Consider the following 72,089-nt stretch of genomic DNA (forward strand, 5'->3'; position numbering starts at 1 on the left):
CTTATGTTCTTTTAACCAAAGACCATTTCCATAGATGGAAGTCTTTATCATCTATAGATCATCAATCAGTTTTTTAATTAAACAAGGTGTAAGAAATAAAACAGTTATGGATTGACCCTCCCAGTCCACTGATTGGAGAAGGGGAGGGTCGGGAAAATAAGCCCAGTAAGCATTTGAATATTCTTCAGAGTGTGCAGTGTTAATCTGATTTAAGATAATTAATAAGGTTATCAGGAAGCTTAAAGGTGATATTGGATCGCCCTGTACAGCAACATGATTTTGTAACTCTCGCATCAATGTCTGAAGTTGTTGCCAAGATGGTAATTCATCATGTTCTTGAATCGTCAATCTCTTCATCTGGTTTCTTAGAGATCGTCTCCGCCATGCGTACCAACCTTTTTGGCAGCCAGCGTGGCGCTTCGGCATCTTGTGGGAAAACACAAACATGTCCTCGTCCTCAGATTAGTGCAGGATCTGGTCTATACCATTTTCTCACAAGTGGGTCTTTCCAAAAGACTTTAGGTCTTATTGTTTGTGCATCAAAGTTCTAAAATCGCTGTGTTGCTGAACGGCCACTTATATCTAATTGTAAAAAATTTAGAACAGATAAAGTATGGTTTAGAGAGTTGGAGGGGGTATTGGGATACAATTTCCCCTTTTTTTAGTTTTGTAATTGATGTTTGAGAGTTTGATGTGTCTGTTCAATAATTTTTTGACCTTGAGGATTATAAGGGATACCTGTTTTATGTGAGATAGACAATTATGTACAAAATAGTTGAAAATTTTTTACAGTGTATCGTGGACCATTGTCTGTTTTTATGGTCTTAGGGGTTCCCATAACAGCAAAACATTTAATGCAATGAGCTATACAATGTTTGTTAGCTTCTCCGGATTGTAGAGAGGCATGTAAAAAGCCGGAGAAGGTGTCAATAGTAACATGAACAAAATTTGTTTACCAAATTCAGGAATATGGGTAACATCCATTTGTCATATATCATTTGGCTACAATCTTTGGGGATTAATTCCGTAATGGGGAACACTAAAAAATTGAGGACATGTTTGACATTGCTTAACAATCTGTCTGGCAGCTTCTCGAATAATGTCAAATTGAAGTCTTAAGTTATTACTGTTTTGATGGTGTAAGCTGTGAGAAGTTTTTGCCATTTGTTCCAATGAAGGAAATATCATATGTGTAGCTTCATCAGCCAAAGCATTGTCTCATGCTAAAGGTCTAGGAAGCCCAGAGTGAGCACGAATATGACCAAAATAGCATTTATTAACTCTGGAGCAAATTAAATGTTGTATATCACGAAAAAGAGTTTGAATAGTAGAATTCAGGGTACCAATAAATAGAACAGTCTCAATAGTGTTTAAGGCTCTTATGATATACTGTCAGAATATAAACTAAATGGAGCAGAAATTTGTAATAGAGCCTGAAAAACGGCAAATAGTCCTACTTTTTGAGCAGACTTATAATTAGTACACCAGGCGGCAGTATTGTCCTGTATAATCAAACTAGCTATTCCATTAGAAGAGCCATCAGTAAATACAGTTAAGGCGTCGGCAAGGGGCTGAGAAACAACATTTTTGGAAAAAGAAATTGGTGATAGTGAGCAAATTGTAAAATTTTATCTGAGGGATAATGATTATCAAGCCGTCTACTAAAACCAGCTAAGGCAATAACCCAATTGTCGCTAAACTGAAACATAAGCAAGCTGTTTAGCCAACACCATCCCCGCCTGCTCATTCCCTATCATTTTACCAATTGTCTCAAGCAGGCGGGCAACAAAATCTTGATATGGTTCATCTGGCCCCTGGCGAATTTTAGATAAATCTTCAGTCTTTTTATCAGAATTTGGAAGCTTTTTCCATGCTCGTAGAGCCGCAGCACTAATCTGAGGGTAGGCTCTAGGCAAATAATTAAGTTGATTATTAATGTCTCAATAATCTCCTTTTCCCACTATTATTTTATAAGTGGTGTTTAGTCCCTGTCGTCGATTGATATTGGCTGTGATCCCACACTGTTCAGCAAACTCAGATTTTCATAGTAAATAATCTTCTCCAGATAAACAAGCCTGAGCAACCTGTTTCCAATCATTAGGTGGCAGATTTTGATTTCCTAAAGCCTCTATAATAGCCTGAGTAAAGGGCACAGTCAGGCTGTATTGTGCACAAGCCATTTTTAACTCTTTCAGTTGTTTAAAGGGCAGCGGTTTATAATACCTCTGTTGTTGAGCATTTTCAAACACTGGATAGATTTCTGAAAACCCGGGAATATGTTCTCTTTCTTCATTAGCTCGCTTAATTGCTTGTTGAAGGGGAGATAATAATATCTCACTTTTAATTTTTACGTTTTCACCGGGCAAAGAAGCAGGGATAGATATAAGCTCTCGTGGTTCTACCAAAGGTGGAGGTGGATCGAGTCCAGCAAGAACCAAGGGAGGATATGCTGGATGCACAGGCTGGCTGGAGTGGGAGTCTCCCTGTGCATCCTTTTTTACTGCTATAACAATCTTCTGAATTAAATTCTCCAGCTGTTCTTCAGAAAGCCCTGAATGCTTTAATTCCCCTTTTCCTGAGGGGGATTGCATGTTAACCATCATTTCCCAAGGCATATCTTCTCTATGGTACTGAGCCGCTTGTTCATTTAACTCTTTCTGTTCATCAGAGCTTAACACATCATCACTCTCTCTAGCCTTACAAGCTGTTCCCTCAGGCACAGCATAAAGAGGCTCAGGCGGAGGGGTGGAAGGCTCTGCAACTTTGGGTTCTGTGGAATCCCTGAGAGCCGTTTGAATTTTATGTCCCTCATGTTCAGGATCCAGACAGTCTCTTATGAGAGTCTACAAAGAAAAAACATCCACAGGAACACGATTGGGATCATGCAAGGAATAATATGTCTGCAATTGTTTTCTTACTTTTTTCCAAGTTTCCAGACTAACGGTTTCTTCTTCTGGAAACCAGGGACAAACCTCTTCTATAAAAAGTAAAAACTTTTCTAGCTGTAACTTATTTACATGAATTCTCCTACCTTTTAACATAGTTTTCAACATATGTACAAATAACTGGCGGCTATTGCCTTGTCCCATGATTTATTACTCTTGACAGTAACACTCCCTGCCCTTTACTTTAATTAATTAGGAATTCCTTGTTACTTACCTCAATCTTGATGGGCAGCGGCTGTCGTCGCGCTCCAATTCCCAAGTCCCTGTTCAGGCGCCACCTGCCGGTGCCAGCCGGCAAAGTCGATCAGGTCCCAAGAACGTGCACGGCGGGGCTAAGAAAGAAACTAAAGCAAGAGACTACAACAAAGATGGGGTCGAGAGGTTCAGACACGTCTCCACGAAGGGACGCAGTCTGACACCAACTTTATTTAGCATCTTATATTTATACAGAAGAGCGTGAGAAAGACAAGACAGTTGACATTTTTTCTTGGTTGACCTATACATCTTACAAACAGTCACAAGAAACCTTGAGAACATGGAAATGGCACCCTGTTATCATTTCTTACACCAGATAACATTTCTCTGTGAGTGAGAAGTTTGCACAGAACTCCAGGTGTCTGCAGTAAATAAGCGCCTAATCTCTGGGGTAGCGGGACAGAGAGCTATGTTTGCAAGCAAACCCTCAAGGACTGAGGCAGCTCCCAGAGTTGTGTCCTTCGGACAAAGGACCCTGTTCTCACGGGCAGCTCCCCGCAGCCTCTGAGGATGTTATTTTCCTTAGAGGCAGAAATGGCAGCCCCAGAGAGTGGATATTCAGGCCTCTATCTCACAGCAAGTGCTTGGCTTCTCAGATGCCAGACCTCTGGGCCTGCTCCAAGGGCCTCAATTCCCGAGTCAGGGTCTTGTGTCTCCCTGCATTTTCCGAGCCTTGCCAAGACATTCCTAGGTCAGTGTGGTCCTTCCCATGGGGAAGGAGGCTGCAGGGGTGTGTCTGAGAGGTCTGGGAGCCATACTGGCGTCATCTGGTCGAGGGCGCCTGGCACCCCCATGGGCCTCAGTCGAGAAGTGGTGGGCCACCCGCTGGGTGCTGAAATGCTAAAGCAGGGAGTAAAACTAGCTCTGTCAGAAGGAAGAAAACAGCAATGGGAGACTTTTGAGAGCAGTTGCTATGCAGCCCCGCATTAGGGCTCTGTGGGAGAAAAATGCGAATTTTGACCCCTAGGCCCAGGCTTCAGCTGGGTGCCCAGGGTGTTTTGCCCGCAGCATCCGAGCATAGTGCAGAGAGGCCTAGGTCTACGAGCTCTCTCCTGCAGAGCAATCGTGACAGAACATCCTTGTGGAGGTTGCCTTTTCTTCCTCTGGCAGAAGGAAGAAAACAGTAACAGGATGCTTTTGCAAGCAGTTGCTGGCTGCCCCACATTAGGCCTTCCCAGTAGAAAAATGTGAATTTAGGCCCCAAGGCCCAAGATGGAAGTGGGCATTCAGGGTGTTCTGCCCGCAGGAGCCGAGCACGGTGCAGAGAGACCTAGGCTCACTAGCTCTTTCTGCAGAGGAAACGCAACAGAATAGCCTTGTGGAGGTTGCCTTGACGTTCCCTGGGAGTGTGGGAGCCCTCCCTGGGTGCAGGGCCTCAGGGGCCACTGCCACTGAAAAATGACCTCCCAGCCAGCATTTCCCAGCTGTGTGTGACAATCAGCCCACCGGAAGCTGGGGATGCTATCTTCCTTGGAGGCAGGAAAGGCAGCCACAGAGAGTGTGTTTTCAGGTCTCTATCTCACAGCAGGTATTGGCTCCTCAATTGTCAGACCTCCAGGCCTGCTCTGAGTGCCTCAGTTGCCAGGTCAGGGCCATGTGTCTCCCTGCACTTTCTGAGCGTTGCAAACACATCCCTAGGTCAGCATGGTCCTGCCCACGGGGAAGGAGGCTTTGGGAGTGTATCTGAGGAGGTAGGGTGCCATGCTGAGGTCACCTGGTCGAGGGCTCCTGGCACCTCCCATTGGCCCCAGGTGAGGAGTGGCAGGCTGGCCCCTAGCTTCTGAAATTCCAAAGTAGGGAGCAAAGGTAGGTCTGTCAGAAGGAAGAAAGCAGCAATGGGATGCATTTGCAAGCGGTTGCTGGGCCGCCCCGTGTTTGGGGTCTCAGGGAGAAAAATGAGAATTTTGGCCCCTAGTCCCAGGATCCAATTGGGCAACCAGGAGGTTCTCCTTGCAGGATTCAAACATGGTGCAGACAGACCTAGGCTCACGAGCTTTCTCCTACAGAGGAAACCTGATGGAACAGCCATGTGGAGGTTGCCCTGACTTTCCCTGGGAGTGTGGTAGCCCTCCCTGGGCGCAGGGCCTCAGAGGCCATTGCCACTGAAAAATGACCTCCCAGCCCACACTTCCCCGTTGTTTGTGACTCTCAGCCTGAAGCTGGCTGGGAAAGCTATCTTCCTTTGAGGAAAGAAAGGCATCCTCAAAGAGTGTGCTTTCAGGCCTCTATCTTACAGCAACCGTTTTGCTTCTCAGACGTCAGACCACCAGGCCTGCTCTGAGACCCTAAATTCCAGAGTCAGGGCCATTTGTATCCCTGCACTATCTGAGACTTGCAAAAATACTCCTAGTTTATAGAGTTACTGCCCTTTGGGAAGTAGGCTGTGGGAGTGTTTCTGAGGGTGCTGGGTGCCATATTGTGGTCTCCAGGTCAATGTCACCTTGCACCTCAAATGCACCCCAGGCAAGGAATTGCAGGCCACCTCCCTGCTCCCGAATTCCCAAAGTGGGGAGCTAAGCTAGGTCTTTCAGAAGGAAGAAAACAGACATTGGATGGATTTTCAAAGAGTTTCTAGGCCGTACCCAGTTAGGGCTCCTGGAGAGATAAATGAGAATTTTGCACCAAAAGCTCTTATCCAGGTTGACACACAGTGTGTGTACTCACAGGATGCAAGAATTTTCCAAACAGACCTAGGCCCACTAGATCTTGTCTGCAGGGGAACCGTGATGCAGCAGATGTTTGTTTTTTACTCTGACTTTTTCTATGTGTGCAGGATCCTTTCCTAGGCACAAGACCTCAGGAGCCACCCAAAAATGACCTTGAAGCAACTGCTTTCAACAATTTGTGTATCTCAGCACGCAGGAGTCTGGGAAAGCTATCTTACTTTGAGGAATGAGAAGCATCCATAGAGAGTGTGTTTTCAGGCCTCTATATTGCAGCAACTGTTTTGCTTCTCACATGTCAGACCTCCAGGCCTGCTCTGAGGGCCTAAATTCTAGTCAGGGCCATGTGTCTCCCTGCCCTTTCTGAGTCTTGCAAACACATTCCTTGGTCATAGCGCTACTGAAAATTTCTTGCTGAACCACGAAAGGTGCCGAGATTCTTGGTTTCTGGAGGAGAAGAATTCAATCCGGGGCCAGAGTCGAGGCTTCATCCCTCTGAGCTGTTGTGTAATAGAGTTTTATTAAAGTATAAAAGGGGTAGAAAAAGCTTCTGACATAGACATCAGAAGGGGGCAGAAAGAGTACCCCCTTGCTAGTGTTAGCAATGAAGTTATATACCTTTTAATTACTTATTACAATGATTCAATCACATTTCTCAAGTTCGTGAAAATTTTACAAGACCCACTCCCAAAATTTACCTTTTAGGATAACAAGATTAAATTTAAATATATAATGATCCTACCAGACCCACTCCCATAATATACATTCTAAGATATCAGGATACAGTTCAGTTCAGTTTGGTTGCTCAGTCATGTCAGTCTCATTGTGACCCCATGAGCCACAGCCTGCCAGGCCTCCCTGTGCACCACCAACTCCTGGAGTTTACCCAAACTCATGTTCATTGAGTCAGTGATGCCATCTAATCATCTCATCCTCTGTCTTCCCCTTCTCCTGCCCTCAGTCTTTCCCAGCATCAGGGTCTTTTCAAATGAGTCAGCTCTTCTCATCAGGTGGATTAGTCAGAAGGTTTTCAGGAAGGAGAAACTGTCCTCAAGCAGGTTACATTGTTGTTGTATAATCCCTAGTACAGAGTCTAAACCGAATTGTGTAATTGACTAAGACTAAGGAATGTAAACAAATAAAGTTTGTCCTTTCCTCCTTCTTGAGATTTCCAGACCCCTATCTCCACTTCAAGAGCCCCAGAGCCCTTTCTCCTCCTTGGGGACCCTGCACTTCTTATCAATCTGCCTAGGAATTGACTCCCTCATTCCCCCCTTTTCTTTTAGGAGAATTATGTTGCCTAGGGAAAGGGGCGTCATTCTCATTCCATAACTGCTTCAGAGCTGATAAAGGGCATTGTCCTTAAATTGTTGAGGCAACATATTCTCTTAACCCTCATATTGAGGTTTGTGATCCAGGGGCCCCAAGTAATAGTTGGAGGAGGCTGTGGCACTCATAGGAGCTTGGACAACTATTTGTAACTTAAAAGCTTTCATGCAACTAGAAGAAAATCTAGCTACACAGTTACAGATGCAGGGAGCAAAGAACAAAAACAAAACAATCAGAATTATTGTAATTAAGATAGTTTTCCACCATGGGGAGCTAGTTAACATCTCCCAAAGTGAGGTAATTGAGGCTTTAGGAGTATCCATAGCCTCAATCATCTTGTTCATGTATTTAGTAAAATTAGAAACATTAGTGCTCATCAGATATATATGTATAGCATTAGGTATGAATAATGGCACAAGTTCCTCCTTGTGCAGCTGTCAGAATATCTAAGGCCAATCTGTTTTGTAAGACCCCCTTTCTAATTCGTCCTTATTTAGCATTAAGAGCTGAAATAGCTTTTTGAGACTCTTGTAATGCCTGTTGAATAAAATTAGTCAAAGCATCCACTCATAGCATAACATCTGTAGTTCCCAGAGAGGGAACAAACACTGCAGCCAAATAACCATGCCAGTGAAATACAGACTTTGTCCACCGAGTTTTAAGGTGTGGTAAATTAGCATGCTTTTTTGGAAGCTCTGAAAATATAAAGCCATGAGTAAAAGCTAGACCTAGGGTTCATCTCCCTATCCAACCAGGGGGAATCCATGCCCAAAGGTAAGTGCCACATATCCAATAGGTCCCGTTTGGAGGAAGCCAGTGTGATTGAGATATCCAGTCCTAATCAGTGCCTGGCAAGCCAAAGGGAGGACCTGAACTGGGGTTGGAAAACATGGGAATGATTACATTGCATATTTCCTGAAGCAAAAATCCCAGTTGTTTCCAATCATTACAATTAAGTTGTTGGCTAACTTATGGGGATGGCTCTATTTGTTCCCAGCATATAAGGGCAGTAGATATTAGACGTTCTTTTTCAGGAGTTAGCCATTTAACCTCATCTCATATTTGATAAACGTTCAGGTAAAAAAAACATTAGATCTAGACACGTTTGCCTTATGTGTAGTGAAATAGTCATTAAACCGAGACAATGTATAATCAAAATTAAAAGTCACGTTATGTCCATAGTTAAAGTACAAAGTGTTGCACCAGTACATCTTAGGGTTGTTAGATGTCATCAGTTTTAGAAGAGGCATCACATATGATTGTTGTTGAAGGTATTCACAGACTTGGAGAAAGTCTTTTCCCTGAAGTAGAGATGTTTACCACCACGGGAAACCTTCCACTGATGAAGAGGGGAGTGCTCCACTGAACCAGCAGTTAGACCGATTGTGGAATGCAGCGTATGAGTGAGCCCAGGACAGAAAGGCATTGTCTTGAGGATCAAATCGCAGACTCAGGATTTTTGTAGTCAGCAGAAGTAGACTCACATAGATTATCAGGCCCATCTGAAAAGTACAAAGTCAGAACATAGAAAGTACAGACATAAAATGATGTCACTTAGTTCTGGTCAGGGTGCCACCTCTTAACTTGAGTGTGGTGCACCCACGAATCAATTCCTGGCACTTTGACAGCTGTGGGAGAATAAGTAATCTGGTAAGGGCCTGCCCAGAGGGGCTCGAAGGACTGGCCCCCAGATCCCAATGTTTTTATCAGAACCTCAATTCCTGGCTCAAATAGAGGCTTAATTGACTCAGAGCCTGGGTCAGGTGTCACCTCCCGGAGTTCTGTTGAAAAGCTGAGAGCTGAGTTACATAATTAGTTAATTCTAAGGCTTCAGGGTCTATAACAATGCCTGTGTATAAGAAAGGCCTTCCATAAATACATTCAAATGGGGACAGTCCCTTCTTTTGAGGGGCAGTCCAAGCCCTTATTAAGGCTGTGGGTAGAACTTTAATCCAACTGTCCTGCATCTCTTGAGTTAATTTGTGCAGATGTCTTTTGATAATATCATTAGCCTTTTCAACCTTTCCTGAGGATTGGGGTCTCCAGGAACAGTGTAAGTGATATTTTATTCCTAGAGCTTTAAACATGTCCTGAGTTATGGCAGCTTTAAAGGCAGAGCCATTGTCACTCTGAAGGCTCTGTGGCAGCCCAAACGTGGGGATAATATCATGGATTAAAATTGTTATCTTTGATCTTGACAACTACAGGAATAGCATTTTGTGCTTGACCCACAGATTTTTCATCATTTCACTCTAGGATTTACATTTTGTTTAATTAAAGGGAGAGAAAGGGAGGGCTCCATATTCATGAAAGCAGTGGCATGGACCTTGCTCAGTATATCCTTCCCCAAAAGGGGTGAGGGAGACACTGGCACTATCTGAAACTTGTGTGAAAATAGCACAGCGTTCCAGTTATAGCTTAAAGAACAACTGAAGTAATACCTTTTGGGTCATCCAGACAGTCCCACTATGGAAGTAGATTGGGAAGAAAGTGGGCCAGGGGCTTCAGAAAGCACAGAGAAAGTTGCCCCAGTATCTAAAAGGAAATAAACGGATTGGCCCCCCACAGTTATTAATACCTGGGGTTCCTCAGGTGTAATTAGGATAGGAGCTTGTGTGGGTACCACCAGGCACCTTCAGTCTTGATTGTCTTGAGAGTCTGACCCCTGAAACCTACGCCTATGGGGGCAGTCTCTCCTCCAGTGTGGTCCCTTGCAGACCGGACATGGAGCCAGGTGCGGCTTAGATGCCTGAGGGCAATCCTGCTTGAGGTGCCCCTCCCTTCCACAGTAATAGCAAACCCATCCCTTTTCACCTGGGTCCCTCTGGGGATTTTCTCAAGCTGTTTAAGAATGGTTCTTAAAGCCATTACGAGGGCTTCCACCTGTTCCTTTGTCTTTTTCTGCATTTCTTTCTTTCCCTCATGTTCCCTACCATAGTAGACTGTTTGAGCCAGTTGCAACAGATTATTTAAAGACTGATTTGGTCCACATGCCTGTTTTAATAGCTTACAGTGGATATCTGGAGCCGATTGAGTGAGAAATCTATCTTTTAAGATCACTCTCCCCTCTTCACTTTCGGGATCAGTCTCAGTAAATCTGCAAAGGGCTTCTCTCAGTCTATCTAGGAATTTAGCAGGAGCTTCCTTCTCCTTCTGTTCTATGTTTGCCAATTTAGCATAGTTTAAAGTCTCAGCATGTGCTTGCCTGAGTCCTTCAAGAGTACATCTGACAAAAAGACTCTGATCCCATCTTCCTTTAGCCATGGTATAGTCCCAGTATAGTTCAATAGTTGGAACCACCTGATTCCCAGTGGGGACGGCAGCTATCTCGTCCTCCCTCTTCCCTACTGATTCATTACCAAGTCATTCATCTGCATAAGCAACCACTTTTCCCAAAACTCTATTTTTTGAGTGGGGAGTCAGCGTTTGTCCCAAGATATGCATCACATCCTTCAAGTAAGGTCATAAAGCAGAGTAACACTTTTATGTTTGTGAAAAGCTCTAATATACTTTTCTGGGTCCTGTAAATAGTCTCAACCACAATTGATACTATTTGAATTTCTACTGAGACTGAGGCAACCCCTACTGGGAGGGTGCCCTGATTCTCAGCCTGTTCAGTTGGGGACCCCTGATACAGGGGTAAAGTAGGAGGACAGGAGGGAACTGAAGGTTTCACACCCAAATCTATACCCTTAGGACATAAGTCTGGCATACCTCAAAGAGAGAAAAAGGGCAACACATATGCTACGTCTACCCATTTCCCTTTCTTTCTACAGAACCAGTCTAATTGTAAAACAGTATTATAATTAAGAGACTCTCCAACCAGCTACCATTCGCCACCCTACAGTGGATACTGTGGCCATGCAGTATCACAGTATCACATAGGGAGACCAGGTGTGCTTTATTTAAGCTCTGGGGATCAAATCTATCCCAGTTTTTCTGTATACAGTTAAAAGGAACAAGCCTGGAATTGTTAGCTCCCATCTGTAAGAGAGAAAGAAGCGACCAATACCATTGTTCTACCAGAGGTGTCCCTCCCTACTCTAGATGGGGGTGGAGACAGACTTTACATGAAAGCTTTCCTTCCTTGGTCAGACTTAGTCTGTCCCTTACTGACGCAGGCACCATACTCATCCCTCCCAGTTCTACCACAGAGGTGGGGTGGAGATGTGCCAGGGGTAGACCTGATGGCATCACAGACTGATGTCCAGTTCCTCACCATTAAAACCTTGCTTGCCTCTGATGCCACCTGGGGTGGAATCAGAGTAACCTTTCAGACTGCCTCCCAGGCTAAGACCACTGGGGAAAACATTTGTCACCTGAGTGCCTGTGCACGACCCTGAGTATATTCCTGACCACAATAAGACCGGTATGAATATAAACTGAGATGTCCTTTCCAAGCATTGCCTCACCAGTATAAGCAATAGAAAAAGAGATAATGAAGGGCTAGCCAGTGAAAAATTGATAGAGCCAGTCGTTTCAGTTCATTCCCACAGATTCCACAGAAAGAGTATCTAAGGAGTTGGAACAAAAACCACTGGAAAGTCTCCTCTGGTCCACCAAGAGCTAGCATTATCAAAGGAAGAAACTCATTATACTTTCAATCTGGGTAACCTTTAACCTCATAGATGCTCTTGAAGCTAGAGCTCCATTTAACTTCTGAACTTTTGATTCCTAGCGAGGCTAGGTGTTTCCTGACTACCAGTTCAAGTTTGGGACCTAAGTAATAGTACACAGTAACAGCATAGATCACAAGTCCCTTGAAAGTCTATGATTCAACATATTAGGTTAGTACCTCTAATTCCCAAGAAGTCATGAAATTGTCAAAGAGACCAGAAAGTTTGACTGAGAAAGCAGAGTTCGGTCCACACATTTCGCCCATTTCTGGTCGATCCCTGAAGATGTTGGGTACCTCTTGGCATTGGCAGGTCAGTATAAACCCCTGACAGGTTTCTGCCATAAGCTGTATGAGATCACTGTGGAATCGCAGAGCAGGGATCCTCACTTGCTTCTCGCAGGGCATTTCATTCATTTATGCAAGCACAGCATAGAGTTAATAAAGTACAGCAGAAAACGTGTTTACAAGGAGAACAAATAACTAAAACTCAGAGCATTCTTATCTTCTCCTAAAGAATCCTGGACAAACCCCCAAGATGAAAGGTCATTGCTGAACCATGAAAGACGCTGTGATTCCTGGCCTCCAGAAGAGAAGAATTCAATCCAGGGCTAGAGACAAGGATTGATGGCTCAGAGCTTTTGTGTTATACAGTTTTATTAAAGTATAAAAGGGATAGGAAAAGCTTTTGACATAGACATCAGAAGAGGGCAGAAAGAGTACCCCCTGGCTAGTGTTAGCAATGGAGTTATATACTTTTTAATTAGTTATTACAATGAATCAAAAGAATGTCTCAAGTTCGTGAAAATTCTACCAGACCCACTCCACAATTTACCTTTTAGGATAACAAGATTAGAATTTAACAATAGAAAGATCCTACAAGACCCACTCCAATAATATACATTCTACAATATCAGGATTAGTCAGAAGGTTTTCAGAAAAGAGAAACTGTCTTTAAACAGGATACATTGTTGTATAATCTAAACTCTAGTACAGAGTTTAAACTGAGTTGTATAATTGACTAAGACTAGGAAAGGTAGACAAAAAAAAATTTTCCTTTTCCTCCACCTTGAGAATTCCAGAAGAGAGCCTCCAAGAGGGCCTCTCTCTCCAAGCTTCCTCCTTCAAGATCCCCAGACCCTTTTCTTCTCCTTGGGGATCCTGGACTTCTTATCAATCTGCCTAGGAATTGACACTCTCAGTACTGTCCATGAGGAAGCAGGTTGCCGGAGTGTATCTGAGAGGGTCGGGTGCCATACTGTGGTCACCTCATTGAGGTGACCTTGCACCTCAAATGGGCCCCAAGCGAGGAGTTGCAGGCTACCCCCCTTGCTTCAGAAATCCCAAAGTTGGGAACAAAGCTAGCTCTGTCAGAAGGAAAAAACAAAAAACAAAAAAACAGCAATCTAATGGATGTTCAAGCAGTTGCCAGGCTGCACTGAATTAGGACTCCCCAAGAGAAAAATGTGAATTTTGCCCTCTAGGCATGGTTTCCAGATTGAAACACAGGGGGTGTCACTGCAATATCCAAGAATGTTCTAGACAAACTTAGGATCACGAGCTCTCTCCTGCAGAGGAAACATGACATAATAGCTGTTTGGAGGTTGCTCTGACTTTCCCTTGGAGTGAGGCCCTTGGGTGCAGGGCCTCAGGGGCCACTGCCACTGAAAAATGACCTCCAAGCAAGCGCTTTCAAGCAGTGTGTGACTCTCTGCACGCAGGAAGCTGGGAAAACTCTTTCTTCAAGGAAGGAAAAACATCCAGAGAGTGTTTTTCAGGCCTCTATCTTGCAGCAACTCTTTTCTCAGAAGTCAGATATTCAGGCCTACCCCGAAGGCCTCAATTTCCAAGTCAGGGCTGTATGTCTCCGTGCACTTTCTGAGCCTTCAAATACATTTCTAGGTCATAAAAGTACTGCCTGTGAGGAAGCAGGTTATCGGAGTGTGTTTGAGAGGGCTGGGTGCCATACTCATGTCACCTCTTCAAAGTCGCCAAGCACTGTGAGAACTCCGAGTTCCTCACCAAGACTCTACTGGAATCCTGCATCCCCTGCTGCAAATCTAGAGGAACACTGATTTCCTGCTGCACTTCTAGAGGATCCCAGAGTCCCTTGCAGCAATACTTTAGGAAACCCCGAGTTTCCAGCAACAACTATAGAGGAACCCTGAGTTTTTGCGGCAACTTGAAAGGAAGGCCTGATTGCCCTGCAGCAACTTGAGAGCAATCCGTAGTTCACCCAGGCAACTGGAAAGGAAGCTTGACTCTCTTTTTGCAACTTGAGAGGTTCCCCCAGATACCTGTCACAACTCGAGAGGAACCACAAGCTTCCCACCACAACTTGAGATGAGGCTTGAATTCCCTGAAGAACCTTGAGAGGAATCCCAAGTTCCCCCTCACAATAGGAAAGGAGGCCTGACACCCCTAGGGCAACTAGAGTGGTTCCCTGAGATCCCTGTCGCAACTCAAGAGGAGCCCCCAAATTCCAGTGGCAACTTGAGAGGAACATTGAGCTTCCCACCACAATTCGAGAAATACCACAAGATCCACCCTCAACCCAAAATGAGGTGGAATTTTACTGCAGCAACACAACAGAAATCCCGTGTTCCCCTTCACAGCTGGGAAGAAGACTTGACTTATTGTTGGCAGAACAGAGGCTCTCCATATCCCCTTTGCAACTAGAGAGGAACCCAAAGCTTCCTGCTGCAACTCGAAAAATACCACAAGATTCCTTCTGAAATGGAGATGAGGCCTGGTTCCCCTGTAGCAACTTGAGAGCAATCCCAAGTTCCCCCAGGCAACTGGAAAGGAGGCTTGACTCCCTTTTTGAAACTCGAGAGTTTCCCCCTGATCCCTGTTCAACTCGTGAGGAATCCCGAGCTTCCTGCTGCAACTCGAGAAAAACGACAAGATCACCCCTCAACCCGAAATTAGGTGGGATTTCACTGCGACTTGAAAGCAATCCCGAGTTCCCCCTTGCAACACGAAAGGAAGCTCGACTCCCATTTTGCAACCCGACAGGTTCCCCAGATCCCTGTCGCAATTCAAGAGGAAGCCCGAGTTTCCTGATGCAACAGGAGATAAGCCACGAGATCCCATCTCAACTCAAGATGAGGTCTGATTCCCCTGCAGCGACTCGAGAGCAATCCCAAGTTCCCCCTCGCAACTCAAAAGGAGGCTTGACTCCCTTTTGCAACTCGAGAAGTTCCCCCAGATCCCCATCACACCTCCAGAGAAACCCCAAGTTTCCTGCAGAAACTTGAGAACACCGAGTTCCTAACCACCTTTGCTCCTACTAGATAGTGGTCTCGAGTTACCCCTCGGAATCGGAAAGGAGGCCTGACCCCCTATAGCAACTAGAGATGTTCACTGAGATACCCGTCACAACTTGAGACCCCAAATTTCCTGCCTCAACTCAAGACGAGGCCGGATTCCCCTGCAGCACCTAGAGAGGAATCCCAAGGTCCTCCTCACAACTAAAAAGGAGGCTTGACTTCCCTGAGGCAACTCAAGAGGATCAGTGAGATCCCCGTCCCAACTTGACAGGATCCCTGAGATTCCAGCCACACGTCAAGGAAAACCACGAGATTCCCCCAAACCTGCAATGAGGCACAATTCCCCTGCAGCAACTTGAGAGCAATCCCAGGTTCACTCTCGCAACTCAATAGAAGGCTTGATTCCCTTTTTGCAACTCGAGAGGTACCCCCATATCCCCATCGCAACTCGAGAGCAACCCTGAGCTTCCCGCCTCAACTCAAGAAAAACTATGAGATCCCCCCCTCAACCCCAGATGAGGTCCAATTCCTCTGCAGCAGCACGGAACCAAGCCCAAGTTCCCCCAGGCAACTGGAAAGGAGGCTTGACTCCCTTTGTGAAACTTGAGAGGCTCCCCCAGATCCCCATTGCAACTCAGGAGGAACCCCGAGGTTCCCGTCACAACACAAGAAAAACTATAAGATCCCTGTGCAACATGAGATGAGCCCCAATTACACTACAGTGACTTGAGAGCAATCCAGAGTTTCCCCTTGCAATTTGAAAGGCTTGACTGGCTTTTTTCAACTTGAGAGGTTCCCACACATCACCATTGCAACTCGAGAGGAGCCCTGAGCTTTCCGCCACAACTCGAGATAAACCATGAGATCCCATCTCAACCCAAGATGAGGCACGTTCCCACTGCTTCTACACATGAGCAATCCCGAGTCCCACAGGCAATTGGAAAGGAGGCATGGCTCCCTTTATGCAATTCGAAAGGTTCGCCCAGATCCCCATTGAAACTTGAGAGTAATCATGAGCTTCCAGCCACAACTCGCAAAGAACACCGTGTTTCCAACCACATCTTGAGATGATGCCTGAAACCCCTGCTTTGACTCGAGAGGAATCCCGAGCTCCCCCATGCAACACTAAAGGAGGCCTGACTCCCCAGAGGCAAATAGAGAAGTTCCCTGAGATCCCGGTCACAACTTGAGAGGAACCCTGAGATCCCTGTCAAAACTTGAGAGGAACCCCGAGTTTCCTGCCTCAATGGGACATGAGGCTGGATTCCTATGCAGCAACTCAAGAGGAATCCCGAGTTCCCCCTTACAACTGGAAAGGAGGCCTGACTCCTCTGAGGCAACTTGAGAGGATTACTGAGATCCCCACCACATCTCGACAGGATTCCTGAGCTTTGAACCGCACCTCGAGAAAAACCACGAGATCCCCCTTCAACCCGAGGTGAGGCCAGATTCCCCTTCAGCGATTCAAGAGCAATCCCTAGTTCCCCCTCGCAACCTTAAAGGAAACCTCCTCATTTCCTTTTAGTAACAGAAGAGGGTGCCCCAGATCCCTGTCGAAACTTGAGAGTAACCCCGAGCTTCCAGTCACAACTCGAGAAAAATCACAAGAACCCCCTCAACCCGAGATGAGGCCAATACCACTGCAGTGACTGGAGAGCAATCCCAAGTTCCCCCTTGTAACTTGATAGGAGGGTTCACTCCCCTTTTGCAACTCGAGAGGTTCCACCAGTTCACTGTTGCAAGTCAAGAGGAACCCCAAACTTCCCACCACAACTCGAGAAAAACCATGAGATCCCTGCTCAACCCGAGATGAGGCCTGAGTCCGCTGCAGTGACTCAAGGTCATTCTCGAGTTACCCAGGCCACTGGAAAAGAGGCTTGACTCCCATTTTGCAACTTGAGCAGTTCCCCAAGATCCCCGTCACAACTCAAAAGGAACCCCGAGCTTCCTGCGTCAACTTGAGATGAGGCCAGATTCCCCTACAACACCTCCAGAGGAATCCCAAGTTCCCCCTAACAACTCGAAAGGAGGCTTGTCTCCCTATTTGCAACTCAAGAAGTTCCCACAGATCCCCGATGCAACTTGAAAGGAACACCGACCTTCCAACCCAATGCCAGAAAAAGCACAAGATTTCTCCTCAACCCGAAATGAGGCCTGATTCCACAGAATCGAGTCAAGGGCAATCCTGAGTTCCCCCAGGCAACTAGAAAGGAGGCTTGACTCCCGATTTTGAAACTCGAGAGGAACCCAGAGTTTCCTGCTTCAACTTGAGATGAGGCTCGATTCCCCTGCAGCCACTCGAGAGCAATCCCTAGGTCCCCCTCACAACTCAAAAGGAAACCTGACTCTCCTGAGGCAACTTGGGATGTTCACTGAGATCCCTGTTGCAACTCGAGAGGAGTCCCCAGCTTTCCATCACTATTTAAGAAAAACTATGGATCCCCCTCACCCAGAAATGAGGCACCATTACCTCACAGTAACTCAAGTGAAATCCCGAGTTCCCCATGGAACTTGAAAGGAGTCTTGACACCATTTTGTAACTTAAGAGGTTCCCCCAGATCCCCGTCACAACTGGAGAGGAACCCCAAGCTTCCTGCCCCAACTCGAGAAAACCCACCATATCCTCCCTCAACCCGAGATGAGCCCCGATTCCCCTTCAGCAACTCAAGAGCAATGGCGAGTTCACTCTCACAACTTGAAAGGAGGCTTGACTCCCTTTTGGCAACTCGAAAGATTCCGCTAGATTCCCATCACAACTCGAGAGGAACACCGAGTTTCTGCCTCAACTCGAGATGAGGTCAGATTTCCCTGCAGCGACTCAAGAGCAATCCTGAGTTCCCCCGGGCAACTGGAAAGGAGGCTTGACACACATTTTGAAACTCGAGAGGTTCACTGAGATCCCTGTCACAACTCAAGAGAAGCCCTGTGCTTCCCACCACAACTCGATGAAAACCACAAGTTCTCCCCCTCAATCCGAGATGAGGCAGGATTCCACTGCAGTGACTTGAGAGCAATCCCGAGTTCCCCCTTGCAACTGAAAAGGAGGCCTGACTCTCCATATGCAACTTGAGAGGTTCCCTGAGATCCCCGTTGCAACTCTAGAGGAACCCCAAGCTTTCTGTCATAACTCGAGAAAAATCCACGACATCCCCCCTCACCCAGAAATGAAGCCCCATTACCACACAGTGACTCCAGTGAAATCTCGAGTTCCCCCCAGAACTAGAAAGGAGGCTTGACTCTCTTTTTGTAAGTCGAGAGATTCCTGCAGATCCCTGTCACAACCTGAGAGAAACCCCTAGCTTCCGACCAAAATGAGAGAAAAACCATAAGATACCCCTCAACCCGAGGTGAGGCGGGATACCACTGCAGCGAATCAAGAGCAATCCCAAGTTCTCCCTCACAAGTGGAAAGCAAGCTTGACTCCCTTTTTGCAACTCGAGATGTTCCCCCAGATCCCCGTCACAACTCGAGAGGAACCCCGAGTTTCGTGCCTCAGCTCAAGATGAGGACCAATCCCCCTGAAGCACCTCGAGAGAAATCCCGAGTTCCCCCTTACTACTGGAAAGGAGGACTGACTCCCCTGTGGCAACTCACGAAGTTCTGTAAGATCCTTGTCGCAACTCATGACGAACCCTGACCTTCCTACCACAACTCGAGAAAAACCACGAGATCCTCCCTCAACCCGAGATGAGACCCGATTCCCCTTCAGCAACTCAATAGCAATCTCGAGTTCCCCCTTGCAACTTGAAAGGAGGCTTTACTCCCTTTTTGCAACTTGAGAGGTTCCCTTTGATTCCTGTCACAACACGAGGGGAAACCTGAGAATCCCACCACAAGTCAAGATCAGTCATATTCCCCTGAAGCAACTCGATGTCAATCCTGAGTTCCCCCCAGCAACAGGAAAGAAGGCTTAATAAGCATTTTTCAACTTGAGAGGTTCCCTTATACCCAACGTAAATCGAGAGGAACCCTGAGCTTCCTGCCACAACTCGAGAAAAACCACGAGATCCCCCTCAACATGAGATGAGGTCCGATTCCCCTGTAGGGACTATAGGGCAACCCAGAGTTCCCCCAGGAGGCTTGACTCCCGTTTTACAACTAGAGAGGTTCCACCAGATCCCTGTCTTAACTTGAGAGGAACCCCTACTTTCCCCCTGCAACTCGAGAAAAATCACAAGATCCCCCCTCAACCCAAGATGAGGCCAGATTCCACTGCAGTGACTAAGTGCAATGCCAATCTCCAACACACAACTGGAAAGGAGGTTTGACTCTCTGTTTGGAACTTGAGAGGTTGCCTCAGATCCCTGTCACAACTCAAGAGGAAGCCCAAGTTTCCCACCTCAACTCGAGAAGTACCCGAGTTTCCTGCCACAACTCAAGAAGAACCCTGTGTTCCCAACAAACCTTGAGATGAAGGCCCATTCCCCTGCTTTGACTCGAGAGGAATCCTGAAATCCCCATCAGAACTAGAAAGGTGGCCTGACACTCCAGATAGAAATGAAGAGACTCCCTTAGGTCCCCATCACAACATGAGCGGAACCCCGAGATCCCCGTCGGAACTCGAGAGGAACCCCGAGGTTCACGCCTCAATTCGAGATGAGGCCCAATTCCCCTGAAGCACCTCAAAAGGAATCCCAAGTTTGCCCTCACAACTGGAAATGAGGCCTAAATCCCCTGAGGCAACACGAGAGGTTCCCTGAGATCCCCTTCGAAACTTGAGAGGAACACAGTGCTTCATGCAGCAACTTGACAAAAACCACGAGATACCTCCTCAACCAGAGATGAGGCCCGATTGCCTGCAGCGACTCAAGAGCAATCCTGAGCTCCCCCTCACAACTCAAAAGGAGGCCTGATTACCCTGAGGCAACCTAAGTGGTACTCTGATATCTCCATTGCAACTCGACATGAACCCCGAGTTTCCCACCTGAATTCGAGATGAGGCCAGATTCCCATGCAGCAACAGGAGAGGAAACCCCAGTTCCCCTTTGCAACTTGAAAAAAGGCATGACTCACTTGAGGCAACAGGTTAGGGCTTCCCTGGTGGCTCAGAGGGTAAAGCATCTGCCTGTGATGCAGGAGACCCAGGTTCAATCCCTGGGTCGGGAAGATCCCCTGGAGAAGGAAATGGCAATCCACAACAGTATTCTTGTCTGGAGAGTCCCATGGACAGAGGAACCTGGTGGGCTATAGTTCACAGGGTCACAAAGAGTAGGACACGACTGAGTGACTACACTACACTACTACTACACTTGAGGCAACAGGATAGGTCCCCTCAGGTCCCTGTCACAACTCGAAAGGAAGCCAAGCTTCCCATGGCAAATGGAGAAAAACCATGAGATTCCCCACTTATCTTATGATGAGGCCCAATTCCCCTTCAGTGACTCGAGAGCAGTCCCAAGTTCCCCCTTGCAACTAGAAAGGATGTTTGCCTCCCTTTTGCCACTCAAAAGGCTCCCCCAGATCCCCATTGCAACTCATGAGGAACCCCAAGCTTCCCACTGCAATGGAACAAAAAGACACAAGATCCCACCTCAACCAAGATGAGGCCCGATTCCACTGCAGTGACTTGAGAGCAATCCCAAGTTCCCCCTTGCAACTCAAAAGGAGGCTTGACTCCCTTTTTGCAACTTGAGAGATTCCCTGAGATCCTCGTAACAAACCGAGAGGAATCTCAAGGCCCCCACTACAATTCAATAACACCATGTTCCCCACCACATCTCGAGATGAGGCCTGATCTCCTGTTTTGACTCAAGAGGAATCCAGAATTTCCCCTCAGAACTAGAAAGGAAGCCTGAGTCTCCTGAGGCAAATCAAGAGGTTCCCCGAGATCCCCATCACAACTTGAAAGGAACCCCAAGATTTCCTCTGCAACTAGAGAGGAACCCCAAGTTTCCCACCTCCACTTGAGATGAGGCCCAATTACCCTGAATCATTTTGAGAGCCATAATGAGTTCCCCTGGGCAACTAGAAAAGAGGGTTGTCTCCCTTTTTCCAACTCAAGAGGGTCCTCCAGATCCCAGTCACAACTTGAGATGAACCCCGAGTTGCATGCTGCAACTTGAGAAAAACCACAATATCCCCCCTCGACCCAAAATGAGGCCTGAATCCAATGCATCAGTGGAGAACAATCACGAATTCCCCATGTCAACTCGAAAGAAGGCTTGATTCCCTTTTTTCAACTCAAGAGGTTCCCTCAGAATCCTGTCACAACTGGAAAGGAACGACTAGTTTCCTGCCTTAACCCAAGATAAGGCCCAATTCCCTTGCAAGTTCTCAAGAGGAATTGAAAGTTCCTCCTCACAAGTTGAAAGGAGGCCTGACTCTCTGGAGGCAAATGAGAGATTCCCTGAGATCCCCATCACACCATGAGAAGAACCCCAAGATTCCCATCAGAACTCGAGAAAAACCACGAGATCTCCCCTCAAAGCAAGATGAGGCCCCATTCCCATGCAGCGACTCGAGAGCAATCCTAAGTTATCCTGGGAAACTGGAAAGGAGGCTTGACTCCTTATTTGCAACAACAGAGGTACCCTAGTTCCCCGTCACAACTCTAGAGGAACCCTGAGCTTCCCACTGCAATGGGACAAAAAGACACAAGATCCCACCTCAACCGAGATGAGGTCCAATTCCACTTCAGTAACTCGAGAGCAATCCCAATTTCCCCTTTGCAACTCGAAAGGAGGCTTGGTTCCCTTTTTGAAACTCGAGAGGTTTCTCCAGATTTCCATCGCAACTCGAGTGGAACCCCGAGTTTCTCGCCACAATTTGAGAAGAACCCCAAGTTCTGCACCACATCTTGAGATGAGGCCCAATTTCCCTGCTTCGACTTGAGAGAAATCCCGAGTTCCAGCTCACAACTCAAAAGCAGGCCTGACTCCCCTGAGGCAAATAGAGTGGTTCCCTGAGATCCCTGTCACAACTCAAGAAGAGCCCCGAGATTCCTGTCACAACTCTAGAGGAGCCCCGAGTCTCCTGCCTCAACTTGAGATGAGGCCTGATTCCCTGAGTTCCCCCTCACAATTGGAAAGGAGACCTGACTCCCATGAGGCAACTTGACAGGTTCCTGAGATCCCCGTTGCAACTCGAGAGGAACCCTGATATTCCCATTGCGATAGGAAAGGAACACAAAATTTCCCACCTGAACTCGAGATGAGGCACAATTTCCCTGCAGCACCTTGAGAGGAATGACGAGTTCCCCCTTGAAATTCAAAAAGAGTGTTGACTCCCTTTTTGCAAATCGAGAGGTACCCTCAGATCCCCATTGCAACTCACGAGGAACCCCAAGCTTCCTGCTGCAACTCCAGAAAAACCACAAGATTACTGTAAACACGAGAAGAGGCCTGATTCCATGGCAGGGACTTGAGGTCCTTCCCAAATTACCCCAGGCAACTGGAAAGGAGGCTTGACTCCCATTTTGCAACTCGAGTGGTTGCCCAAGATCCCTGTCACAACTCAAGAGGAACCCTGAGCTTCCTGCTGCAACTCAAGATGAGGCCAGATTCCCCTGCAGCACCTCAAGAGGAATTCTGTGTTCCCACTAGCAACTCAAAAGGAGGCTTGACTCCCTATTTGCAACTCGAGAAGTTCCCACAGATCCCTGACACAACTCGAAATGAACACCGACCTTCCCAAGGCAACTCCAGAAAAACCACAAGATTTCCCCTCAACCCGAAATGAGGCCTGATTCCACAGGATCGAGTCGAGGGCAATCACGAGTTTCCCCAGGCAACTGGAAATGAGGCTTGACTCTCATTTTGCAACTCGAGAGGTTCCCTCAGATCCCTGTAGCAACTGGAGAGTAATCCTGAGCTTCTTGCCACAACTAGAGAAAAACCACGAGATCCACTCTCAACCCGAAATGAGGCCCATTCCCGTTCAGTAACTCGAGAGCATTCCAGAGTTTCCCATCGCAACTCAAAAGAAGGCTTGACTAGCCTTTTGCAACTCGATACATTCCCCCAGATCCCCATAGCAAATCTAGATGAAACCTGCCCATCACGCCACAACTCGAGAAAAACCAGGAGATCTCCCCTCAACCTGAGATGAGGCCCATTTCCCCTTCAGTGACTCCAGAGAAATCCTGAGTTCCCCATAGCAACTCAAAAGGAGGCTTGACTCCCTTTTTGCAACTCGAGGGGGTTCCTCCAGATCCCCATCACAACTCAAAAGGAGACCTGACTCCCCTGAGACAAATTGAGTGGATTCCTGAGATCCCCGTCACAGCTCAAAAAAAAAACCCCAAGATTTCCGTCACAACTCGATATAAACCTCAGGAATCCTATTACAACTTGAGAAAGGACCCGAGTCTCCTGCCTCACTTCAAGATAAGGCTTGATTCCCCTGTAAAACCTCTAAAGGAATCCCGAGTTCCCCCTCACAACTGGAAAGGAGACCTGAATCCCATGAGACAACTTGACATGTTCCTTGAGATCCCCATCACAACTCAAGAAAAACACCGAGTTCCCCACCTCATGTTGAGATGAGGGCCGATTCCCCTGCTTCAACTAGAGAAGAATCATGACTCTCCACTCTCACCTCAAGAAGAGGCCTGTCTCACATACTGCAACTTGAGAGGAACCCCAAGGTTCCCGCAGCAAGTCGAAAGGACACTGAGTTTCCCACTGCAACTCGAGATGAGGCCCTATTCCCCTGCAGCCAAGAAAGAGGAAACCTGAGGGGGCCCTTGCAACTCTAATGGAGGCCTGAGGTTCCCTGAGATCCCGTCGCAACTAGAGAGTAACCCTGAGCTTCCTGCTGCAACTCGAGAAAATCCACGAGATTCCCCCCTCAACCTGAGATGAGGCCCCATTCCCCTGCAGCACATCCAGAGTAACTCCGAGTTCCTTCTCACAACTTGAAAGGAGGCTTGAGTTCCTTTATGAAACTCCAGAGGTTTCCCAATACCCATGGCAACTCAAGAAGAACCCTGAGTTTCCCACTGCAACTCAAGATGAGGCCCAATTACCCTGCAGTGACTCCAGAGGAATCGCAAGGGGCCCCCTGCAATACAAAAGGAGGCCTGACTCCACTGTGGCAACATGAGAGGTTCACTGAGGTCCCCATTGCAACTCAAGAGGAACGCCGACCTTCCGGCCAAAACTCAAGAAAAATCATGAGATTTCCCCCTCAACATGAGATGAGGCCTGAATCCCTTGTGGCTCCTGTTGCTGCTGCTGCTGCTAAGTCGCTTCAGTCGTGTCCAACTCTGTGTGACCCCATAGACAGCCCACCAGGCTCCCCCATCCCTGGGATTCTCCAGGCAAGAATACTGGAGTGGGTTGCCATTTCCTTCTCCAATGCATGAAAGTGAAAAGTGAAAGTGAAGTCACTCAGTCGTGTTCAACCCTCATAGACCCCATGGACTGCCACCTACCAGGCTCCTCCGCCCATGGGATTTTCCAGCAAGGGTACTGCAGTGGGTTGCCATTGCCTTCTCCTGGAACCTCGAGAGCAACCCTGAATTCCTTCTCGAAACTTTAAAGGTGGTTTGACTCTTTATGCAACTCCAGAGGAGCCCCAAGTTTCTCACCTCAACTCGAGAAGAGCCCAGTGTTCCCCACCTCATCTTAAGATGAGGGCCTATTCCCCTGCTTCGACTCTAGAGGGAATCCTGACTTGCCCCTTGCACCTCAAGAGGAGGCTTGTCTCACCTATTGCAATTGGAGAGGAACCCCATGATTAATGCCACAAGTGGAAAGAACTCTGAGTATCCCCTCAACTCGACATAAGTCCTGATTCCCCAGCAGTGACTTGAATGGAACCCCGAGTTTCTCCTCGTAACAGTAAGGGAAGTCTGACTCCCATGTTGCACCTGTAGAAAAAGCCCAAGTTTCCTGTCTCAGCTCCAGAGGTGGCCTGAGACCCCTTTTACAACTCGAGAGGAAAGCAAAGTTCCATGCCTCAGCATGAGATGAGTCCTGACCCCCTGTTGAAACTTGATAGGAATCCTGAGATCCCTGTCCCAACAGGAAAGGAATACTGAATTTCCCTCCTCAATTCGAGATGAGGCCCTATTCCTCTCAACTAGAGAAGAATCCCGAGGTACCCCTTGCAACTCAAAAGGAGGCCTTACTCCACTGTGTCAACACGAGAGGTTCCCTAAGATCCTGGTCATAACTCAAGCGGAACCCCGAGGTTCCAGCCACAACTCGAGAAAAACCATGAGATTCCTCCCTAAATGCGAGATGAGGCCCGATTTGTCTGCAGCAACTCGAGAGCAATCCAGAGTTCCCTCTTGAAACTTGAAAGGAGGCTTGACTCCCTTTATGCAACTCCAGAGGATCCCCAAGATACCTGTCGCAACTAGAGGGGAGCCTGAGTTTCCCACCCCAACTTGAGAAGAGCCCTGTGTTCCATACTTCATTTCGACATGAGGGCCGATTCCCTTACTACAACTCAATTCCCTTACTACAACGAGGAATCCTGACTTTCCCCTCGCACCTGTCTGACTAATTGAAACTTGAGAGGAACACTGAGGATCCTGCCACAAGTCAAAAGGACACTGAATTCCCTCTCAACTCGAGATAAGGCCTGATTCCCCTGCAGTGACTCGAGAGGAATCACGAGGTTCCCCTCGCAATTCAAAAGGTGGCCTGACTCCCCTGAGTCTACCCGAGTGCTACCCTGATATCCCCATCACAACTCGAGAGGAAACCCAAGCTTCCACCTGCAACTCGAGAAAAATTACAAGATCCCCTCTCAACCCGAGATGAGGCCGGATTCCACTGAAGCGACAGAGTGCAATGCCCATTTTCACATCACAGATGGAAATGAAGCTTGATTCCCTATTTACAAGCAGAGAGGTTGCCTCAGATCCCCGTCACAACTCGAGAAGAAGCCCAAGTTTCCAACCGCAATTCGAGAGGTACTCTGTTTCTGGCCACAACCCAAGAAGAACCACGTGTTTCCACCAAATCTCAAGATGAAGGCCAATTTCCCTGTTTTGACACTAGAGGAATCCCGAGATCCCCCTTGCAACTTGAAAGGAGGCATGATTCCCCTGAGGCAACATGAGCAGTATCCCGAGAACCCCTTTACAACTCGAAAGGAATCCCGAGATACTCTTCCAAACTTGAGAAGAATCCGAGATTCCCACGTCAACTCCAGATGAGGCCAGATTCCACTGCAGTGACACAAAAGGAAACACCAGTTCCCCATTGCAACTCAAAAACAGGCCTGACTCACCTGAGGCAACAGGATAGGTTGCTTCAGATACCCGTCTATACCTGAGAAGAAGCTAGAACTTCCCGCTGCAAATGAAGAAAAACCATGAGATTCACCCCTCATCATGAAATGAGGCCCGGTTCCCCTGCAGGGCCACGAGATCAACCCTGAGTTCCCTCTCGCAACTTGAAAGGAGGCTTGACTCCCTTTATGAAACTCATGAGGTCGAGATACCCATCACAACTCTTGAGGAGCATTGAGTTTCCTGCTGCAATTCAAGATTAGGCCCTATTCCAACTCAAGAGCAGTCCCAAGGGGTCCCTTGCAACTTGAAAGGAGACCTGACTCCACTGTGGAAACATGAGAGGTTCCCTGAGGTCCCCATCACAACTTGAGAGGAATGCCAAGCTTCCTGCTGCAACTCAAGAAAAATCACGAGATTCCCCCCTCAACATGAAATGAGGCCCGATTCCCTTGAAGAACCTTGAGAGCAATACCGAGTTTCCTCTCAAAACTTAAAATGTGGTTTGACTCCCTTTGTGCAACACCAGAGGTTCGCCGAGATAACTGTCACAACTCGAGAGGAACCCCAATTCACACTGTAACTCGAGAAGAGCCCCGTGTTCCCCACCTCATCTCGAGATGAGGGCCGATTCCCCTTCTTCAAATCTAGAGGAATCTCGACTTTCCCCTTGCACCTCAAGAGGAGGCCTGTCTGACCTATCACAACTTAAGAGGAACCCCAAGGTGCCTGCCGCAAGTTGAAAGGTCACCAAGATCCCCCTCAACTCAAGATAAGGCCTGATTGCCCTGTGGTGACTCGAATGGAACCCGTAGTTTCCTCTCACAACACAAAGGGTAGTCTGACTCCCCTGTTGAACCTCTAGAAAAATCCCCAGTTCCCTGCCTCAATTGGACAGGAGACCTGACACCCCTTTTACAACTCAAGAGAAAAATGGAGTTCCATGCCTCAACAAATGAGGCCTGACTTCCCTGTTGAAACATGATAGAAACCCCAAGATCCTTGTCGTAACTGGAGAAGAACCCTGAGTTTCACGACTCAACTCGAGATGAGGCCCTATTTCCCTGCAAGAGGAATCCCTAGGGGCCCCTTGAAACTCAAAAGGAAGCCTGACTCAACCATGGCAACATGAGAGATTCACTGAGTTCCCATTAGCAACTGGAGAGGAACCCTGAGTTTCCTGTAGCAACTCAAGAAAAACAATGAGATTACCCCCTCAATGTGAGATTAGAAACCATTTGTTGGCAGCACCTCGAGAGCAATCCTGAGTTCCCTCTCAAAACTTGAAAGGACACTTGACTCCCTTTATGCAACTCCAGAGGTTCCCCAAGATACCCATTGCAACTCAAAAGGAACCCCGTGTTTTGTGCCACAACTCGAGAAGAGCCCTGTGTTCCCCACATCATCTCAACATGAGGGACAATTCTGCTGCTTCAACTCTAGTGGAATCCCAACTTTCCCCTTGCACCTCAAGAGGAGTCCTGTCTCAACTATTGCAACTCAAGAGGAACCCCCAGATTAATGTCACAAGTGGAAAGGACTCCAAGTACCCCCTCATCTTAAGATAAGGCCTGATTGCCCTGCAGTGACTCGAATGGAACCCCTAGTTTCCCCTTGTAACAGGAAGAGAAGTCTGACTTCCATGCTGCACCTGTAGAGAAAGCCTCAGTTCCCTGCCTCAACTCAACAGGAGGCCTGACACCCCTTTTACAACTCTAGAGGAAACAGGACTTCCATGACTCAACACGAAACGAGTCCTGACTCCCCTGTTGAAACTTGATAGGAATCCTGAGATCCCTATCGCAACTGGAGAGTAACCCTGAGTTTCCCGCCACAACTTGAGATTCCCTTGCAGCAACTTGATAGGAATCCTGAGGCACCCATTGCAACTCGGAAGGAGGCCTTCCTCCACTGTGGCAACACGAGAGGTTCCCTGAGGTCCCAGTCACACTGAAGAGGAACTCCATGCTTCCAGTCACAACTTGAGAAAAACGAAGGGATTGCCCTCTCAATGTAAGATGAGCCCCAATTCGTCTGTAGCACCTCAAGAGTAATCCCAAGTTGCCTCTCAAAACTTGAAAGGATGCTTGACTCCCTTTATGCAACTCCAGAGGTTCCCCAAGATACCCATAGCAACTTGAGAGGAATCCCAAGTTTCCTGCTGCAACTCGAGAAAAACCCAGTGTTACCCACCTCATCTAGAGATGAGGGACGATTCCCCTGCTTCAATTCGAGAGGAGTCCCTACTTTCCACTCTCACCTAGAGAGGAGGCTTGTCTCACTTATAGCAACTCAAGAGGAACACGGAGGATCCTGCCACAAGTTGAAAGGACACCAATTTCCCTCTCAACTCGAGATAAGGCCTGATTCCCCTGCAACAACTCAAATGGAATTCTGAGCTTCCCCTCACAACACAAAAGGAGGCTTGACTCCCCTATTTCATCTCTAGAAAAAGCCTGAGTTCCCCATCTCAACTCAACAGGAGGCCTGACATCCATTTACAACTCTCGAGGAAAGTGGACTTCCATTCCTCAACAGGAGATGATGCCTGACTCCCTTGTTTGAAACTCGATACCTTCACAACTGGAAAAGAACCCTGAGTTTCCCTCCTCAACACGAGATGAGGCCCTATTCTCCTGCAGCGACTCTAGAGGAATCCCGAGGTGCCCCTCACAACTCGACAGAAGTCATGACTCCTCTGAAGTAACCCAAGCGGTACCCTGAGAACCCCTTCGCAACTGTAGAGGAACCCCGAGCTTCCTCCCACAACTCAAGAAAAATCACAAAATCCCCCCTCAACCGGAGATGAAGCCAGATTCCACTGCAGCGACCAGATTGCAATGCCGATTTCTACCTGGCAACTTGATATGAGGCTCGACTCTCTGTTTGCAACTAGAGAGGGTGCCTCAGATCCCTGTCACAATTAGAGAGGAAGCCCAAGTTCCCTGCTGCATCTCAAGAGGTACCCCGAGGTTTCTGAGACAACTCAAGAAGAACCCCATGTTCCCACCAAATCTCAAGAAGAAGGCTGATTCCTCTGCTATGACACAAGAGGGATCCCGAGATCCTCTTCACAACTTGAAAGGAGGCATGACTCCCCTGAGGCAACCCGGGTGGTACCCTGAGATCCCTGTTGCAACTCTAGAGGAATCCTGAGATACTCACCACAACTCAACAGGAACATCGAGTTTCCTACCTCAAGTCGGGATGAGAGCAGATTCCCCTACAGGGACTTGAGAGGAAACCACAGTTCCACATTGCAACTCAAAAAAAGGCCTGACTCACCTGAGGCAGCAGGATAGGTTCCCTCAGGTCCCTGTTGCAACTTGAAAGGAAGCCACAGCTTCCCACCACAACTGGAGAAAAACCGTGAGATTCACCCTTCATCGTGAGATGAGGCCCAATTCCTCTGCAGTGCCTTAAGAGCAATCCTGAGTTCCCTCTCAAAACTTGAAAGGAGGCTTGACTCTCTTTATGCAATTCCAGAAGTTCCCTGAGATACCCGTTGCAACTTGAGAGGAATCCCAAGTTTCCTGCTGAACCCAGTGTTCCCCACCTCATCTCAGGATGAAGGCCGATTCCCCTGCTCAAATTCGAGAGGAGTCCCAACTTTCCACTCTCACCTCAAGAAGAGGCTTGTCGCACCTATTGCAACTCGAGAGGAACTCCAACGTTCCTGCTGCAAGTTGAAAGGACACAGAGTATCCTGCCGCAACTGGAGATGAGGCCCTATTCTCCTGCAGCGATGTAAGAGGAATCCCGAGGGGCCCGTTGCAACTTGAATGGAGGCCTGACTCCACTGTGGCAACATGAGAGGTGCCCTGAGGTCCATGTCACAACTCGAGAAGAACACTGAGCTTCCTGCCACAACTCGAGAAAAATCACGAGATTCCCCCCTCAATGCGAGATGAGCCCTGATTCATCTGCTGCACCTCCAGAGCAATCCTGAGTTCTCCTTCTAAACTTGAAAGGAAGCTTGACTCCCTTTATGCAACTCCAGAAGTTCCCCAAGATACCCAACGCAATTCAAGAGGAACCCCGAGTTTCCCTCTACAGCTTGAGACGAGCCCTGTGTTCCCCACCTCATCTCCAAACGAGGGCCTATTCTCCTGCTTTCACTAGAGAGGAATTCCGAATTTCAACTCGCATCTCAAGAGGAGACCTGTCTCACTTATTGCAACTCGAGAATAACACCAAGTTTCCTGCTGCAAGTCAAAAGAACACCTAAAGAACTCCCCCTAAAGTCGAGATGAGGCCTGATTCCGCTGCAGTGACTTGAATGGAACCTCTGAGTTTCCCCTCAAAACACGAAGTGAAGTCTGACTCCCCTGTTGCCCCTCTAGAAAAAGCCCGATTTGTCCGCCTCAACTCAACAGGAGGTCTGACATCCCTTTTACAACTCAAGAGGAAAGCGGAGTTCCATGCCTCAAAATGAGACGAGGCCTGACTCCTCTGTTGAAACTCAATAGGTATCCCAAGACGCCTGTCGCAACCGGAAAGGAACCCTGAGTATCCTGCCTCAACTGGAAATGAGGCCCTATTCCACTGCAGCCACTGGAGAGGAATCCAGAGTTGCCCCTTCACAATTCAAAAGGAGGCCTGACTCCCCTGAGATAAATTGAGTTGTTCCCAGAGATCCCCATCACAACTCAAGAGGAACCCCAAGATTCCCATCACAACTCTAGAGGAATCTGGAGAATATTGTTAGAAATTGAATGAAGACCCAAGTTTGCTGCCTCAACTTGAGATAAGCCTGATTTCCCAGCAGCACCTCAAAAGGAATCCCGAGTTCCCCCTCACAACTGGAAAGGAGACCTGACTCCCATGAGGCAACTGGACAGGTTACCTGAGATCCCCGTCACAATGCGAGAGGAACCCTGAGATTCCCATTGTGACAGGAAATGAACATCGAGGTTTTGGCATCAACTCGTGATGAGGCACAATTTCCCTGTAGCACCTCAAGAGGAATCCTGAGTTCTCCTTCGAAACTCGAAAGGAGGGTTGAATACCATTTTTCAACTCGAGCGGTTCCCCAGGCTCCCTCTCGCAACTCGAGAGGAACCCCGACTTTCCTGATGAAACTCGAGAAAAACCCAGCGTTCCCCACCTCATCTCAAGATGAGGGCAGATTCCCCTGCTTCGACTTGAGAGGAATCCCGACTTTCCCCTCGCATCAAAAGAGGAGGCCTGTCTCACTTATGGCAACTCAAAAGGAACCCTGAGATTTACTGCCACAAGGTAAAAGGACACCAAGGTCCCCTCAACTCAAGATAAGTCCTGATTCCCCTGTTTCGACTCTAATGGAACCCCCAATTTCCTCTCACAACATGAAGGTAGGTGTGACTCCCTTGTTTAATGTTTAGAAAAAACCCATGGTCCCTGCCTCAACATTACAGGAAACCTGACACCCTTTTTACAACTCCAGAGGTAAGCAGAGTTCCATGCCTCAACAGGAGACGAGGCCTGACTCCCCCGTTGAAACTAATAAGAACACCGAGATCCCTGTTGCAAATGGAGAGGAATCCCGAGTTTCCCGCCTCAACTCAAGATGAGGCCCTTTTCCCCTGAAGTGACTCGAGAGAAATCCCAAGGTGCCCTTTGCATCTCAAAAGTAGGCCTGACTCCCCTGAGCCACACTAGAGGTTCCCTGAGGTCCTCTTCATAATTCGAGGGGAACCCCAAGCTTCCAGCCACACCTCAAGAAAAACCACGAGATTCCCACCTCAATGTGAGATGAGGCCTGATTCCCCTGCAGCATCTTGAAAACAATACCGATTTCCCTCTCTCAACTCAAAACGAGGCCTGGATTTCTTTTTGCAACTCTAGAGCTTTCCTTGAGTTACCCATCACAATTTGAGAGGAACCCTGAGTTTCCCAAAGCAACTGGAGAAGAACCCCGTGTTCCCAACCTCATCTCAAGTTGAGGGCCAATTCCTCTGCTTTGACTTGAGAGGAATCCTGACTTTTCCCTTGCATCACAAGAGGAGGCCTGTCTCACCTATTGTAATTTGAGAGGAACCCTGAAGTATCCTGCTGCAAGTCAAAAGGATACTAAGGTCCCCCTCAACTCGAGATAAGTCCTGATTCCCTTGCTTCGACTCCAGTGGAACCCCAAATTCCCCCTCACAACACAAAGGGAAGTCTGACTCCTCTGTTGCACCTCTAGAAAAAGCCCGAGATCCTTGCTTCAACACTACAGGAGGCCTGACACCCTTTTTACAACTCCAGAGGTAAGCGGAGTTCCATGCCTCAACATGAGATGAGGTTTGACTCCACTGTTGAAACTAATATGAACCCCAAGATCCCTGCCGCAACTGGAGAGGAACCCCAAGTTCCCCGCTTCAACTTGAGATGAGGCCGTATTCCCCTACAGGGACTTGAGACGAATCCAAAGGTGCCCTTCACACTCGAAAGTAGGCCTGACTCACCTTGTCCAACATGAGAGGTTCCCTGAGCTCCTCGTCGCAACTCGAGAGGAACCACGAGGTTCCTGCCACACCTCGAGAAAAACCACGAGATTCCCCCCTCAATGCAACATGAAAACCGATTCCCCTGCAGCCACTCGAGAGCAATCCTGCGTTACCCCTCAAAACTTGAAAGGAGGCTTGACTCCCTTTATGCATCTCCACAGGTTCCCCAAGACACCCGTTGCAATTTGAGAGGAATCCCTTGATTCCTGCTGCAACTCGAGAAAAGCTCCGTGTTCCCCACCTCGTTTCGAGATGAGGGCAGATTCCCCTGCCTTGACTCAAGAGGAACCCCGACTTTCCCCTCGCACCTCACGAGGAGGCTTGTCTCACCTATTGCAAGTCAAGAGGAACCCCGAGGTTCCTGCTGCAAGTCAGAAGGACACCAAGTTCCTCCTCAACTCAAGATAAGTCCTGATTCCCCTGCAGGGACTCGAATGGAACACTGAGTTTCCCCTCACAACACGAAAGGAGGTCTGACTCCTCTAGAAAATGCCTGAATTCCCTTCCTCAATCTGACACCCCTTTTACACCTCAAGACAAAAGCAGAGTTCCATGCCTCAATACGAGATGAGGTCTGATATCCCTTTTACAACTCAAGAGGAAAGTAGAGTTCCATGACTCAAAACAAGACAACATCTGACTCTGCTGTTAAAACTCAGTAGGAAACTGTCACAACTGGAGAAGAACCCCAAGTTTCACACCTCAACTAGAGATAAGTCCCTATCCCCCTGCAGAGACTATAGAGGAATCCCGAGGTTCCCCTTGCAACTTGAAAGGAGGCCTGGCTCCACTGTGTCAACACGAGAGGTTCCCTGAGGACCCTGTCTGAACTTGAGAGGAACCCAGAGCTTCCTGCCACAGCTGGAGAAAAACCATGAGATTCCCCACTCTACTCGTGATGAGGCTCTATTCCCCTGCAGTGACTCAACAGCAATCCTGAGTTCCCTCTTGAAACTTGAAAAGAAGCTTGACTCTGTTTACGCAACTCCAGTGGTTCCCCAAGATACCCGTTGCAACTTGAGAAGAACATTGTGTTCTCCACCTCTTCTTGAGATGAGGGCCGATTCCCCTGCTTTGACTTGAGAGGAGTCCTGACTTTCCCCTCGCACCTCAAGAGGAGGCCTGTCTCACCTATTGCAACTCGAGAGGAGCCCCGAGGTTTCTGCTGAAAGTTGAAAGGACACCGAGTTCTCCCTCAGTTCAAGATAAGGCCTGATTCCCCTACAGTGACTCAGATGGAACTCTGAGTTTCCCCTCACAACACGAAGGGAGGTCTGACTCCCCTGTTGCACTTCTAGAAATAGGTGAGATCCCCGCCTCAACTCGACAGGAGTGACATCCCTTTTACACTCTAGAGGAAAGTGGAGTTACATGACTCATCAGGAGATGAGGCCTGACTCTACTGTTGAAACTCAATAGGAACCACCGAGTTCCCTGTTGCAAAGGAGAGGAACCTTGAGTTTTATGCCTCAACTCGAGTTGAGGCCCTATTCCTCTGCAGTGACTTGAGAGGAATCCCAAGGTTCCCCTTGCAAGTCAAAAGGAGGCCTGACTCCCCTGAGGCAACATGAGAGGTTCCCTGAGGTCTTCCTCTCAACTTTAGAGGAACACCAAGCTTCCTGCCACAACTTGAGATAAACCATGAGATACCCCCCCTCAATGCGAGATGAGCCCCAATTCCCCTTTAGTGACTTTAGAGCAATCCCATGTTCCGTATCACAACACAAAAGGAGGCTTGACCCCCTTTATGCAATTCCAGAGGTTCCTGAGATATCCATCGCAACTCGAGAGGAACGCTGAATTCCCGTCGAAACTTGAGAAGAGTGCATGCTCCCCACCTCATCTCAAATTGTGGGCCGATTCCCCTGCTTTGACTTGAGAGGAATCCTGACTTCCCCTCGCACCTCAAGAGGAGGCCTGTCTCACCTATTCAACTCGAGAGGAACCCTGAGGTTCCTGCTGCAAGTTCAAAGGACACCGAGCTCCCACTCAACTCTGGATTATGTCTGATTCCCCTGAAGACATAACCTTAACCTTAACTTCTAACCCTAACCTTAACCCCACTCAAATGGAACCCTGAGTTCCCCTCACAACACGAAGGGAGGTCTGACTCCCCTGTTACACCTCTAGAAAAAGCCCGTTTCCCACCTCAACTTGAGATGAGGCCCTATCCCCTATGGAGACTTGAGAAGAATCCCGAGGTGCCCATCGCAAATTTAAAGGAGGCCTGACTTCCCTGAAGCACAAGAGACATTTCCTGAGGTCCCCATCACATCTCAAGAGGAACCCCAAGCTTCCCAGTGCAACTCGAGAATAACCATGAAATCCCCCCTTCAACGCTAGATGAGACCCCATTCCCCTAGAGTGACTCTAGAGCAATCCTGCATTCCCCCTTGCAGCTTGAAAGGATGCTTGACTCCCTTTATGCAACTCCAGAGGTTCCCCGAGTTACCTGACACAAGAGAAAAGCCTCGTGTTCCCACCTCATTTCGAGATGGGGGCTGATTCCCCTGCTTCGACTTGAGATGAATCCCGACCTTCCCCTCATACCTGAAGAGGTGGACCGTCTCACTTATTGCAACTTGAGAGGAACCCCGAGTTTCCTGCCTCAACTCAAGATGAGGCCTATTCCCCTGCAGCAACTTGAGAGGAATCCCGAGGTGCCCATGGCAAGTTGGAAGGAGGCCTGACTTTCCTTGGGCAACAGGAGAGATTCCCTGAAGTCCCGGTTGCAACTCGAGAGGAATCCCATGTTTCCATTTGCAAATCGAGATAAACCATGAGATTCCCCTCTCAAAGCGAGATGAGGCCCGATTACCCTGCAGTGACTTGAGAGAAATTGTGATTTCCCCTTCCCAACAGTAGAGGAGGATTGACTCCCTTTTGTCAAATCGAGAGTTTCCCCGAGATTCCCGTCGGAACTCATGAGGAACCCTGAGTTTCCCGCCTCATCTCAAGATGAGGGACGATTCCCCTGCTTCCACTCGAGAGGAGTCCCGACTTCCCCCTCGCACCTCAAAAGGAGGTCTGTCTCGCCTGTTGCAACTCGAGAGGATCCCCGAGTTCCCCATCACAACTCAAGAGAAACCCCAAGTTTCCTGCCACAACTCGAGAGGAACCCCAAGTTCCCCATCCCAACTCAGCATGAGCCCCAACACCCTGATGCAACTGCAGAGGATTCCCAAGAGGAGCCTATCCCACCCCAACTGGAGAAGAGCCTTCTACCACAACCAGAGAGGAAGCCTCATAGCCCAACTAAGCAGGAGGCCAGCCCTGCCACAAATAGCCAGTAGCTTCCTGCATTTCACAACGAGAAAAAGCGCCCCTTCTCATTACAACCATAGAGGAGTCACCCACCTCCCAGTTTGAGAAGAGCAGTCTATGGCATCTAGAGAGGATCCCAACTGTCACAGTTGAAGAGACGTTCCCCTGCCACAATGAGAGAGGTGGCGGCAAAAGACAACTAGAGACCAGCCGATCCACAGGAAATAAAGAGCGGACACCCACTGCAATGAGAGTGGACCCCAAGCCATATCTAGAGAGTAGCCTTGCACACATTGCACTTAGACAGGGACCAGCTTGCACTTCACTACTATAGAGGACCTAAGTCTCCACCACAACTCTAAAGGAACCCAGAGCCATCCTGAGTTCCCTGCTATAATTTCACAGGATCCCAAGGCTGGCACAAGAAAAGGGGTCACTGCACCAAATGATGGAAGGGCTCTCTGGCCAAAACTGAAGCGGATTCCCTAGGTACAACTCGAGAGGTGTCCCCCAGGATATCACACCTAGAGAGAAGACCTTCTGCCTCCAATGGAGGCTAGCTCCCTGAAGGAAGTCGAGTGCTGCTGCTGCTGGTGGTGCTAAGTCACTTCAGTCGTGTCCGACTCTGCAACCCCATGGACTGCAGCCTACCAGGCCCCTCCATCCATGGGATTTGCCAGGCAAGAGTACTGGAATGGGTTGCCATTGCCTTGTCCAGGAGTCGAGTGCAGGCCCTCACAACTAGAGAGCTGCAATCCCACGAATAGAAGTGAGGAACCCATAGCACCAAAGCAGGGAAGACCTCCCGCACTGAGACATGCACACCCCAACCGGAGAGGACACAGCCACCCCCTAAGAGGAGCCCTCCACCACAACTTGAGAGGAGCCCGCTGGACATCACACCCAGAGAGGAGCCACTCTTCTGCTAATACAGACGAACCTCATACCACAAGGATAGAGAAGCTTGCACACCACCACTAGAAAGACTCAAAACTCTGGAACTACAGAGTGGACCCTGACCACAACGATAGAGTAGTCCCTTGCCAAAACAAGTGAGTAGTCACCCATCACTGCAACAAGACAGAAGCCTCCCTGACCATCCCTGCTAGAGATGAGTCACCCCAAGAGAACTCAACAGGAGGCCCCATCAAAAGTTGCCAGGAACCCTGAGTACCAACCAAGCTTGAGGTGAACCCAGACTTTCCCACCACGACTCCAGTGCAATCCTACATCCCATGATGAAAATACAGAGGGACACTGATTTCTCCTAGCACTTTGAGAGGAGCTCTCAGGCCCCTGTGGCAATTGTCAAGGAAATGCCAAGTTTTTAGCAATAACTAGAGAAGAAACCCAAGTTTCTGCTACAACTCCAGAGGAGGTTTGACTCCCCTGCTGCAACTCGAGAGGAAACACGACTTCCCCACCTCAACTGAAGAGGAGTCCTGACTCCCCTGTTGCCACTTGAGAGGTATCCCCAGTTCCCCATTGCCACTCTAGAGGAACCATGTGTTTCCCACTGCAAGCCAAAAGGAATCCGAGCTCCCCATCAACTCGAGATAAAGCCTGATTTCCCTGCAGTGACTCGAATGGAACCCCGAGTTTTCCCTCACAACATGAAGGGAGGTCTGACTTTCCTGTTGAACCTCGAGAAAAATCCCGAGTTTCTCACATCAACTCGACAGGAGACCTGACATCCCTTTCACAACTCGAGAGGAAAGTGTATTTCCATGACTCAGCACGAGACGAGGCCTGACTCCCCTGTTGCAACTTGAGAGGAACCTCGAGATCTCTGTCACAACTGGAGAGGAACCCCGAGTTTCCTGCGCTATTCCCCTGCAGTGACTCGAGAGGAATCCTGAGTTACCCCTCGCAACTTGAAAGGAGGTCTGACTGTCCTGAGGCAAACCAAGCGGTTCCCTCAGATCCCTATTGCAACTCAAGAGGAACCCTGAGATACCCATTGCAACTCAAGAAAAACCGTAAGATTTCCCCCCTCAATGCAAGATGAGGCCTGATTCCCTTGAAGTGACCTAAGAGCAATCCCGCGTTCCTCCTTTCAACTCAAAAGGAGGCTTGACTCCCTGAGGCAACCCGAACAGTTCCTTGAGATCCCCATCGCAACTCAAGAGGAACCCCGAGCTTTCCCCCACAGCTCAAGAGAAACCACCAGATTCCCCCCTCAACGTGAGATGAGGCCTGATTTCCCTGCAGTGACTCTAGAGCAATCGCGAGTTCCCCCTCACAACTCAGAAGGAGGCTTGATACCATTTTGGCAACTCGAGAGATTCCAAAGATACCCATCGCAACTTGAGAAGAACCCGGTACTCCCCACCTCATTTTGAGATGAGGGCCGATTCCCCTGCTTCCACTCGAGAGGAATTCCAACTTCCCCCTCGTACTTCAAGAGGAAGCCTGTCTCACACATGATGTGTGAGGACTGCTGACTGTATATATCCATGGAAAACCTTAATCTCCAGAAGCAGAAATAAAGTTCTGATACGTGCATTGGATGACTGACTCTACTACTCTGAGCCTTAACATTCTCTTTTTCCAAGTGGGGATTGTCATACCTATTTTTAAGAACAGCTGTGAAAATAGAATGCAAGACTAAATTCATTGGGTTTAAAATACATTCATAAAATCAAAGTCCCCTATGTGGAAGAAGTAGGGAATCAAATGATGTGAGATTATTTTCTGCCGAAACAGTTTCTTCAAAGGCTTGTGAAATTTTAAATGAGCTATGATAATCTAGTTTCAAGATAAATACAATTTTTGGCTGTTTATATCATTTTTACACTATATTTTTTTTTCTATTAAGTGAAAGATAACCAGCTATTGCTCTAATTAGTTATATTTTGGTTATTATTTGGGATCATATTCTCTTATGTTTTACTATTTGTAAGCCTCTATACAGTTTTGTGTGTGAGATAGTTTAATCTTTTCCCAGATATCTAATTAGATGTTAATATAAAGATCAATTAAAATATAAAATTAGATTTAAAGCATGATTATTTCCAAACTATAATATTAAAATTTCCCCCTAATCTTTTGCTTCTTTGTTTTTTCTTCCTTTTGCAACTTGTAAATATTTTATGTTCATGCATGTTAGTTTATCATTCTGTGGTTTCTCCTGTTGCTTCAAAACTGAGATTGCTCTCATGATACAGATCTGATAAATATTCTTTTACTTGTAGATTTTCTTTTTAGACTTTTAAAGTTTTGTTTTTGCTTGATTTGGAAGTTATTTTGTTTGTGTTTATCTTAAATTTTTTGCACAATTGATAAACATTAAGAATATTATCTCATTCAATAACATTTCAATATATACTTGATCTTGACACTATGGATTAAATCATGTTTAATGTACAGGTACACTATTTGTATTCTCTCCAATTTGGTTGCTAGTATCTGAGATCAAACATTTTCTTATTGTTTCTTCACTGTATTTATTTGGTTTATATTTTTGTCAAAAAACTAATTTAAAAAATAAAGGTCATTGCTTTTTACCCCAGTTAAAAAAAATATATTTTGTATATGGGAAACATACAAAAAAGTAAACATAAAAACTCAAAATCTAAAACACAATCCTTTTTTAATATTTGTTTTTTAAATTTATTTTTTATTGAAGGGTAATTTCTTTACAGAATTTTGCTGTTTTCTGTCAAACCTCAAAGTGAATCAGCCATAGGTATACATATATCCCCTCCCATTTGAAACTCCCTCCCATCTTCCTCCCCATCCCACCCCTCTAGTTTGATACAGAGCCCCTGTTTGAGTTTCCTGAGCCATACAGCAAATTCCCATTGGTATCTATTTTACATATGGTAATGTAAGTTTCCATTTTACTCTTACATCTCACCCTCCCCGCCACTCTCCCCATCTCCATAAATCTATTCTCTTTGTCTGTTTCTCCATTGCTGCCCTGTAAATAAATTCTTCAGTACCATTTTCTAGATTCCATATATATGCATTAGAATACAGTATTTTTCTCTTTTTGACTCACTTCACTCTGTATAAAAGGTTCTAGGTTCATCTACCTCATTAAAACTGATTCAATTTTTTTTCCTTTTTTATAGCTGAATAATATGTACTCAGTAATATGAGTAAAATGTGTGTATATGGGCCACAACTTCTTTATCCATTCATCTGTTGATGGACATGTAGTTGGCTTCCATGTTCTAGCTATTGTAAATAGTGCTGAAATGAACAATGGAATACATGTATCTTTTTCAACTTTGGTTTCCTCAGAGTGGGATTGCTGGGTCATATGGTGGTTTTATTCCTATTTTTTTCAGGGGATCTCCATACTGTCTTCCATAGTGGCTGTATCAATTTATATTCCCACCAATAGTGCAAGAACATTCCCTTTTCTCAACATCCTCTCAAGTATTCATTGTAGATTTTTTGATGATGGCCATTCTGACCTGTGTGAGGTGATATCTCACTTTATTTATTTATTTTTTTCATGGAAATTTCCTTTATTAAATGTCTGGTGATTTGTACCATCCAGAAAATATTGTCTTCATCAATTCTCTGTGGAAAATTCACTGCTTATTTTTTACTTATTTTAAATTTTATCTTGTTTATTTTTAATTGAACTATAGTAAATTTACAATATTATACTAGTTTCAGGTGTACAACACAGTGATTCAGTATTTTTACAGATTATACTCTTTTAAATGTCATCATACAATAATGGCTATAATTCTTTACCTGATACAAAATAAACTTGATGCTATTTTATACATAAGAGTTTTTAATCTATTAATCCTATACACATAATTTGTCCCATCACATTTCTGTCTCTCCTTTGGTAACCATTAATTTGTTTTCTATATCTGTGCAGTTGCTAAGTTGCTATGTCTGACTCTTTGCTATCCCATGGACTAGAGCTTGGCAGGCTCCCCTGTCCATGGGATTCTCCAGGCAAGAACACTGGAGGGGGTTGCCCTCATTGTAGTTATGATTTTCATTTCTCTAATAATGAGTGATGTTGAGCATCTTTTCATGTGTTTGTTAGCCATCAGTGTGTCTTCTTTGGAAAAATGTTTGTTTAGGTCATTTTCCCACTTTTTGATTGGGTTGTTTGGTTTCCTGGTATTGAGCTGTATGAGCCACTTGTATATTTTGGAAATTAATCCTTTGTCATTTTTTTCATTTGCTATTATTTTCTCTTATTCTGAGGGTTGTCTTTTCACCTTGCTTAGAGTTTCTTTTGCTGTGAAAAAGCTTTTAAGTTTAATCAGGTACCATTTTCTTACTTTTATTTTTATTTTATTTTTGTTACTCTGGGATGTGGGTCACAGAGGATCGTGCTTCAATTTATGTTACCAAGTGTTCTGCCTATGTTTTCCTCTAACAGTTTTATAGTTTCTGGTCTTACATTTAAATCTTTAATCCATTTTGAGTTTATCTTTGTGTGTGGTGTTAGGAAGTGTTCTAATCTCATTTACATGGCTGTCCATTTTTCCCAGCACCCTTTATTTAAGAGGCTGTCTTTGCCCCATTGTATATTTTTGTCAAAAATAAGGTACGCATAGGTGCATGGGTTTATTTCTGGGCTTTATGTCTTGTTCCATTGGTCTATATTTCTGTTTTTGTGCCAATATCATACTGGCTTGATGTATAGTATATACTTGTATTATACTACATACTTGTAGTATAATCTGAAATCAGGAAGGTGGATTCCTCCAGCTCAATTCTTCTTTCTTAAGACTGCTTTGGCTATTCAGGGCCTTTTGTGTTTCCATATGAATTGTGAATTTTTTTTCCTAGTTCTGTGAAAAATGTGATTGGGAATTTGATAGGGATTGCATTGAAACTGTAGATTGTATTTGGTAGTATAGTCATTTTCATATTCTTCTTACCCAGGAACATGGAATATATCCCCATCTGTTTATGTCATCTTTGATTTGTTTCATTAGTGTCTTATAATTTTCAATGTACAGTTCTTTTGCCTCCATAAGTAAGTTTATTCCTACATATTTAATTATTTTTGTTGTAATGGTGAATGTGATTGATTCCTTAATTTCTCTTTCTGATTTTTCATTGTTAGTATATAGAAATGCAAGTAATTTCTGTGTATCGATTTTGTATCCTGAAACTTTGCTAAGTTCACTGATTAGCTTTGGTAATTTTCTGATGCTATCTTTAGGGTTTTCTATGTACAGTATCATGTCATCTGCAAACAGTTAGAGCTTTACTTCTTCTTTTCCAATCTGGATTCCTTTTATTTCATTTTCTTCTCTGATTGCTGTAACTAGGACTCCCAGAACTATGCTGAATAATAAAGTAGACATCCTTGTCTTGTTCCTGATCTTAGGCTGAATGCTTTCAGTTTTCCCACCATTGAGAATAATGTTTCCTGTAGGCTTATCATATATGGCCTCTACTATGTTGAAGTAGGTTCCTTCTATTCCCAGTTTTTGAAGGGTTTTAATCATAAATGGGTGCTGAATTTTGCCAAATGATTTTTTTGCATCTGTTGAGGTTATCACATGGCATTTATCTTTTCATTTGTTAATATGGTGTATCACATTGATTGATTTACACCTATTGAAGAATCCTTGCATCCCTGGAATAAACCAAATTTGATCATGGTATATGAGCTTTTTGATGTGTTGCTGAATTCTGTTTGCTAAGATTTTGTTGAGGATTTTTGCATCTAAGCTCATCAGTGATATTGGCCTGTAGTTTTCCTTTTCTGTGTTGTCTTTGTCTGGTTTTGGTATCAGGGTGGTTGTGGCCTCATAGAATGAGTTTGAAAGCGTTCCTTCCTCTGCAATTTTTTGAAAGAGTTTTAGAAAGATAGGCATTAGCTCTTCTCTCAATGTTGGATAGAAATCTCCTGTGAAGCCATCTGGTCCTGGGCTTTTGTTTTTTGGGAGATTTTTTATCACAGTTTCAATTTCAGTGTTTGTAATTGGGTTGTTCATAATTTCTATTTCTTTCTGGTTCAGTCTTGGAAGATTGAACTTTTCTAAGAATCTGTCCATTTCTTCCCAGTTATCCATTTTATTGTCATATTGTTGTTCATAAGTCTCATAATCCTTTTCATTTCTGCATTGTCTGTTGTAATCTCTATTTTTTCATTTCTAATTATTTTGAATTGTTTCTTCTCTCTGCTTTTCTTGATAAGCCTGGCTAATGGTTTGTCAAATTTGTTTATCTTCTCAACAAACCAATTTTAAGTTTTATTAATCTTTTACTATTGTTTCTTTCATATCTTTATGATTTATTTCCTTCTACTAATTTTGGGTTTTTCTTTGTTCTTTTTCCAGTTGTTTTAGGTTAGGGGATGTCTATTCAATATTTTTCCTGTTTCTTGAGGTAGGATTGTATTGCTAAAAACTTCCATCTTAGAACTGGTTTTGCTGCATCCCATAGGTTTTGAGTTGTCATGTTTTCATTGTCATTTGTTTCTAGAAATTTTTTTATTTCCCTTTTGATTTCTTCAGTAACCTGTTGGGTATTCAGAAATGTGTTGTGTAATCTCTATGTGTTTGTTTCTTACAGTTTTTTTCTTGCAAATGATACCTATTCTCATAGCTTTGTGGTTGGAGAAGATGCTTGATACTATTTCAATTTTCTTAAATTTACTGAGGCTTGATTTCTGACCCAAGATGTGATTTATCCTGGGAATGTTCTATGTGGACTTCTGCATTTGGATGGAATGTCCTGAAGATATCAATGATATCCACCTCATCTAGTGTATCATTTAAGACTTGTGTTTCTATATTAATTTTCTGTTTTGATGATCTGTCCATTGGTGTGAGTGGGTGATAAAGTCTCCTACTACTATTGTGTTACTGTCAGTTTCTCCTTTTATGTATGTTACTGTGTGTCTTATGTATTAAGGTGCTCCTATGTTTGGTGCATAGATAGTTACAATTGTTAGGTCTACCTGATGGATTGATCCCTTTATCATTGTATAGTGTCCTTCTTTATCTCTTGTAATATTCTTTATTTTAAGGTAATTTTTTGTCTTATATGGATTGTTACTCTACCTTTCTTTTGCTTCCCATTTGCATGGAATATATTTTTCCATCCTCTCACTTTCAGTCTATATGTATCTTTAGGTCTGAATTGAATTTCTTATAGGCAGCATATATATGGGCCTTGTTTTTCTATCCATTCAGCCAGTCTGTGTCTTTTGGTTGGAGCATTTAATCCATTTACCTTTAAAGCAATTATTGACATATATGTTCCTATTGTCATTTTCTTAATTGTTTGGGGTTGATTTTGTAGATCTTTTTTTCTTTTCCACAGATTCCACAAGTTATAGCATTATGTGAGATTAAAACAAATATCCAAAAACAATAAACCAAAAAGGAATCCCAGACAAATGGCAGTTACAAAATCAGGCAAATAAAATCAGTATCTCTTGACTATATAAGTCCCTTTAACATTTGTTGTCAAGCTAAATTTTCTTGTCTGTAAAGCTTTTTAGTTCTCCATTAATTTTGAATGAGATTCTTGCTGGGTAGAGTAATCTTGGTTGTAGATTTTCCCCTTTCATTACTTTAAATATATCCTGCCATTTCTTTCTGGCCTGCAGAGTTGCTGTTGAAAGATCAGCTGTTAAGCATATGGGGTTTCCCTTGTATGTTACTTGCTGTTTTTCCGTTGCTGCTTTTGGTATTCTTTCTTTGTGTTTAGTCTTTGTTAGTTTGATAAGTATGTGTCTTGGTGTGTTTCTTCATGGGTTTACCATGTATGGGACTCTTTGTGCCTCTTGGACATGATTGACTATTTTCTTTCCCATATTGGGGAAATTTTCCTCTGTAATCTTCAAACATTTTCTCATATGTTTTCTTTTTCTGTTCCTCTTCTATGACACCTATAATTCAAATGTTGGTGCATTTGATATTGTCCCAGTGGTCTCTGAGACTATCCTGTTTTTTTTTTTTTCCATTCTTTTTACTTTATTATGCTCTACAGAAGTTATTTCCAACATGTTATCTTTCAGCTCACTGATTAGTTCTTCTGCTTCAGATATTCTGCTATTGATTCCTTCTAGAGTATTTTTAATTTCAGTAATCAGGTTGTTTGTCTCTCTATGTTTATTCTTTTATTCTTCTAGGTCTTTGTTAATTGATTCTTGCATTTTCTCCACTTTGTTTTCACAGTTTTTGATCTTTTTACTATCATTATTCTGAATTCTTTTTCAGGTAGTTTGCCTACTTCCTCTTAATTTATTTGGACTTCTGTTTCTAGTTTATTCCTTCATTTGTGTAGTATTTCTCTGCCTTTTCATTACTATTTTTAATGTATTGTGTTTGAAGTCTCTTTTTCCAAGTCTTCAGTGTTGAATTCGTTCCTTCTTTTGGTTTCCTCCCTCCTAAAGTTGATCCAGAGGTTTATGTAAGCTTCGCATAGGGTGACATTTGTGCTGAGTTTTTTTGTTAGTTTTACCTCTGATGGGCAAGGCTGAGTGAGGTGGTAATCTTGTCTGTTGATGGTTGGGTTTATATGTTTGTTTTGTTTGTTGTTTAGATGAGGTGTCCTGCACAGGGTTCTACTGATGGTTGGGTGATGCCAAGTCTTGTATTCAAGTGGTTTCCTTTATGTGAGTTCTCACTATTTGATACTCCCTAGGGTTAGTTCTCTGGTAGTCTAGGGTCTTGGAGTCAGTGCTCCCACTTCAAAGGCTTGGGGCTTGATCTCTGGTCAGGAACAAAGATTCCACAAGTGGTTTGTTATAGCATTACATGAGATTAAAACAAATATCAAAAAACAATAAACCAAAAAGGAATCCCAGACAAATGGCAGTAACAAAATCAGGCAAATAATGCTTAAAATAGTGGAATATATACATATACACGCATATACACTCATAAGCAAAGCCAAAATAGTCCAAGAAAAATAAGGTAAAGTAGATTGACCCAGCGAACAAAGGAAATAATTATATTTGCCAGTTTAGAACAAAACTAATTAAAGCATAAACTGGAAAACAACACTAGAGCAAGGTGTGAAGTGTGGAGAAAGCAATGAAAACAAAACTAACAAACATGTTGAGAGGAAAGGAAATAAAAGAAAAGAATAGACTGGCAAAGTTGAATAGAGGTAGATGAAGATTTATATACATTAAAGACTAACTGCAAGGGAAAAAGAACAGTAGGAAAAGCAAACAAAGGAATAAATGTAGAAGAAATATAATAGCTTTAAAAATTAAGACTTAAAATTATAACAAAGAGAAAAGAAAAAGAGATAAAAAGGAAGAACAACAACAACAAAAAGAAACAAAGAGGAAATCTCCACAGAACTGCAAAATAAGCAGAGGTTTTTAACAATAATTGTGACTGAATATACACATACACAAGTAAGCAAAATCAAAACAGGCCAACAAAAATAAAGTATAATAAATTGACCTGGTGAACAATGTAAACCAAAAATTAAACCTACCAGTTAAGAACAAAACTAACTAAAGCGTGAACTGGAAAACCAAACTAAAACAAGGTGCTAATTGGGGGATAAAGCGATGAAAACAAAACTAACAAATATGTTGAGAGGAAAGGAAAGAAAAGAAGAGTTATGGCCCTATCAGAGTCTTTTTTTGAGCCTCTTGCACCTGGAAATCAGAAGCCCTCTATCAATCTTTCTCCGTAGCTCTGCCTGTTCAGGTACTTAGAAACTCCCTAGCCTGGGGTCCTTCTATGTTGTTTGAAACATCAGGCACATGGAGGACACCCCCCCCCACCCGGCTGGTATCCTTCTCTGTAGATTAGCTTATCAGGCACTTGAAGGGGCACCCTGGGTGGGGTCCTACTCTGTTGTGTGGCACATCAGTCACTTAAAGGAGTACCCTGGGTGGGTGCATCAGGCATTTGATGGGCCAGCCTCTCTATTGTTCAGCTGCTGATGCTGCCAGCTGGGGAGACAGAGGCTATGGTGATGGGTCCACCCTCTATGTGTGACTCAGCAGTATTGCCTTGCTTCCATGGCTGCCCAGCTTCCCTCCACAGGCATTTCCCACCACCATCTCCTCCCTTACATCCCCTCGATCTGTCTCTCCACAGTCAACAGCAGCCCTCACCCTGGGTTTGCTCCACAATCCCTAAACTCCAGCTCCCACCTGCTGTGCCTTCTGGGGACCTACGTCCCTGTTTGGGGTATGTATAGCTGTGGGAAGAACTGTCTGCTTCTCATTCCATTTAGGACGCCAGAGATCAGCTGTTTCACTCTCAACCTTTATTGTTTCTCCTCTGACTCAGACAATTGCCGTGATGTGGGCATTGGACCTCTGCTTCAGTTCCTCCACCCACTGAGGGCAGGTCCAGTCCTACTAACACTCCTGTTTTCCCCCCTAGTTCCTTTGTCCTACCGAGTTTTGTGTGGTTCTATATATTCTTTTCTGCTGGTCTGGTACTCCTGTTCATTCTCAGCTGGTGTTCTGCATGCGCTTGTGTGTCTGAAGGTGCATTCCTGATGTATCTGTGGAGAGAGATGTACTCCACATCCACCTCTTCCACTGCCATCGTGTTCTCTAATATTTGCTATATTTCAAATTTGTTATATGTAATTTTTAGTGTATGGAATTTTATGTTTTTAGTTTATGAAGTTTTAGATGTACCATCATCTATAAGATTGGGGCAATACTTTACTTATAGAGTTGTGAGGATTGAACAAACTTAAATGTATGAAGCATCGAGCAATGCTCAACATACAGTATTTCGTGAATATTAACTGTTACTTTTTAACTTACATGGATGGAAAATTTTGTGTTTTGTTAAACATTATATACAACTGTATGCTTTTTCCTTTTCAGATATAAGTATTTTTATTGAAAAATTTTAAACACAATTTTTAACTGAGTGAATAGTATTTCTGTCATATGTGAATGTGTCTATATATGTCTGTGTGTGTATGTGTGGGTGAGTCAACCTGCCATTTTACAGTTGTATATTTTTGGTTTTTCCTGTTAGTATATTTTGGTTTGCATTGTGAGAAAGCATTATCTGTTTTGAAACTCAGTGCTTAGTGTAGAAATCTAGAGATGGAGTTGTTCAATCAATGATTAGGAACAATGGGTGTATTTATACATATGTATGTGCACATGCACACAAATGCATACACAATGAATATATATACTTTCAATAGGTCTCATTCAAATTTTTACTCCAAAGATTTTAAAGTTTCTGCTTCATTTCAGTTTGTCAAGATGGTGTCTTATTCTTTAGCTTACTAATTTTACACTCTTTTTCTTTTTGCTCCTATCTGAGACTGGGCATTTTCCCATGTGCTTGTTTACTATATCATATTCTTATAAAATGTGAGTCCCTAGATTATGACATTTGCCTATTTATCTATTTCATCATTTCATGGTTTCTAGATATAACAAGTTCTATTTTCAAGGGTCTAATAATGTCTTACTTAATTTCCTTTTATAATCTTTCTATGTTATCCCTTTACTTTCATTATGAAAGTGCTATTGGAGACATTTAGAAATCATTGATATGTGAAAATGTACAAAAATAACCATACAGTTTAAAAATAATAACTATGCAAATTTTATTGAATCCAAAATTTTATTTTTCTTTGCATATTTGAGTTTTATAGATTATTTTATGCATTGCTAATATTATACTACAAATGTGTCTAATTTCATAAAATGTATCTACAAATCTCACCGTTTATTGCAAAGTATTTTATCACATACTTTCAAAACGTGGTGCTGAGGTAGACTCTTGAGAGTCCCTTGCACCACAAGGAGATCAAACCAGTTAATCCTAAACGAATTCAATCCTGAATTTGTTGAAAGGACTGATGCTAAGCTGAAGCTCCAATATTTTGGTTACCTGATGTGAATAGCTGATTCATTGAAAAAGACCCTGATGCTGAGAAAGATTGAAGGCAGAAAGGGAAGAGGGTGACAGAGGATGAGGTGGCTAGATGGCATCACCAATATAATGGACATGAATTTCAGCAATCTCTGGGCGATAGTGAAGTAGAGGGAGTGACGGTGTGCTGCAGTCCATGGGATCACAAACATTCAGATATGACTGGGAGACTGAACAACGATTTTATCACATAGATGTATTATCATTACTTTACACTTGTTTAAATCTTTTTTATTTTCCCCACAATTTTTGCTTTTGAAAATAATGAGTATCACCTCCTTTTTGGATTTTCTTCCCATATATAGATATTGTTCATGTTTCTAATAAGTTCCACTGTTAAATATGTTTAAAATTATAATTATTTGGTAAAATTTTACAGTACTTTCAAGGCTCTTGAAACATAAAGCAGATGTGCTTCTTGTTAATATTATACTATAAATGTGTCTAATTTCATAAAAACTATCTGCAAATCTCACTGTTTATTGCAAAGTATTTTATCACATAGTTTCAAAACCTGATGTTGGGGAAGACTCTTGGGAGTCTCTTGGACAGCAAGGAGATCAATCTAATCAATCCTAAAGGAATTGAGTGTGTTCTACTGAGATATTTCTTTGGTATGTCTTTCTTGTTCTTAAATATTTTCATGTGGTAGTTAGTAAAGAAGCATGTATTATCTAGAAGTTTCTTTATTGTGTTCCTAATTTACCCTTTTTCTTTTTCAACATTTTACTATCCCATCTGGAGTTTTTAGAGGTATCCTTGTTTCCTACTTATTACCTATATAACACTTAATGATCTGATCCTGCTTTTCCCTCTTTCCATTTTAGCTGCATTCTTTCTGCATTGTTAGTACATGTGATATTAATGCACCATTATTCCACCAGAGGACCCAATTTCCCTTCCTGTCTCTGTTTTCTTTCCTCCCTCTTCCATGAAGCACTACTTTGTTATAGCTACCATTCTGGTCCCAGATATTTCCAAGTCCTTCTCTGTAATTTTCCAGGTCCTAAGTTCATCAGCACTGTTGTTGATTTGTTCTGCTTTTCTGTGTCCCCTGTGGTCCTCTCTGCTGGTACAGATTCTCTCATCACCCCTTTACTGCTCTTCACACTCAAAAGCTTGGTGGTGGTGGAAGCTGCTTGGAATTTGGAATTTGGTTTATAGGTTTGGTAATCTCTCTTTTCTGGTGATGCTGAAGGTGTACTCCTGTGTGCTTTTAATCACTCATGTGTGGGAAGTTGTGTGGGAAGATTTGATATCAGGCTGTTGCCATTTTCCTAAAGATCTGAAAGTTGAGTAAATACCAAATTATTTGCTTAGTAATGTCCTCTCTACTGTCTGATTGCTCCCTGATTTTCCATCTCTGATAATGTTAGTCTCTGCTGTTGTTTTGACTTGCTTTCTCAGAGTTTCTTAGACTTCCCCCTTTGTTTTAGTCAGCTCAGGAGGCTGTAACAAAAATACCATAGACTGGGTGGCTTAAACAACAAACTCAATTTCTCACTGTTCTGGAAGCTGGTCCAAGATAATGATGCCAGCAAATCCGGTATTTGATGAGCAGTCTCCTCATGGTTTGCAGACAGTCATCTTATTGCTGTGTCCTCATACGGCAAAGAGAAAGAGAGAGGGAAAGGGAGAGGGAAAGGAGGCTCTGGTCTCCTTTTTTTTTATAATGACACAATCCCATCATGGAAAATTCCCTCCCAAAGACCCATCTCCGAGGACCATCACATTGGGTGTTAAGGCTTCAAGCTATGAATTTTAGGAGGACATAAACATTCAGTCCACAGCATCCTTCATTTGAGTTCTTTTTTAAGCTATCATATTTCCAACTTTAAATAGTTTTGCCTTGTTTTTTAAAATTTTTATCATAGTATTGTGTTCTTTCATGTTTATAGCACATTTTTTGTATCTCTCTGAGAGTAATTATAACTTTTTGGAAGTTTCTCCCGATCCCCAAGTTGTGATTGTTTTTCCATTTTTCTATTTTAGTCTAGAGCCATTAAATCCTGGCCCAACAAGGATCGTTTCTTGCCTGGACTAAAGTAATTGCCTCTGTATCAATCAGGGTCTAACAGGACAATCATAACTGTTTGAAGCATTTCAAATATAGGGGCTTTTGTACTGCATAAGCAATACAGGAAATTGCTTATGCATCCATGACTGAGAAGGTGAACGTGATTGTGGGGCAATGTCAACCAAAAATACAATAACTGGACTGGAGGTACAAATGGTGAGTTGATGCTTCCAGAATTCAAAGCCAGAGTATCCCTAGAAAACCTAGAATTATGAAGAGTCTGAAACAGTGGATTTTGGCTGCCTGGAAGACAAAAAGGGAGAGGCAGACCTAGCTTCTCCCTTGGCCTATCTCCCATCTTTCCTGGAGCCTTTTCTGGCTAACTGGAAGGGAGCAGCAAAGTTGAGTGCACTGAAATCCTGAGGAATTGCAAAGCCCAGGCCTCCCTGTCTTCCCACTTCAGACAGAGAGCAGAACAGAGTGTCAGGGAACCAACAGTAATTAAAAAGCAAAAGCAATAGAATATTACTCAGCTATAAAAAGTATCTCATTCAAGTCAGTTCTAATGAGGTGGATGAACCTGGAGCCAATTATACAGAGTGAAGTAAGGTAGAAAGAGAAAGACAAATACAAAGATGGTTCTGACGATCCTACATGCAGGGCAACAAAGGAGACACAGATAAGAACAGACTTTTGGACTCAGTGGGGAAAAGTGAGGGTGGGATGATTTGAGAGAATGGCATTGAAACAAGTACATTACCATATGTAAAACAGATGACTAGTGCAAGTTCAGTGCATGAAGCAGGGCACGCAAAGCTGGTGCTCTGGGACAACCCAGAGGGATAGGGTAGGAAGGGAGGTGGGAGAGAATTTCAGGACAGGAGGGAATACATGTATACCTGTTGCCAATTCATGTTGATGTATGGCAAAAAAAAAAAATCAAAATATTGTAAAGTAATTATCCTCCAATTAAATAATTTCAAAAAAGCAAAAGCATAGCAATAACAATGAGCCTAGGGAAGGCAAAGAATATGATTTCAGGAGTTACCACATTATTAGATTCAAATTTCCAGTTTTCAACAAAAATATAATAAACCCTACAAAGAAACATGAAAATATGGTTCATTCAAAGGAAAAAAATAAATCAATAGACATTGTTCGGCATATCTATTTAGGTTAAATCTTTAAAACAGTTATTAAAACATGCTCAAAGAACTAAAGAAAGATAAGAGAAAGTCAAGAAAACAATGTATGAGCAAAATGAAAATATCATTGAAGAGACAAAAAACTTAAAAAGAAATGAAAAATTCTAGAGCTGAAAAATACAATAACTGAAATTAGAAATCGCTGCTGCTGCTGCTGCTGCTGCTAAGTTGCTTCAGTCATGTCCAACTCTGTGCGATCCCATAGACAGCAGCCCACCAGGCTCCCCTGTCCCTGGGATTCTCCAGGCAAGAACACTGGAGTGGGTTGCCATTTCCTTCTCCAATGCATGAAAGTGAAAAGTCAAAGTGAAATTGCTCAGTCGTGTCTGACTCTTCATGACCCCATGGACTGTAGCTTACCAGGCTCCTCCATCCATGGGATTTTCCAGGCAAGAACACTGGAGTGGTGTCACAGGGCTGCTAGGGAGGTTAAAAAAGTCCAAGTCTGTGGTCAGAACTCAGCTTAAGCTCCTCCCCAGACACCTCCAGAGAGCCTCCATTACTTAGTCATCTCCTTGCCTTGCCACTGATTTGGTTGTTGAGCACACACCATCTCCCTACACCTGAAATTAGAAATGGTCCAGGGCCAAAGAGATCTCTGCTATCTAGACTTTGACATTTGGATCCCTAGTGCTGGCAGTGAAGGTCTAAGCAGGTTTCAGCAGATGGTCTGAGAGAGGACTTCAATTGCAGAGATTGGGAACAGGCCAGTCTCAGGGCAAGCAGAAAGGGGTCTGGGGCAAAAACCCCAGAGCAGATCTAAAGATCTTCCACCACAAGTATAAAATCAATACTTTTTCTCTCTCAACACATGCTCAGGCCCCAATTAGGACACATGTACTACCAAATGTTCAACAAACCTAAACCAGGACTCAAAGAGATTCAGAGCTTGCCTGAGATCTCCAAATTGCTGATTCTGAAGCCTGAGCACTCTCTACCACCCAAACCAGAGACGGTTTGAGGTAGGAGCCCTGGAGCAGGCTTCAGAGTAGGCAGCCACAGGGTCAAGTCATCAGCATGGGGAGAAGGTAGGGCACAGGATGCTGGGGCCTGTCAAGCCTCCTAAGAGGGATTAACTGAGAAATCCCTAGGAATATAAAAGAGAAGCATCAGGAAGCAGTTGCCTGAGCCTCTGGAAGGTCAGAGGAATACAGGAAAGGGGATGTTAGAAGTCTGGGGCAGGGGGTGGGGGTGGTGGACAGCCAGGGTGTGACTGGGCAAGGTTGTTAAGACTCAAATCTGGGTCTTTGGAAAAAGAGCTTTCAGGAAAGGGCGGGGAAATTGCACTGGAGGCCCCAGTGGCTACGCAGGGAATGGATGGGGGATTCTGGGGCCCAAGGAAGTTTCAGGAAGATGATGGGGTCTGGGGGCAGGGGTGCTCTCCATCAGGAGGATGCTGGGGCCCTGGGGGTCTACACTGGTGGCAGAGGAAAATCTTTGACCAAAATTAACAGAGACTTGCAGGGGAATAAGTGTCTCTGACCTTGATGTCAGAGATCCAGGAGGCTACAAGGGTGGATGCTGAGGCCGAGGGTGGGGTTGTGGAGGGATTTCTAATGCAGCACAAAGGCCTCGTGTTGATCTCTGACTGGTACATGCTAGGTACTGCAACTGCTCTGAGGAGTGGAAAGGGGAGGTTGAGCTCAGACAGTTCTGGCCCTTAAGATTTCAGTAAGCAGGGTTTCTCTGACCAATTATGTGGAAGCCCATGGAGGCTCTGAGAGTCGGTGCTGAGGAAGGGTTTTCTATTCTGATGGAGAACTGGACCTATTGTGGGAAGGGACAACTGACCATGATGTTGGGGTCCTATGAAGCTGAAACCCTGAATGAAGATGCTGGGATCCTGGAAGGCTCTGAGGGCAGATTCTGAGGCCTGATGCAACCCTAAGAGATCTGTGAGCGAAGCTAGAACCCTTGTTGGCTTTTGAAGGCAGAGGTTGAGTGAAGGGTGGGATTTGAGAGGCAAGTCTCTGATGCAAGGGGCTAGGAGCCAATAGGGTCTGCAAGGGCAGAGGCTGGCAGAGAGATCTCTGATGGAGGATTATGTGTCCAAGCAATTCCTCCTTGGTGTCTGGTCTCCTGAGAAGCTCTGAGGGAAGATACTGGGGGTCAGGAGTGTCTGATGGGAGAGATCTTGAGGCTCACAAAGGACAGTCTCTAAAGAGAATACTGAGACCACAGGAAAAAAGGAGGCATTATCTTAAAATAAAGGAAGTCTTTAAGGACAGATTCTAGGAATGAAAGCAGTCTTGAAATGTGAATGCTGAAGTGGACCTCTGAATAGAAATGCTGGCCCAGAAGGGTTTCGGAGGGAAGATGCTAGAGCCAAGGTGTGTTGGGAGACCTGTGGGATGTGGAGGAGTGGTCTCTGACATGGAGCCCAAGCACAAATAGCCTTTTACAGTATCTAGACTCCTTGAAAGCTCTAAGGGCAGTGTGTGTGTGTGTGTGTGTGTGTGTGTGTGTGTGTGTGTGTGCGTGTGGAGGGTGGTTCCGAAGGAAGATGTTAGAGAAGGTTAAATGAAATCAAATGGACCCTCCCTGAGGTTTGGCCCCTCTTGGAAGCTGCGAGGACAAATTCTGAGGAACGAAGGGGGAATGAAGAAAGATTCTGGGGGTAGGTCTTTAATGACATACCCTGGTAGGAGGCTTTGACCAGGAATGTCGATCCCGTTTAAGTCTCCATTGCTGACTGGGGGAAGTTCCGATCTGCCATGCAAGACTCAGGACAGGGCCAGGTCCCTGATTAGGAATGCTGGCTGAGTCTCTAATAGCAGATTCTGGAGGTCTGAGCCTAAGGTCAGATTTTGGAGCCCGAGGGACTGGGTTGGTCCCAGATGGGGAATATCGGCCCCGCCCAAAATGTACCCCCCACTTCTCTTCAACGATCCCTCCATCCGAGTCATCATCACCAGCCCCGACATTAGCTTGGCCCAGCACCGGCCCAACACCATCCAATCCCGAAACCCCTACCCCGGCCAAGGCGCCGAGAAGGCCGTTTGTTACCAACGCCGGTTCCCCGAGTCGCGCCGCCGCCAACTCCTCTAGGAGCCGAAGCCAAGCTCGGCCGCCACCCTTCTTCTCCTCCCCGCCGCCTGGGCCACCTAGAATCGCCGCTGCTGACTTCTCCTCCCCGGGTCGTAGTGGTTCTGCTCTGCTCGTTCCTGCCACGTCCTTCACCTCCGCCGCCGCCAACACAAGACAGCGGCCGCGGAGCCCGAGGCTGGAACAAAACCTTGGGCCCCCACACCCCAGAAACCCGGATGTAGGCAGGCCGCGCCCATTAATGAATCATGTATGATGGTTCCCGTTTGTAACTCATTCGAAGGGGAATAGCACCATCTGGTGGCTACTCTGGCAGTAACTAGGCAAACAGGTAAAACGGCATAGAGGGCACCCCCGCGAAACGTGAATAATGAATACATTGTTACAGCCAGGCTACCATGGAAACCCAGAAAGACCACCAAAGACACACTTCTTGATCGTGAATTATGCATGAGGCCGGGTGGCTGGTTGACTAACACCCCGCAACCAGAAAGCCAGTGTTGAAACATGGAAGCCACACCCTGATGCTCATGAATAATGAATAATCTTGCTGCAGCCTGGAAGCCAAGGAGACTGAGGCCACATCTCATGAATAATGCATAAGGTGGGCAAGGACAAAAGAGACAGGTCCGCCCACTGCTGCATCTAATACCCTGTAAACAGGGAAACAGGGCTAACACAAGAAAACACTCTAACCTGGCTCATGAATAATGAATAGTGATACTGCAGCAGCCCAACCTGGAAACTCAGAGAGGTCAGGAAAGGTCCCACCCAGTTACTCATGAATTATGCATGAGGCTGAATAGACAGAAATACTCCAGACAACCCTGCCCAGCAAGTAAGGATTATGGTATTTCAGCCAAGGCAACATGGTCACCATTTCCTGTTCATGAATAATGAAAGATGCTGCAGAGCCACAGGGGAAACCCAGGGGGAAGTGGAGCTGCCTCCTCCCCACTGTTAACTAACTGCACGTGAACCAAAGCTGCTTTGGTCCACCCAAATCCAGGTTTACTACCTGCGTTTGGCAGTTGCCTCAGCTTCTACAACCATAAAATGGGGGTAGTAGTAGAACCCACCTACATCATAAAGGCAAAATGTGTCACTATGAAAACCAAAGAGTACAAACTACGAAATAAACTCAGAACAGTGCTGGCACAGATCACTGTTACATTTTTTAAGTATTATATATCAATGTAAAGGTTACATGCAAATATAATATTTTGTATTGATATAAAATTAGTTATGGGTGAGGGCATACCCAGACACCAGAGAAACCCCCAACTTGGGGCATTATCTAAAAAATAATGCCTTGAAATACCCTTCCAGATTTACACTGTAAAACAGCACTAAGGCCACCAGTGTTTGTTAAATAGGTAGCATAGACTACCAGGTCACCAGAGATACACCCGAATACCAAAGCCCCAGGCACACGATAAACACCCACTATATTTCTATTTAATAATAATAGATCATGTTAACCGATCGCCTGCTATGTGGTGGTTCCTTTGGTGAGTCCTTTCCATGCGTTGTGCCATTTGTCTCAGCAATGCAGTGCAGGGAATCAGTTCCTTCAGGTCTCAGGTCAAAGGAGACCTCCTGAGTTCTCAAATCCTCACAAAAATCACTTCCACCCATTGATGACTAGCTTTATGACCTGGAACCAGACAGACCTCTGGGCCACTGTTCCCCACCCATAAAATGAGAACAATAGTCACCTATCTTGTGATGAAGTTTAAATGAATAAACATGGAGAAAGGGCTCAGAACAGTGCCTGGCCACCTGGTGCTATATGACTAACAGTAGTAGAAGTACAAGTGAATTGGGTGGGTGGGAGAGAGACATTACGGTATTGAAGCCCACAGACTCTTGAACTAGACTAACTGGATTTCAATCCTGGCTCAGCCACTCACTAACTGTGAGTAACCTTAAGCAAATTACTTAGCCTCCTGGTGTCCCAGTTTCCTTATGTATAAAGTGGGATGATAATAACCTACCTCCCAGGGTTGTTGTGGGGATTAAAGGATATAATAAAGCTGCTAAATGAGTGCAAACTAACCTGATTGCCATTATGCTCAGACTCATTTTTTCAAGTTCACAGATCTGCCAAAGATCACACAGCTGGCGAGGATCGATGTGACTTGAATCGAGTCTTTGTTGATAATCTGGGATTATCGGGCAGCAAAGAATGAACAATGCGCCAGGCCTCATCCCTTCGCAAGACGGAAAATTTAAATCCTGAAATCTCTAAGGAAAGGCTAACAGCTGATTGTGCAGATGAATCCCTAAAAGGTACGCCCATCATGAATTATGCACAATGCCCCTAGACAAGCCACAGAAAACTCCGGCCGCTACTCACCTTTTTACGCTTTATCAGTGTGATCTAAATTTGCTCGGCAGACTGCAAGGCACCTCTTTCAGCACACCCCTTAAGCACAATGAACCGCTCCCTTGTGAATAATTCACAAGCTGATACTTCCAACAAACCAGCTGCGAAAAGGGCCAAAATGGTCTTCCTCAACAGCTCATCTCCTCATGCATAGCGAATAAAGCCATGGCAAAGGAAAGCCGGTGACACTGTCCCCTCGGGAATAGCCTAGCATGCTAGGCTCCAGCATCCCTTCTACAGCCTGGGCTGTGGGCTCCTCTTCCTAAAACATGTGAGCCCCAATGTGTCCGGTCTCTCAGCCTTTAATACCCAAGACATCAAAATAGAAGCAGAGTTCACAAAGGCCATTAGATACCTCCACATGCCACGTCGGTCCCACCTGTTACCACCATCACCAGGACCCTTCCTGAATCAAGCCCTCCCCAAATTCCGCCTTAAGTTCAGGAACCTCAAACTTTGCCTCTCCTCTTGGGAAGCACACCGAATCCTACCCCATGGACAAGAGTATTCATACAAAGATCCTAAGGGTCGCCCCAAACATCCCCCTAAACCCCGTCTCTAATGGGTATAAACCCTGCCTCGGAGGGACGCTCAGAAAACAGGCTTCAAAGTCCTACCCCAGAGTCCCTAATGCCACTTGTGTCCCCTCAAAAACAGCCACCTCTAAATGCCACACTGGGCTCAGAGCTCCCAAATATGTCCCTTCAAGGATCCCCTAAATTGAGCCCCCTCCTTTGACTGCTGTTCAGGGGACCATGATCCAGCTCAACCCTTGTGCCGGGAGGAAGCCTCGCCTTCCTGCTGGAGATGAACTGAAGCCACAGGGCAATGGAAGAGCAAATCACCTCGGTCATAGAAGAGTCAGAGTTTGATGTGTTCGATGCAGTCGAAACAAAAACAAAATCACTGGATTTTGACCCAGTGATGGTTTTTGTGGAAATAGAAAAACCCATCCTTAAATCTCAAGGGACCCTGAATAACCAAAACAATCTTAAAAAAAGAATAAAACTAAAGAACTCACATTTCCTGATTTCCAAACTTACTACAAAATCAGTCATCAAAACAGTGTGGTAATTAATACAAAATGAAAAAACAAAAAACCCAGTGTGGTATTGGTACAAAGACAGACATACAGACCAATGGAATAGGATAAAGTCCAGGAGTAAGATGTTGAATTTAAAGTCAAATAACTTTTGGCAAGGATGCCAAGGCTATTTAGTGGGGAAAGGGCAATCTTTTCAACAAATGGTGCTGGGAGAATTGGATATCCACATGCAAAAGTATGAAGTTGGACACTTAGCACCATGTACAAAAATTAACTCAAAATGAATCAAAGGCCTAAATGTAAAACCTAGACCAATAAAACTTTCAGAAGACAAGATAGGACAAAAATTTCAGAACACTGGATTTGGCAATGGTTTCTTAGGTATGCTACAAGAAGCACAGGTAACAAAAGGGAAAATAGGCACATTGAATTTATTAAAAAATTTAAAACTTCACCATAAAAAGACACTATCAACAGTGTAAAGAGACAATCCACCAAATGAAAGACAATATTTGGAAATTAGGTATCAGGTAAGCAAATCATGTTCAGATATATATACAGAACTCTTTTGTAGACGACCTGCTTCTGGGTCAGGTTTTTGTACATAGCAGAGCAGCTCTCTTGCTGCTATCTGTTGAAAGACAGCCTTTGACACAAGGCTTTGAAGGAAAAGAAATTTTGGAAAAAAAATTAAAAATAAAGAAAATAAAATTATAAAGAAAAGAAAAGTAAAAACAGAAAGTATATATAGAGAATTTCTAAAACTCAACAACAACAACAAAAAACAAACAACTGATTCAACAACAGGCCAAGGGATTGGATAGACATTTCTCCAAAGAAGGTATACAAGTGGCCAATAAGCACATGGAAAGATGTTCAACATCACTGTTTATTAGGGAAATACAAATTAAAGCTGCAATGAATTGTCACCTCATACTCATTGTGAACAACATGGAACAGCAGATAGCTTCCAAATAGGAAAAGGAGTATGTCAAGGCTGTATATTGTCATCCTTCTTATTTAACTTGTATGCAGAGTACATCATGAGAAATGCTGGACTGGAATAAGCACAAGCTGGAATCAAGGTTTCCAGGAGAAATATCAATAACCTCAGGTATGCAGACGACACCACGCTTACAGCAGAAACTGAAGAAGAACTAAAGAGCCTCTTGATGAAAGTGAAAGAGGAGAGTAAGAAAGTTGGCTTAAAGCTCAACATTCAGAAAATGAAGATCATGGCATCTGGTCCCACCACTTCATGGCAAGTAGATGGGGAAACAATTGAAACAGTGGCTGTCTTTATTTTGGGGGCTCCAAAATCACTGCAGATGGTGATTGCAGCCATGAAATTAAAAGACACTTACTCCTTGGTAGGAAAGTTATGACCAAACTAGACAGCATATTAAAAAGCAGAGACATTACTTTGCCAACAAAGGTCCATCTAGTCAAGGCTATGGTTTTTCCAGTGGTCATGTATGGATGTGAGAGTTGGACTATAAAGAAAGCTGAGTGCCAAAGAATTGATGCTTTTGAACTGTGGTGTTGGAGAAGACTTTTGAGAGTCCCTTGGACTGCAAGGAGATCCAACCAGTCCATCCTAAAGGAAATCAGTCCTGGGTGTTCATTGGAAGGACTGATGTTGAAGCTGAAACTCCAATATTTTGGCCACCTGATGTGAAGAGCTGACTCATTTCAAAAGGCCTTGATGTTGGGAAAGATTGAAGGCAGGAGGAGAAGGGGACAACAGAGGATGAGATGATTAAATGGCATCACCGATTCAATGAACATGAGCTTGGGTAAACTCCAGGAGTTGGTGATGGACAGGGAGGCCTGGCATGGTGTGGTTCATGGGGTCGCAAAGAGTCGGACATGACTGAGAGACTGAACTGAACTGAACTTGTTATGATAGTCACTATAAAAAAGCAGGAAACAAATGTTGCTGAGAAACTGGAGACCTTGTGCACTGTTGGTGGAAACACAAAATGGTATAGTTACTGTGGTAAGCAAAGCAGTATGGTGGCTCCTCCCACTCTCACCAAGATATAATTTTCATATGATCTAGAAATTTCTTTTTTGAATATATATATATATATATATATATATATATATATATATATATTCCAAAAGTGAAAGCAAGATCTCAAAGTGATATTGGTATAACTAGATTCCTAGTGACATTATCACAAGAGCTAGGAAGATCTCTTGGAGAAGGAAATGGAACCTACTCCAGTATTCTTGCCTGGAAAATCCCATGGACGGAAGATCCTGGTAGGTGACAGTCCATGGGGTCACAAAGAGTCAGACGTAAGCGACTTCACTTTAGCAAGATGAGAGCATCAAGTAACCTAAGCAACCATCTGTGGTGCTGATGTGGCTTAATGTTAGTCAGCTGTTTTCTCTGCTTGTTGGAATGTTCTTGACTCATTTTCTTATAATCAAAAGATTGTAAATATTCCATCACCTCTTCCTTCTTATCTTGCCTTCTTATCTTCCTTCTTATCCTGCCTATTTCTTCTTACATTTTACTAATCAAACCTGGCTTCCTAAGGTCATTGATAATTCTGACATTATGTTCTGTTTCTACAAAAATAATATACAGAATGCTTCCAAACATATACTTATTCATTACATTCTAATTTCCTTTTTTATAGTTTAATTTTATCTTTAATCAATTTTGAGATGAATTTGAAGTAAGGTTCCTTTTTTCTAACTACTTAATCAATAATCCAATTATTATGCCTTAAATAATTTCTATTTTCTCCATTGACCTAAAAAAATTATATCATATGCTGTTATCTTGTTCTTAGATTTCTGCATTTTCTCTTCAGTTTCATCATTGTGTCTTCCCAGTTTGATAGTGATACCATATTATTAATCGTATTATAACTATGCATTATGGCATCTGGCAATGAAAGTGACCTTTTATATGCTTGCTTCTGCATTGTGTGTGTGTGTGTGTGTGTGTGTGTGTGTGTGAGGGAAGGGCTGGATAATTTTTTTCTTTAAGATGACCATTAACTTCATTTTGTTGAGTTATAAGATTATCTATCTGATATTCTGTATAGAGCTATCTGAAATTTAAAAAATTAACCTTGAAAAATTTATTTCTTTACAAATATTGCTTTTCCCTTCTCTTCCTCACCTCTATTCCAGTAGGAACATAGTATGCTTCTCAGTTTATATGATTTTAAAAGTATTCCTGGACTTCCCTGGTGGCCCAGTGGTTGAAAGTCTGCCTGCCAATGCAGGGGACATAGGTACAGTCACTGGTCCAGGAGGGTTTCACATACCATGAGGCAACTGAGCCTGTGCTCTGCAACAAGAGAAGCCACTGCAATGAGAAGCCTGTGCACTGCAGTGAAGAGTAGTCCCTGCTCTCCATAACTAGAGAAATCCCATGTGCAGCAAGGAAGACCCAACTCACCCAAAAATAAATAAATAAATCTTGGGAAAAAAAGTATTCCTAAGTAATTTTGTTATTTTATTCATTTAAGACCTGAATTGTCTTTCCTTCTTAAGCTTCTTTCTACATATTTTATATTCTTGTTTCAATATCTAACAGAGAAGGCAATGGCAACCCATTCCAGTACTCTTGCCTGGAAAATCCCATGGACAGAGGAGCATGGTAGGCTGCAGTCCATGGGTCGATAAGAGATATGACTGAGTGACTTCACTTTCACTTTTCACTTTCATGCATTGGAGAGGGAAATGGCAACCCACTCCAGTGTTCTTGCCTGGAGAATCCCAGGGATGGGGAAGCCTGGTGGGCTGCCATCTATGGGGTCGCACAGAGTCAGACACAACTGAAGTGACTTAGCATCTTAGCATTCAATATCTAAATTCAGTATCTAACAACAATTACTTATAATGCCCCAAACCACTCACTTATCTTATTTCACTTATTTTTCCAAAATGCCTTATGATGTGGATATTATCATTATTTCTTTTTTGAAGGAAAAAAAAATGGAAGCTTAACTAGTTTTAGTAATTTGCTAAAATTCACATCATGTGTGTCCTCTTACTTACTATGTCAGGGAACCTAAATTTTACAGAACAAAATAATTACCTGGAAAATAGTTTAAAATTTCAGATTCCTTGGCCTATGTGCTGAGATTTTGAATTAGGGATCCTGGGGATTTCAAGAACGTGTACCCCTCTTCCCCCAGCCTGGTGTGGATGTCGTGATCTACACCTTGGACAAGATTGCACTGAGGTTGGTATCATATGAACAGTGTCTTTTTCCATTCTATTTTCTTATGGTTAAATTGCTAGAATATTAATAGGAAATAAATGGGTGTTTGCGTACTTATTTTATATCTTGCCACCATCTAAGCCACCATATACACTCAATATATACAAAAATTTTTCATTTCATCCTTTTGGGATAATAAGATAGATGATCATAGTACCTGGCACAGTGTCCCAGGAGCCGTTAAATAAATTACCTGAAAATATTGTACATTTCCTTTCTTTGATAGCATTTATATTCACATTGATGAGGTATTTTCTATTAGCTAAAACATCCAGAATAACTTTAACTCACAGCTTCAGCACTTTGTTCTCTTTTGTCCCTGCTTCTCAACATTCATCACAGACAATAAAGGGTAATAAAGATAGAAATTCTGATAGACTATAGCTATTTTCCTTAACAACAATTGAGCTATTATCCATTTTACTGAATGTAATTAATTTTTGTAAATATTTGTATAATTTAAAATATTCTAAGTATTTTAAAAAACAGATCTTGAAATTTACTTTGATATTGAAATTATTAAGTCAATAGTGTCCTAAAGTATTTTGCCAAAACAAGTCAGGAAGTTAAGGGAAAAAAAGAAGTATAGTCTAAAAGATTTGCTTTAAAATGTTACCTAAGGTCTAGCTCCTGAGGTCAACCTCCTTAACTTCCCACCAAAAGACATAAATTCACCACACTATTAAAAGACACAGAAAGGGTGTTTTCAGAATTTGGGATGAATCTCAATGGTGTCAGTTCCTGTAGGTTTTACACAAAGCCTATAGCAACATGGAACACATTAGCATGGAGAGGACAAAAATCTGATTGGTGTAGATATGGAAAAAATTGAAGGAGGGAAGTTGGAAATGACAAGTGTATAGATGTGAGAATTAAGGAAAAAAGTCAGAAATGACAAGTGTATAGTAGCAATAACTTTATAAGAAGATTAGTTACACAGAGGAGTTGAGAATTTAAGCAAGAAGGGGAGGCACAGTGGTGTCAAAAGAAGGATTTCTTTTGATAGGAAAGATAATAAAGCTGTTTGAAAAATTAAGGAGTGACCCAGCAGAGTGTGGAAAAAGTTATTGATGCAGGAGAGGAGAGGAGAGGAGAGAGAGAGAGAGAGAAAGAGAGAGAGAGAGAGAGAGAGAGAGAGAGAGACTGGGTGGCAGTAAGCAAGAGGAAATGAGATGTGGTGAACAAGTTGAGATGTTAGCCTCAGTGTTCTAATAGGAGAGAAAGAACTTTGTGGGCACAGATTCAGGTGGATGGCTAACTGTGAAGAAAGGAGCTGTGTACATCCTGCCTTAACTGCTTTATTTTTTCAGTGGAGGGAAGTCAGGTGACCATTGAGAAGGATTGGGGGAAAGCATGGGAGGTGTAAAGAGTAGGAGTCCACCAAGAGGGAGGGAAAGTGAATGGTGAAGGAAGTTCTGTATTATGTCCCATAAGATGAAGGAAGGTCATATCACGGCCTCTGAGACCATGAACTTGATGGAGACAGAGCAGTATGACAGCATGCTTTCCCATTCAACTGAGTTGCCTGGCCTCCAGTGCAGAGTAATCCTGTCAAAATAATAATGAGGTTACAACATGTAGTAATGATACTCCCTGTCCTCCAGCCTCTGAGACCTCTTCTTCCGTTCTTCCCACTTGATAGGACACCTGCAAAAGAGCTGCACTCTTCAGCAGAGTGCAGAATTAATAGTGTGGTGAGTCCAAAGGGAGAGAAGGTGAAAGAGACTTGCCCAGGTGAAAATCTCATTCCTGTCATTAATAAAAGAATGAAAGAAAACTTGATAGGTCAGAAAGCACTGAGACAAATGTGAGATGTGGCCAACTGGTTATATACGAAATTCAAGGTGAGGATTATTTGAAATTGATCAAAAGGTGGGTTGTTCACACACAGCAGGACTGTTCTAGGTTAGTAGCATCAAGTATATTTATGCAGATGTAAGCTTCATTGTGGAGAAGGCAATGGCACCCCACTCCAGTACTCTTGCCTGGAAAATCCCATGGACGGAGGAGCCTGATGGGCTGCAGTCCATGGGATTGCTAAGAGTCGGACACAACTGAGCAACTTCACTTTCACTTTTCACTTTTATGTTGGAGAAGGAAATGGCAACGCACTCCAGGGTTCTTGCCTGGAGAATCCCAGGGACGGGGGAGCCTGGTGAGATGCCGTCTATGGGGTCACACAGAGTCGGACACAACTGAAGCGACTTAGCAGCAGCAGCAGCAAGCTTCATTGTGAGAAACCTGATGCTGGGAAAGGTTGAGGGCAGGAGGAGAAGGGTGCAACAGAGGATGAGATGGCTAGATGCATCACCAACTCAATAGACGTGAGTTTGAGCAAACTCTGGGAGATGGTGAAGGACAGGGAAGCTTGGCATTCTGCAACTCTTTGCATGGGGTGGCAAAGAGTTAGACATGACTTAGAAACTGGACAACAACAAACCTCTTGGTGTGTGCATTCAACTAGAGCCTGGAGCTTGGGCCACAAAACATGTTCAAATAGTGTATCAACAATGTTGCTAAGTTTGTCACTGGTCCTATAAAAGCTCCACACTCTTTACCTCCATTTTGTGATCTTCTAAAAAATAGACTTGTTGTATTAAATGTTCTTAATAGTCAAATAAATGTAAACAGCTCTTTCTGGTTAAATATCTCAATTAGTAAGGAAAGCTAATCAACCAAACAGCCCCCAAGGTGTATCAAGACCTCCAGGCAATGTTGCTTGGGTGGGAGGAGGGGTCTCTGAGGCGCAGCCATTAAGAGTCACCAGAGGGGAATCTGCCATCCTCACAGGCCTTGGACAGCCTCCCGGGGGTGCTCACCAACTGCTGCAAGCTGGTCTGAGGGTTGGGGGCCAGCTTGGAAGAAACTGCTGCCATCTGAAAGAGATGGGCATACAAGACCACCTTACCTGCCTCTTGAGAAATCTGTATGCATGTCAGGAAGCAACAGTTAGAACTGGTCATGAAACAACAGACTGGTTCCAAATGGGAAAAGGAGTCCGTCAAGGCTGTATATTGTCACCCTGCTTATTTAACTTATATGCAGAGTACATCATGAGAAATGCTGGACTAGAAGAAGCACAAGCTGGAATCAAGATTGCTGTGAGAAATATCAATAACCTCAGATATGCAGATGACACCACCCTTAAGACAGAAAGAGAAGAAGAACTAAAGAGCCTCTTGATGAAAGTGAAAGAGGAGAGTTAAAAAGCTGGCTTAAAGCTCAACATTCAGAAAACTAAGATCATGTCATCCGGTCCCATCATTTCATGGCAAATAGATGGGGAAACAGTGGAAACAGTGTCAGACTTTATTTTTTGGGGCTCCAAAATCACTGCAGATGGTGATTGCAGCCATGAAATTAAAAGACACTTACTCCTTGGTAGGAAAGTTATGACCAACCTAGATAGCATATTGAAAAGCAGAGACATTACTTTGCCAACAAAGGTCCATCTAGTCAAGGCTATGGTTTTTCCAGTAGTCATGTATGGATGTGAGAGCTGGACTATAAGGAAAGCTGAGTGCTGAAGAATTGATGCTTTTGAACTGTGGTGTTGGAGAAGACTCTTGACAGTCCCTTGGACTGCAAGGAGATCCAACCAGTCTGTCCTAAAGGAGACTGGTCCTGGGTGTTCATTGGAAGGACTGATATTGAAGCTGAATCTCCAACATTTTGGCCACTTGATGCAAAGAGCTAACTCATTTGAAAAGACCTTGATGCTGGGAAAGATTGAGGGCAGGAGGAGAAGGCAATGACAGAGGATGAGATGTTTGGATGGCATCACCGACTCGATGGTCATGGGTTTGTGTGGACTCTGGGAGTTGGTGATGGACAGGGAGGCCTGGCATACAGGTTCAGGGGGTTGCAAAGGGTTGAATATGACAGGGCGACTGAACTGAACTGATACAAGGAGCAGGTGCTATTAGTATTGCTGAAATGCAATCTTTTCCTATTCTATAGCCTGGTTCTTTAACATAGTGGGCAGATGAAAAACTCTGATGCCTGGTAAAAGTTTGCACAGGACATCATTCTGTGTCTGACCTGCCTACAGCATTTTGCTTATAGGGGCCACACCTTCCAAGATGCAAGGTGTCATTAACAGTCTTCCCTGAAAGGCTACTGCAAGGGTGTGTGACCTGGGCAATGATAAAGGGCCCCCCTCAAAGTGTCCATTCTCAGAAGGGTCCTGTGCTTGTTTTCATGCTCTTCTGCAGCCATCTTGAAACTCTTTAAAATTTATCTCTCACTCACAGAGTTAGAGAATGAACTTATGGTTGCTCAGGAGAAGGATGGGGCAGAAGGAATAGTTAGGGAGTTTGGTATGGACATGTATACACTAGAGTTTCCCAGGTGGCCCTAGTGGTAAAGAAGCTGCCTGCCAATGTAAGAGATGCAAGAGACATGGGTTTGATCCCTAGGTTGGGAAGCTCCCCTGGAGAAGGAAGTCACAACCCACTCCAGTATTCCTGCCTGGAAAATTCTATGGACAGAGGAACCTGGAAGGCTACAGTTTATGGGGCCACAAGGAGTTGGATGTGACTGAGCACACACACATGACATGCTGCTATATTTAAAATGGATAAACAACAAGGACCTACTGTATGACACATGGAACTCTGCTCAATGTTATATGGCAGCTGGGATGGGAAGGGAGTTTGGAGGGGAATGGATACATGTATATGTATGACCAAGTCCCTTCACTGTTCATCTGAAACTATCACAACATTGTTAATCAACTATACCTCAATACAAAATAAAAGTTTCAAAAAATAATAAATTTTATACAGAAACAAAAGAAAACAAAAACCCAGTCACTCAAGATTTAACACAATCACCAATGAAGAATTCTCCACCCACCTTGTGGAGGTGATTTCATGTAAATAGGGTTTTTTCATTGATGCTAACTCTAGTTAGAAGAGCTGGACTCAGGCTGTAATTTTCCAGGCTTCAGAGTTCCCCCTTAAAGCCTACTTCATGCCCCCATCCTAGCTCAGGATGGCTGTGGCATGTGGTCTGTATGAGCAACATGAACAGGAACATGGAGGTCCAAGCATCCTCAGGAAGAAAGGATTTAGTGTCAGGTATTTCAGAGCTGCTTCCCCAGTCAGGCACCTAGGAGTGGCATGCAATTACCCTGAGGTTTAAGATTTTTTCTACCACATATGAGCAGATGCACAAGGAAGTTCTCTGCAAAGACCAAGAATGCTATAACAACATCTTACATATTTTGGAGAAAAAAAATGAGAGAATAAAGTCTTGCCAAGAAAGATTTCAAGAGTGCAAAGAACACTTTGATGTAATTTTCACGTGTCAGGAGAGCATCTACATCAGTGTGGCAGAAAATCTGTGGGCCTAAGAGCAGGAGACCTGTCAGCCTCTGTTCATGATCAACGTGGATATGGCATATACTCAGAAGAATGCCAGCTTTGGGTCTCTGATCATCTGTGAGCTCTGACAAGGTCTCCAAAACAAAGAAGGCAGTCTGACTGAGCTGCTCCTGGCAGTAGGGGGGGAAGCAGGAAAGAGCTTTGTGCATACCTTCTGCTTCCATTGAAGATCTTGGTTAATTTGAATTCCTTCTTGGTCAATCCCCCACCTTTAAAGGAAGGAAGTGAAAGAGACATGCTTTTCATGGAAAACAGAACATGGACAGATACCAGGGGGCATAAAACCCTTCCAATAATGGCGATGATGTTCCAGGTACTTTCCATGGAAGAAACAATTCAGTGCTCACTCCTTCCATAAGGAAGTTACCATCAAAGATCTCCATTTCCAGATAAGCCCACCATGGCTGATCCTCCCAGTCTCCTCCCTTTACCTTGGTCACATTATATGACACCAATTTGTGTAATAGTCTTGAAGAGCTTTGTGAGAACTCTTCATTATGACCCTTCCATATTGGGTGGCCCTGCACAGCATGACTCATAGCTTCATTAAGTTATACAAACAGCTTCTTTAAGACAAGGCTATGATCAATGACCCATCCCAAGACAGGCAGACCATAGAGAAGAATTCTGACATAACTGTGGTCCAGTGGAGAAGGAAATGGCAACCCATTCCACTATTCTTGCTTAAAGAACCCATGGACAGTATGAAAAGGCAAAAAGATATGACACCAAAAAATGAGTCCCTTAGGTTTAAAGGTATCCAATATGCTACTGGGGAAGACCTGAAGACAATTACTAATAGCTCCAGTTAGAATGAAGTGACTGGGCCAAAGCAGAAATGATGGTCAGCTGTGGATATGTCTGGTGGTACAAGTAAATTCTATTGTTATAAAAAATGGGAAACTGGAATGTTAGATCCATGAATCAAGGTAAATTGGACATGTTCAAGCAGGAGATGGAAAGAGTGAACATTCACATTTTAGGAATCAGTGAAATAGATGGGAATGGGAGAATATAATTCTGACAGTTATTATATCTATAATGGTGAAGCAAAAGTAATTATGGTGGTACAAACGTAATTGCATTTCAAAGGAATTGCAGTTTGTAATAATAATTGCTATTAGTACAAAAATAACAGAGATTCAAAATTTATTTTGTGCCTAATTGCACCAAATTGTGGCTTTGAACCTCAACTACTTTTGCAGTAACAGCAATTACTTTTGCACCAACTGTCAAAATTTTTGCACCACCAACCTCAATTACTTTTGCACCAAACTAATACTACTGTGGGCAAGAATCCCTTAGAAGAAATGGAGTATCCCTCATGGTAAACAATGAGTCTGAAATGCAGAACTTGGGTGCAATCTCAAAAATGGCAGAATGATCTCAATTTATTTCCAAGATAAACTATTCAACATCACAGTAATCCAAGTCTGCACTCCAACCACTGATGTCAAAGAAGCTGAAGTTGACTGGTTCTATGAAGACTTACAACAACTTTTATAACTAACAGCTAAAAAAAAAAAAAAAAGTCCTTTTCATCATAAGGAACTGGAATGTGAAAGTAGGAAATCAAGAGATTCCTGTAATAACAGGTAAGTTTGGTCTTGGAGTACAAAATGAAGCAGGGCAGAAACTAACCGAGTTTTGTCAAGAGAAAATGCTGGTCATAGCAAACACCCTTTTCCAACAATACAAGAGATGACTTTACATATGAGCATCATCAAATGGTCAATTCTGAAATCAGGTTGATCATATTCTTGGCACCTGAAGATGGAGAAGCTCTATACAGTCAGCAAAGACAAGAACAAGAGCTGGCTGATTGTGGCTTAGATCATGAGCTTGTTATTACAAAATCCAGACTGAAATTGAAGAAAGTAGGGAAAACCACTAGGTCATTCAAGTATGATCAAAGTCAAATCCCTTGCAGTGGAGGTGATGAATAGATTCAAGGGGTTAGATCTGGTAGACAGAGTACCTGAAGAACTATGGACAAAGGTTCATAATGGAGGCATAATGTAAAGGAGGCAGTGACCAAAACCATCCCAAAGGAAAAGAAATGCAAGAAGGCAAAGAGGTTGTCTGAGGAGGCTTTATAAATAGCTGAGGAAAGAAGAGAAACTAAAGGCGAGGGAGAAAGGGAATGATAAACTCAACAGAATGCAAAGTTCCAGAGAATACCAATGAGAGATCTGAAGGCTTCCTTAAGTGAACACTGCAGAGAAGAGAGGAAAACAATAGAATGAGAAAGACCAAAGATCTTGTCAAGAAAATTGGAGATATCAAGGAAACATTTCATGCAAAGATGGGCAAGATAAAGGACAGAAACCATAAGGACCTAACAGAAACAGAAGATATTAAAAAGAGGTGGAAAGAATACATAGAAAAAACTATACAAGAAAGGTCTTAATGACCCAGATAACCAGGATGATGTGGTCACTTTCCTAGAGCCAGACATCCTGGAGTGTGAAGTCAAGAGGGACTTAGGAAGCATTATTACAAAGCTGGTGAAGGTGATTTAATTCAAGCTGAACTATTTAAAATCCTAAAAAATGATGTTGTTAAGATTCTGCACTCAATATGTCAGTTTGAGTGCATCACTTTGCCAACAAAGATTGGTATAATCAAAGCAATCGTTTTTCAAGTAGTCATGTACGGATATGAGAATTGGACCATAAAGGAGGCTGAGTGCTGAAGAATTGTGTTTTCAAACTGTGGTGCTGGAGAAGACTCTTGAGAGTCTCTTCGACACAAGGAGATGAAGCCAGTCAATCCTAAAAGGAATCAATCCTGAATATACATTGCAAGGACTGAAACAGAAACTGAAGCTCCAGTACTTTGGCCACCTGGTGCAAAAAGCTGACTCCCTTGAAAAGACCCTGAGGCTGGGAAAGATTGAGGGCAAGAATAAAAGGGGGTAAAAGAAGATGAGATGGTTGGATGGTATCATCAATTCAATGGACATGAGTGAGCAAACTCCCTTAGACAGTGAAGGACAGGGAAGCCTGGGGTGCTTCAGTCCATGAGGTATCAAGGAGTCAGACATGCATGAGTGATTGAATGACAACAACAACAACAACAAAAACAACAATATGTCAGCAAATTTAGAAAACTTACCAGTGGCCAAAGGACTGGAAAAAGTCAGTTTTTATTTCAGTCCTAAAGAAGGGCAATGCCAAAGAATGTTCAAACTACTGTACACATACGTTAATTCCACATGCTAGTAAGGTCATACCCAAAATCCTTCAAGCTAGGCTTCTGCAGTATGTGAACTGAGAACTTCCAGATGTACGAGATGGCTTCAGAAAAGGCAGAGGAACCAAAACTACCAACATTCATCGGATCTAGAGAAAGTGAGGGGACTTCAGAAAATCATGTATTTCTGCTTCATTGACTATGCTAAAGCCTTTGACTGTGTAGATCACAACAAACTGGAAAATTCTTAAAAAAAAATGGAAATACCAGGCTACCCTACCTGCCTCCTGAGGAACCTGTATGCAGGTCAACAAGCAACAGTTATTACAAGATGTAAAACAATTGACTGGTCCAAAATTGGGAAAGGAGTAAAACAAGTGTGTATATTATCACCCTGCTCATTTAACTTATACGCAGAGTACATCATGGGAAATATTGGATTAAATGAATCATAATCTGGAATCAAGATTGCTGGGAAAAATTTCAACAACCTCAGATATGCAGATGATACCACTCTAATGACAGAAAGTAAAGAAGAACTTAAGAGATATGATGATGGAGGAGAATGAAAAGGCTGGTTTGAAACTCAACATTAAGAAAACTAAGATAATGGCTTTCAGTCCCATCACTTCATGACAAATGGAAGGGGAAAACATGGAAGCAGTGACATATTTTATTTTATTGGGCTCCAAAAATCACTGCAGACAGTGACTGCAG

At 44.2% G+C, this 72,089-nt stretch overlaps 1 long non-coding RNA gene and 1 other non-coding gene across 2 annotated transcripts; one reads left to right on the plus strand and one right to left on the minus strand.

Annotated features, from left to right (window-relative positions):
* Positions 1 to 6,364: 6,364 nt before the first annotated feature.
* Positions 6,365 to 55,483, minus strand: LOC132345059 (uncharacterized). Its single transcript, XR_009494161.1, has 2 exons — positions 55,033 to 55,483; positions 6,365 to 8,694 (listed from the first exon to the last, which is right to left on the minus strand). It is a non-coding gene; the product is annotated as an uncharacterized lncRNA (long non-coding RNA).
* On the plus strand, positions 20,114 to 20,185 carry TRNAH-GUG (transfer RNA histidin (anticodon GUG)). The gene has a single exon. It is a non-coding gene; the product is annotated as a tRNA-His (tRNA).
* Positions 55,484 to 72,089: the final 16,606 nt, after the last annotated feature.

This window comes from Bos taurus, chromosome 4, assembly GCF_002263795.3.
Source record: "Bos taurus isolate L1 Dominette 01449 registration number 42190680 breed Hereford chromosome 4, ARS-UCD2.0, whole genome shotgun sequence".
In the NCBI taxonomy this organism is placed as follows: domain Eukaryota; kingdom Metazoa; phylum Chordata; class Mammalia; order Artiodactyla; family Bovidae; genus Bos; species Bos taurus.